At 43.8% G+C, this 66302-nt stretch overlaps 1 protein-coding gene, 1 long non-coding RNA gene and 4 other non-coding genes across 6 annotated transcripts in view; 1 reads left to right on the top strand and 5 right to left on the bottom strand.

The window, feature by feature from the left end:
• Positions 1-6284: 6284 nt before the first annotated feature.
• On the bottom strand, positions 6285-6377 carry trnai-uau. The gene is given in 2 exon segments: positions 6285-6320; positions 6340-6377. It is a non-coding gene; the product is annotated as a tRNA-Ile (tRNA).
• A 1057-nt stretch (positions 6378-7434) lies between these two features.
• Positions 7435-7527, bottom strand: trnai-uau. The gene is given in 2 exon segments: positions 7435-7470; positions 7490-7527. It is a non-coding gene; the product is annotated as a tRNA-Ile (tRNA).
• Positions 7528-8584: 1057 nt separating this feature from the next.
• Positions 8585-8677, bottom strand: trnai-uau. Its single transcript is given in 2 exon segments — positions 8585-8620; positions 8640-8677. It is a non-coding gene; the product is annotated as a tRNA-Ile (tRNA).
• Positions 8678-9929: 1252 nt separating this feature from the next.
• On the bottom strand, positions 9930-10022 carry trnai-uau. The gene is given in 2 exon segments: positions 9930-9965; positions 9985-10022. It is a non-coding gene; the product is annotated as a tRNA-Ile (tRNA).
• Positions 10023-22173: 12151 nt separating this feature from the next.
• LOC122129852 lies at positions 22174-22742 on the bottom strand. The gene is made up of 3 exons (XR_006151806.1): positions 22581-22742; positions 22418-22495; positions 22174-22255 (listed from the first exon to the last, which is right to left on the bottom strand). It is a non-coding gene; the product is annotated as an uncharacterized LOC122129852 (long non-coding RNA).
• An 18801-nt stretch (positions 22743-41543) lies between these two features.
• Positions 41544-66302, top strand: part of LOC122129854 (golgin subfamily A member 6-like protein 22) — a 24853-nt gene continuing 94 nt past the window's right edge. Inside the window, exons 1-7 of the mRNA XM_042704594.1 lie at positions 41544-41716; positions 49907-52086; positions 59483-59667; positions 63990-64043; positions 64305-64476; positions 64665-64934; positions 66077-66302. The exon at positions 66077-66302 is cut by the window's right edge and continues 94 nt beyond it. Of these exons, the coding sequence (XP_042560528.1) occupies positions 41544-41716; positions 49907-52086; positions 59483-59667; positions 63990-64043; positions 64305-64476; positions 64665-64934; positions 66077-66234 (3192 nt within the window). The 3' untranslated portion in view covers positions 66235-66302. The remainder of the gene's footprint in view (positions 41717-49906; positions 52087-59482; positions 59668-63989; positions 64044-64304; positions 64477-64664; positions 64935-66076) is intronic.

Raw genomic sequence — 66302 nt, 5'->3', positions numbered from 1 at the left:
GACGCTGCAGCTGGGAAGGTAATCTCTCTGGCTCTCCTTCTTCAAGCTTATGTCCTGGACTTATCTTCAATCACCTTAGAAAAAGAATATATTGCACTGAATGTCTAACAAATCTCCAATCATCATTTAATATTTATACTATGTTAACTAAAAAGGTTTAATTTGTGGGCTATGCATACATGCTTCAATACATGTGTGGTCATCAAGGTGTCAGGAAACTTTGCCCCTGCCTCATCCAATATATTAGTATAAAGGAACACCTCAGCGGCTGTCATCGCCGACCTGTTTGTAGCAAAGACTCTGGAGCGTTTCACGCTGCTCTATAATCTGTGGTTTGTAGTAGGCTACTACTTTCTTTAGTCACCGACAACAATAATATTGGAAAGTTTACTTGGTTGCAATTGAGTCCATGGTTGCCAAGCCGAATCTTTTAGCTTGCTAACCTAGCTGTTTCTGATTCTGGGCCTGCTAGCTTACCAGCTTGCTAGTTCTCCAGATAACATGTTATTCAACTATGGAATTGATCACATTTGCACCACTTGGCAAATTGAGAGTTGATTTTGTTCATTCATTGGCCTGGCTAATTACACACTCACTGTAGTAGCCTCTATCGATGGGCAGCTTTTAAATCAACCATTATTTACTATGGTTCTTATAGTTACCATTCAAAGAATGAAGAAATAATGGGACACCTGCCTTCCAATCAGAGAAGAGTATTTCTTATCACCGGTAACTGTGTTTAATTATGATTGTGTTTTTAGCAGAAGCGCTAATGATTATATTCGGTTTCTGCTGCTGTTTGTTTAGGGGTCCCAACCTGAGGATGAAGATGGCACATACGCAGCCCTAGACCCCAAGACCACAAGCCCTGCAGAGTATGATGCTCTCACTGTAAGTCACACATTTACATTTGAAGGTAGCTTACTCATAAGATGTTATATCTCTTGCAAAATTCAGAGGTCTAAACTTAAAGATGACTCAAGGAACTGAAAGTTTAAATCTTGTGGCTCCAAAACAAGGATCTCACCAGTGTCTCCACCAATGTCATGAACAACAGGTAATGCAACAGTAGCCTACGGTATTTTCCATGTGAACCAAATGTTTACAGGGCTCTTTTGGTGTCTTGCATTTTCAGAGGGTGAAGAAACCACGCCAGGGAGACTAAAGCCAGTTGATTCTCCTGCACATGCTCAGCTTTCTGCACTATCCTGATGTGGACGACCCCTCAAGTCTGTCACTGAAATCATGCATTACAATGTCTATGGGTTATTGGACACAGCCTGAGTAGAGAATGGGAATTCTGTTTGTTATGCTAGTGTGGAGATATTGCAGGCATATAATAAAGATATTATTACATTGGTTCAGACATTTGTGATACTCTGTGGTGTATATTCAACAGAGTATCTCTTAGGGTCACTTAGGGCCAAACTGTAATAAAAGCTTAAGCTTTTAGGTAAACCTAGTTCATATATTTCATGTCATGATGCTGTTTTCCTAAATCATGATTTCAATCGCAAAAAATTGCTTGGTTTTGTATATGGTTGTAATGAGCAACAGACCAAATAAAATATTGCTGGCAAATCCATTTGTCTTTCTTATTAGCAGCTAAGTGAAACACACTTACACAGGTATGTGGGTCTGTTTATGATTCCAGGGTGTTGAAATCATGGAGCTAGTGCTGTATACAGACATGAAGAAAGTAATGGATTGGCACTGAACGTTTTGTTGAACCTGGGTGCAAATGCCAACTGAAAGATCGGTGTGTTCCGACAGATTTCCCGTGATACCACCACTGTTATACTACAACATAACAGACCTCCGTTTTACCTCTGACGTTAGTTACCGTTGCATGATTTAGAAAAGGACTCGATGGAATGCGAGAGTCTCCGTTTATTCTATGCAACAGACCATAAGGACACGCAACACACTACGGTGGGGTGGACATCTGATCACTCGTTATGTTTTATATGTTGTTTTGTGATGGATAACAATATATTGATGCAATAGTGGCACTTTTTATCACTTCCTCTTAGGATGCCCAATAGGCAACCCTCTTAACCTATAGATACATGCAGTCCTTAACCAGTTACTTGGATGACACAGACGCATGGAAAAACATACATCAGAAGAATTACTGCTAGCAACCCTAAATGTTGTGGGCCTAAACAGAGCACACATACTGATATGTATTCTACTGACAGTGACAGAGGAAGCGCTCAAAGGAAGTGCACGCTTATGATTTCTTGTCACCACTTTCCAATAGTTACAGATACAGAACAGCTTTTGGGGGTGGGGTGGACATCTGATCTCTTGATCCTCTCTTACCTTATCTGGCCTGAAGACTAACGGTGACGGAGAAACGATTTAAAGAGACATTTAGAGAAGCATGTGCCTGCTCTACACAGTTACAGGGTGGAGGGACACACTGAACACTTCACGGCCTGCAGTTAAATATGCCCTCCGCAAGAAAATTAGTCATTAATTAGAGTAAGCAGCTGCCTCTGTTCTTGGTTACATTTATTTGTTTAAGAGCCGCCCATAGTCTCTTGAGAAAAGCTATTCCACAGGACTTGCACTGTGTAAACAACATATCAAACTTAGAGCCAAACTATATGTAGTCACACTTTACAGTCACCTATGTAAATCAGTGCATTGTGGTAATGATGAAGTAAGTAATACGTGTTTAGTATGTAGTGTCTAACGTATGACTTCTTATGAATAAAATGGGACACAGAGGGGAGTGAGTTTTTGTGAAATGTTTTTAAAAGTCCTGAATGTTTTTAAGGTGCTGGTGTTTCTGGATGTAGACTGTGTTACTTTGTTTCTGATCAATGTCACTGTGTCACTTCATCAATGTCACAATGTCGCTTGTTTAAAAAGTACTTCTAGGGACCCAAAGTTGTGGACCTCAACAGAGCACACTTGCTGATATGTATTCTACTGATAGCAGTGACAGAGGAAGCACTCAAAGGAAGTACACGCTCAGCCTTATCTTAAATCAGTGTGATATATGTTACCACTTGCCAAGCCACTTAAGCAGAGAAACACAACCTTACATTGACCACTGATGACAGATAAAGATAGGTTGTCTTTGGTTGTGAAATGCTACTTGCTCTGTTCTCTCACCACACGTAGCGGTTGGTGTCTTCACACGGCAAACCCACAACAGAACCTTAGTTCCCTGCTTTGTAAGATGTTCTTTCTCCGACAAAACACACTCAGCATACAAGTTACATTTCAGTTATAGTCAGGTAGAATACACAACTTAACATAATGGGTGTGTCTGGGGGTCTAGTTGAAGGTGTAAAGTGGGGGCGTTATAGGAAGGGGAGCAGTATGGGGTCTACCTAGATATGAAAGGTGTGAATGTCAGCAGACAGGGAGGGCCTTGCTGACCATTTGTGTGTTAATGTCATTAACAAGCAGTATTCTATCATTGACTGACGTAAATTCTTACAGGAAGTTGTGTTGACCTGTAAGCACTTTCAGCTTAAAAGGAGGAAAGTAATGTTGAGATATAAGATATGAGGACATGACTATAGACTTTGTCTCAATCAAATTAGCTATAGTACAATGGGCCTCATTCTGGAAAAATGTCTTAAGTGTCTTCTTAAATATCTACTTAAGGACTTCGAAAGACCAACCTAAGAAAATATATCCGCCGGATACATGAATGCATGGAAATGTGTTCTTCAACCGCAAAAGTGTCTGTAGCTCTGCACTGATTCTTATATTAACTATGCGTTGTCGTACACATGAATTTTCATACAGAAACACCCACCAACTCCTTATAAGGGCATGCAACTGAAGAGACAAGTGCACAATCCAAAGACTCAAAAGGCAACGTGAAAGCAATTTCAGACAGATCAAAATCATGTCAAAGTGCAGAGTCGAGTAAAAGCTGACCTAACTTCACCGGTGCAGAGGTGAAGGTACTGTTGAAGAATGTAGATGTGTCCATTGTATTCCACTGTGGTTATATCAACGCAATTGAGTTTAGTGCTTAATTTTTGTCATGCCCTAGTGACATCTAAATATGACCTGCTCCAGGTGAGGCTTGAACTCACAACCTCGGCATTGCTCAACTTGTACTGCCTTATAAGTACCGCGCGCTGACCGATTGCGTCACTGGAGCCTACTTCTGTACCACCAGCTGACTGCTTTTCCTTTTTTTATGTCATATGGCCTTGGCTGCAGTATTTTATCATTTGAATGACGTCAAGTCATTGTATGTATGTATGTATGGAATTACGTTTGAAAGGTCTTACATCCATCAGATGATGATGGAACTCACAAGCCATCCACTGGTGGTTTGAAGATCATGCATTTCTTGCTGAAAAATAAACTAACAACCATTCAACTGTATGGAATTACGTTTGAAAGGCCTTACATCCCATCAGATGATGGTGGAACTCTGTCAGGGAAAATACCCTAAACAGTTAGTTAGCAGATTAAAGACACCACCCAGCATGTAAGTGAACTGGACTGTTTACGATCAGGGCCCCGACGGAGAGCAGACACCTTAACCAGGGTCTGTCTGTCGTCCTCTCCGAAAACAAGTCCCTTTATTCAAACACAATGTTTACACAGTATGACAGTCAGGATGCTGGGATACACTTAAGATAAGTGCACTTCAGCTGAATTTTACTTACTGCCTAGCAACCAGTCATTTTACAACCCGCTTTCTCCTTATGTCAGAAAAACATCACGTGAGGCATCTGGTTTCACATTCTCGGCTCACTAAGTGTTTTTCCAAAATCAAACCTACACACATTTTACACACAACATTTTGAACAAGCCTTTTAGCTAAAACATTCATGATAAAATATACTAATACTTTCTTTAAAAAACTCACCCGCTGTGCACTGGTGGTTTGAAGATCATGCTTATACACATTCAGCTCTGATCTTTACCACCATATTAATGTCAAAGAGGATCTTTCATCATGGTTTTCTATTTTCTGCCTTGACCTTGTGACATCTAAAGGTTACCTGCTCCAGGTGAGGCTCAAACTCACAACCTCGGCATTGCTCAACTTGTACTGCCTTATAAGTACCGCGCCCTGACCGATTGCGCCATTGGAGCCTACTTCTGTACCACCAGGTGACTGTTCTTATTTTTTTATGTCATAAGGCCTTGGCTGGAGTACTTTATCATTTGAATGACGTGACATCTAAAGGTTACCTGCTCAAGGTGAGGCTCGAACTCACAACCTCGGCATTGCTCAACTTGTACTGCCTTATAAGTACCGCGCCCTGACCGATTGCGCCATTGGAGCCTACTTCTGTACCACCAGGTGACTGTTCTTATTTTTTGATGTCATGAGGCCTTGGCTGCAGTATTTTATCATTTGAATGACGTCAAGCCTTACAGGAAGTTTTGTTGACCTGTAAGCTTATTAGCTGTAAGCTTTTCTTGCTGAAAAATAAACTAACAACGATTCAACTCTATGGAATTACGTTTGAAAGGTCTTACATCCATCAGATGATGGTGGAACTCACAAGCCATCCACTGGTGGTTTGAAGATCATGCTTCTACACATTCAGCTCTGATCTTTACCACCATATTAATGTCAAAGAGGATCTTTCATCATGGTTTTCTATTTTCTGCCTTGACCTTGTGACATCTAAAGGTTACCTGCTCCAGGTGAGGCTCAAACTCACAACCTCGGCATTGCTCAACTTGTACTGCCTTATAAGTACCGCGCCCTGACCGATTGCGCCATTGGAGCCTACTTCTGTACCACCAGGTGACTGTTCTTATTTTTTTATGTCATAAGGCCTTGGCTGGAGTACTTTATCATTTGAATGACGTGACATCTAAAGGTTACCTGCTCAAGGTGAGGCTCGAACTCACAACCTCGGCATTGCTCAACTTGTACTGCCTTATAAGTACCGCGCCCTGACCGATTGCGCCATTGGAGCCTACTTCTGTACCACCAGGTGACTGTTCTTATTTTTTGATGTCATGAGGCCTTGGCTGCAGTATTTTATCATTTGAATGACGTCAAGCCTTACAGGAAGTTTTGTTGACCTGTAAGCTTATTAGCTGTAAGCTTTTCTTGCTGAAAAATAAACTAACAACGATTCAACTCTATGGAATTACGTTTGAAAGGTCTTACATCCATCAGATGATGGTGGAACTCACAAGCCATCCACTGGTGGTTTGAAGATCATGCTTCTACACATTCAGCTCTGATCTTTACCACCATATTAATGTCAAAGAGGATCTTTCATCCTGGTTTTCTATTTTCTGCCTTGACCTTGTGACATCTAAAGGTTACCTGCTCCAGGTGAGGCTCGAACTCACAACCTCGGCATTGCTCAACTTGTACTGCCTTATAAGTACCGCGCGCTGACCGATTGCGCCACTGGAGCCTACTTCTGTACCACCAGGTGACTGTTCTTGTTTTTTTTATGTCATAAGGCCTTGGCTGCAGTACTTTATCATTTGAATGACGTGACATCTAAAGGTTACCTGCTCAAGGTGAGGCTCGAACTCACAACCTCGGCATTGCTCAACTTGTACTGCCTTATAAGTACCGCGCCCTGACCGATTGCGCCATTGGAGCCTACTTCTGTACCACCAGGTGACTGTTCTTATTTTTTGATGTCATAAGGCCTTGGCTGCAGTATTTTATCATTTGAATGACGTGACGTCTAAAGGTTACCTGCTCCAGGTGAGGCTAGAACTCACAACCTCGGCATTGCTCAACTTGTACTGCCTTATAAGTACCGCGCGCTGACCGATTGCGCCACTGGAGCCTACTGCTGTACCACCAGCTGACTGTTCTTATTTTTTGATGTCATGAGGCCTTGGCTGCAGTATTTTATCATTTGAATGACGTCAAGCCTTACAGGAAGTTTTGTTGACCTGTAAGCTTATTAGCTGTAAGCTTTTCTTGCTGAAAAATAAACTAACAACAATTCAACTCTATGGAATTACGTTTGAAAGGTCTTACATCCATCAGATGATGGTGGAACTCACAAGCCATCCACTGGTGGTTTGAAGATCATGCTTCTACACATTCAGCTCTGATCTTTACCACCATATTAATGTCAAAGAGGATCTTTCATCCTGGTTTTCTATTTTCTGCCTTGACCTCGTGACATCTAAAGGTTACCTGCTCCAGGTGAGGCTCATCATTTGAATGACGTCAAGCCTTACAGGAAGTTTTGTTGACCTGTAAGCTTATTAGCTGTAAGCTTTTCTTGCTGAAAAATAAACTAACAACGATTCAACTCTATGGAATTACGTTTGAAAGGTCTTACATCCATCAGATGATGGTGGAACTCACAAGCCATCCACTGGTGGTTTGAAGATCATGCTTCTACACATTCAGCTCTGATCTTTACCACCATATTAATGTCAAAGAGGATCTTTCATCCTGGTTTTCTATTTTCTGCCTTGACCTTGTGACATCTAAAGGTTACCTGCTCCAGGTGAGGCTCGAACTCACAACCTCGGCATTGCTCAACTTGTACTGCCTTATAAGTACCGCGCGCTGACCGATTGCGCCACTGGAGCCTACTTCTGTACCACCAGGTGACTGTTCTTTTTTTTTTTTATGTCATAAGGCCTTGGCTGGAGTACTTTATCATTTGAATGACGTGACATCTAAAGGTTACCTGCTCAAGGTGAGGCTCGAACTCACAACCTCGGCATTGCTCAACTTGTACTGCCTTATAAGTACCGCGCCCTGACCGATTGCGCCATTGGAGCCTACTTCTGTACCACCAGGTGACTGTTCTTATTTTTGATGTCATAAGGCCTTGGCTGCAGTATTTTATCATTTGAATGACGTGACGTCTAAAGGTTACCTGCTCCAGGTGAGGCTAGAACTCACAACCTCGGCATTGCTCAACTTGTACTGCCTTATAAGTACCGCGCGCTGACCGATTGCGCCACTGGAGCCTACTGCTGTACCACCAGCTGACTGTTCTTATTTTTTGATGTCATGAGGCCTTGGCTGCAGTATTTTATCATTTGAATGACGTCAAGCCTTACAGGAAGTTTTGTTGACCTGTAAGCTTATTAGCTGTAAGCTTTTCTTGCTGAAAAATAAACTAACAACAATTCAACTCTATGGAATTACGTTTGAAAGGTCTTACATCCATCAGATGATGGTGGAACTCACAAGCCATCCACTGGTGGTTTGAAGATCATGCTTCTACACATTCAGCTCTGATCTTTACCACCATATTAATGTCAAAGAGGATCTTTCATCCTGGTTTTCTATTTTCTGCCTTGACCTCGTGACATCTAAAGGTTACCTGCTCCAGGTGAGGCTCATCATTTGAATGACGTCAAGCCTTACAGGAAGTTTTGTTGACCTGTAAGCTTATTAGCTGTAAGCTTTTCTTGCTGAAAAATAAACTAACAACGATTCAACTCTATGGAATTACGTTTGAAAGGTCTTACATCCATCAGATGATGGTGGAACTCACAAGCCATCCACTGGTGGTTTGAAGATCATGCTTCTACACATTCAGCTCTGATCTTTACCACCATATTAATGTCAAAGAGGATCTTTCATCCTGGTTTTCTATTTTCTGCCTTGACCTTGTGACATCTAAAGGTTACCTGCTCCAGGTGAGGCTCGAACTCACAACCTCGGCATTGCTCAACTTGTACTGCCTTATAAGTACCGCGCGCTGACCGATTGCGCCACTGGAGCCTACTTCTGTACCACCAGGTGACTGTTCTTTTTTTTTTTTATGTCATAAGGCCTTGGCTGGAGTACTTTATCATTTGAATGACGTGACATCTAAAGGTTACCTGCTCAAGGTGAGGCTCGAACTCACAACCTCGGCATTGCTCAACTTGTACTGCCTTATAAGTACCGCGCCCTGACCGATTGCGCCATTGGAGCCTACTTCTGTACCACCAGGTGACTGTTCTTATTTTTTGATGTCATAAGGCCTTGGCTGCAGTATTTTATCATTTGAATGACGTGACGTCTAAAGGTTACCTGCTCCAGGTGAGGCTAGAACTCACAACCTCGGCATTGCTCAACTTGTACTGCCTTATAAGTACAGCGCGCTGACCGATTGCGCCACTGGAGCCTACTGCTGTACCACCAGCTGACTGTTCTTATTTTTTGATGTCATGAGGCCTTGGCTGCAGTATTTTATCATTTGAATGACGTCAAGCCTTACAGGAAGTTTTGTTGACCTGTAAGCTTATTAGCTGTAAGCTTTTCTTGCTGAAAAATAAACTAACAACAATTCAACTCTATGGAATTACGTTTGAAAGGTCTTACATCCATCAGATGATGGTGGAACTCACAAGCCATCCACTGGTGGTTTGAAGATCATGCTTCTACACATTCAGCTCTGATCTTTACCACCATATTAATGTCAAAGAGGATCTTTCATCCTGGTTTTCTATTTTCTGCCTTGACCTCGTGACATCTAAAGGTTACCTGCTCCAGGTGAGGCTCATCATTTGAATGACGTCAAGCCTTACAGGAAGTTTTGTTGACCTGTAAGCTTATTAGTTGTAAGCTTTTCTTGCTGAAAAATAAACTAACAACCATTCAACTCTATGGAATTACGTTTGAAAGGTCTTACATCCATCAGATGATGGTGGAACTCACAAGCCATCCACTGGTGGTTTGAAGATCTTGCTTCTACACATTCAGCTCTGATCTTTACCACCATATTAATGTCAAAGAGGATCTTTCATCATGGTTTTCTATTTTCTGCCTTGACCTCGTGACATCTAAAGGTTACCTGCTCCAGGTGAGGCTCGAACTCACAACCTCGGCATTGCTCAACTTGTACTGCCTTATAAGTACCGCGCCCTGACCGATTGCACCATTGGAGCCTACTTCTGTACCACCAGGTGACTGTTCTTATTTTTTTTATGTCATAAGGCCTTGGCTGCAGTATTTTATCATTTGAATGACGTGACATCTAAAGGTTACCTGCTCCAGGTGAGGCTCGAACTCACAACCTCGGCATTGCTCAACTTGTACTGCCTTATAAGTACCGCGCGCTGACCGATTGCGCCACTGGAGCCTACTGCTGCACCACCAGCTGACTGTATGGAATTAGGTTTGAAAGGTCTTACATCCATCAGATGCTGGTGGAACAAATTAATCCGTCCTATCCATCCGCCCGCCCATCCGTAACGGAGTCGGAGTACCATACTGGCACCTTAGTGTGACCTACTGGTTGTTAGGTCTTGGCTCTGAAGTGCTCAACTACGCCTCCTGGGGCCTTTCACACCAATATATACTGAATGTCTAATTAAACCAGAGACAAGTGGGCTCGCACACAGATACGATCAAGTAATGCCAGGACGTGGTATTTCAATAGAAAAATAAACAATATTTATTAATACATGGGTAAATTACAATAATATATGGATAGGTTCGTTATCGCAGCTGGGGTAGAACCACGTCAGACCACAACATCATAAGTAGCCATCTGGCAAGAGGGAGGGTAATGGCTGCCTCCAGAAGGGCAGGGGGCTCTTGACTCTGGTGCCTATCACACGTCCACGCACGTCCACACCAGCACACAACACACCTAGGCACTGCAAAAAGGGATCACAGCAAATGGTGAGGTGCACGTTACCACTTGGAATGCAGCATGCAGTGCGTGAAGAGGACTCAGAACTGGCGACCTGCCCCGTAGAGCAGCTGCAACACTCTGTACTGTCCTAAATAAGAGAGGGGAAGAGGAGTTGGGGTTAAGCCTAACTGACTAGAACAGGGCAGAGTTCAAGATTTTAGGAGGCTAACTCCAACTGGGGAAGAACGCTGGGGCAGCCAGTACCGCACCTATTGCCTCAACACCGCGGAATGAAGAGGGGACCACAATGAAAGCAATAAAATGGCAGGCTAAACCCGGATCACACCTAGGCTTAAGGTGCCAGTATGGTACTCAGACTCCGTTACGGATGGGCGTGCAGCCGGATAGGACGGATTAATTAGCATTTCTGTTGACTTTATGGTTCTCCAAAGGCTGGAGGTGCTGAAAACAATTCACCGCCAGAACAGTAGGTGGAGAAGCGGTTTTTTGTCGAAAACACGTTACTTTGTTACGTCTTTGTAAGTTAGAATTCATCATTGTTTATCTCCCACCTCTCATCACACGTGTGCCCCCCCTGCCAGCTGTCACTAGTCAGACGATAAGTGCAGCAGGTGTAGGCACATGATATTAGATTGAAGAGTGTGTCTAATGCTATATAACCACCTGAAAGGGCAAACTTATCTCTATCATGGTACGTATTATTTGTGGGGGGAAATAGTAGCACTCTATAACAAAATTATATGCTTTTCTTATATACAATATTAAAACTATTAAAAAACGATTCCCTGAAATGAATACGTTCTTATTTTCTTTGGTATTTTTGTCATATTCAGATTTGCAATGATGATTGCTGGGTAATATGTATGTTGTGGTCCAATGTCAAGTCTCTATTTTATCATGTGACGAGACGATGGTAGGCTATAGCTAGTTTAGGCACAGCATCTGAACGTCAAGACCGACAAGCTGACAGTGTTGTACAAGTTCACACCTCTCATGAACCAGTTCAAAGTTCAGTTCAAACAAGTAAACATGAATAGTTCACGTTCATAGTTCACCATTTAAATTCTGAACCAGTTCATAGTTCAGTTCAGTTCATAGTTTTAGAGTGGAAAGTGAGAATGAAAGACTTCACTTGTTTTTTATAGAAAACTTTATCCATCACTACCCTTTGCCTTAAACTAAACTTCATGTGTATCAATTACTAAAATAATAATATTTTTTTTATTATTATTGCAACCACCCTGTCAATTTCCCCCTACCACAGCGTTTCTCGAAGTGTGGGGAGAGCCCAACTGGTGGGTCGCAGAGACGTGACAGGTGGGGGCAAATGGAGATGAGCAGGAGATTTTCCTGTTGCAATATCTTCCTTTATAGACAGTAACGATAATATACCCCCATCGCACTAAACAACCACACTGAAACAAAGACATATTGTATTGTTAGAAACAATAGCAGGGCAGAGCACACGGATAATCCATAATCAGCATCTTGGCAAATTGAGAGACATAAAGCATTCCATATTTAAAACATCTTAATAAGTAGTAAAGTCAACGTGTCTGCTTCACATGATGGAGAAGTTCGTTTATTGACACATATTTTAAGGACGGCCACAGCGCTTTAAAACGAAGTGTTTATAAGTTACATTATTCAAAGGTGGAAGGTTGGTCAGTAATCAGTCTAGAGAGATAACTGAACAAAACTCTACTCCCTTGCCTCACGGGTGCAATACCATATGCCGTTTAATCATATTTGATAGAATGAAGGACAAATGAGTTGTGAATAATATCACCGAGTTTGAAAGGTATTGGTCCGGTAATAGCCGCGTGACAGCTGTGTGTTTTAAGCAAGTACAATGTGTGTGCGCCGAGTTGCGTAGAGGCAGAGAGCGGTATTGCAGAAAAATTATAACTCGCAGCATATTGAAAAAAAGAACTCCATTTTTTGGAGCTGTGAACTTAGTTCTAAATTTTGAATTATAAACTATGAACTGAACTAGTTCATTCTAAAATTTGTGAACTATGAACTGAACTAGTTCATGTCGAAAGTGAACTTTCCCAACACTGGAACATGTTTGCTTCATATAATGCAGAAGTTCGTTTTTGAGAGTAAATTAAATCACTTTGTGCACTTAACGTTTTTTAAAAAAAAAAAAGAAACTGTCATCTGGAGAGTTTAAAACGACACTTAATGAGGGGAAATGTACTGTATGGAGATATTTCTGTCGGAAGACTTCATAGTCGATGTGGATTCTAATGAGGCTGTTTGATATGTCCAATGTAAGAAGTGTGAAGCTTTAATGAAATATGATTGATGCCATCTTCTTTCTCCACAACAACATGGATTAAACCTCGATGGTTGGACTATATAGATAGTTTTATAACGAATGTGGCCATGTACTTAAAAAACTGATCTTCAATGGTAAGACTTGTTTTATTCGTGCCTCTTCTGGTGTAGCATATAACGTGAGTTTTATTTAGGCATATACAGATGCCTAGCGTGTGTAATGTGTAGGCCATTTCATTCCGATCTTGCAATGTGAATAATTGTATTTCAATATGCTTATCTCCCTCTTGTGCGCGCTTGTGAGTTTAACGGGGCTTGTTTGTGTGAGCGACTAAATATTTTACTTGCTGTCGGGCGTTTTTTGAGAATAAAATAACTTCACATTTAGGATAACAGCCTTCTTCCTGTTGCGGGAATTTGTTTGTATCCTAGCTGTCACAACGTGATTACAGGCGGCAAATGCATCATAAAGCAAGTTTAAAAGAAATGAACTGTATGGAGACAGGCTATTTCTGTCAGATGGCATCATTGTCGATGCAGATTCTAATGAGGCTGTTGGATATGTCTCATGATATGATATGAATGAATATGTCCAAAGGTTGTTTGGACAAAATATTTTAATTGCTGTCTGCTCCTGCCGGGCTCTGGCACCTACTCTGGGGGGGGGGGGGGGGTAGGCACAGACAAACCTGGCTGCCCAAGGAAAACAGACTGTGCCCCCACTGCGAACAAGGAACAGTAGAGACAGAGGTGCACTTTCTGACACAGTGCACAAAATACGAGACAAAACTATTTGTGATTGGTGAAGTCTTCCCCGAGTTCCTGCTGCAGTAAGGAGAGGCTTTCATACCACAAGGGAGAAAATTAAGAATGACTCGTCCTCGCTGCACAATATGTGACTTCCTGCCATAAACGGACAGCCCATGCATTCATTCATTGTGTGACAGTGGCGAGGTAATTTGCTAGGATAGTTTTAATTGTCGACTACGCCACCTAGGTAGTCACCCTAGGACAGATATAGACTCAGTGTTCCTTTAGTTCTAACAAGGCAAACACAAGTTCGTACCACTCTTAGGCCAGAGACATGGGTTCCATAAATACAGTTTATTAACAAGTATACAAACAGTAGTAAAAGGAGTACAGGGCAATTCTAGTACAGGCTGTTGCCTCTCACACAACAACCAAACAGAGTTATTTCCAGTATACACACATACACTAAACACACACAGTAGACACGTACAATGTTAGCCAGTGGGCTATGACCCGAATATGAGCAGGTGAGATGGCCAAAGCCTTACGGAGATGGGCCAGTGGTCAGGACTCAAAGGTGGAGCAGGGCAGTGGCTTACCGCAGCGAGCAGGACTTTCCAAGAGGGGGACAGGAGAGGCCCAGAAGACACACACCACACGTGCATAAAATCAGTAAGCACTGCACTCCAAAATAGGGCAACCGTTATGCACACAGCAAGGAAAAGTGAGGGGGGGGGGCTCCACCACCTGAGGGTCAGCCTGTCGCTCAAGTGAAACCCACTGCACCTGTCCAGGGAGAGAGATAGAGGCACTGGGGTTAGCAAAACACTTGACAGTAAAGATGCAAGGAGAGGATTTAATAGTGTGGCTATCCTACTGAGGCTACTTAGCTTTGGCGGAGGGACTTAGGACGGGGTGGACCTCCGACGGTCAGCGGGGAGTAGCGGGCTTTGTCACAGTACCCTGGGTTACCTTAGCTACATGCACACACCCACACACAGAGGCACACGCACACACTTCAGCAAAGACACGGTTAGGCTAGTTAACAATCACTCAGAATTACCACCACCATAGTTAACATAGCAGCAGCACAAAACAACAAAACATGCAGGCCAAGCAGAGAGGGAAAAGCAGCAGCCCACTGCACAGCCCCATGCATCAAATCAAAAGAAACCAACAAAACGATATCAGGCAGAGCAAGCGGAGATGGAAGGTAGCATACCCAGCCTAGCCCCATGCATGCAGGAAATCACAGAGAGATACACACCAAACATGAGCATGCCGGTCAATTATAAACATGCATTTGACAGTAAACAGAACAGCAGCCCTTCCCGGGGGGAGGTAGTTGATGAACCTCAGCTCAACGTGCCGAGCTGCAATGACTGCACACTCAGGGGCAGCGAGTCATGGACGGAGCTATGATAAAGAGGAGGATAGCATTGTTATTCCTAACTAATGCGCATTTAAAAATACAGAGCGTGCTGGTAACTAAACCTGCATATTAAAATACAGAGCGGTGCTGGTAACTAAACCTGCATATTAAAATACAGAGCGGTAGTAGTAACTGAACCAGCCTACCTCCAGCTGATTCCCACCGAGCACCCGGCGTCAGAGCAACCGCTACACCGGCTTTGTCGCGACAATGAACCACTCGTGCTAAACAGAAAAGTGAACGAGCCTTTTTAGAAACAATAAGAAGGTGCCGCAGTGGACGAAGTGGCTTAACGCCAAAGTTGCTTACCTTCGGTAACAGCATTAGTCCAAGTAGTGCAATTTGCAATCCCACGCCACCATACAAACTGATGGGCACCCGGAAGCAAAACAAGGTTAGGAGGACGTGTCTCCCCGTGACCTGAGCTGGGCTATATATCAAAATACAAGCCCGCCCAGTAATCAGTGTTTCTTATTACCCCTGGGGGGATGGACTGTGGAGGCGTAGCCCACTCTGCCACATTCTACCCTCCCCTTTTTGAGTCGTCGCCCCGACGACGACCGGTGAACCCATATTTCGACATTGGTTGACGCCAACCTCTGCTACCGACTGGGCCCCAACGGTGAAGGTACCTACTCTCCATCATTGTTTGCAGCGGGCTTCGGGAGATGATGAACGTTCGAGTGCTGACCGGCCGTGGAACGCACAGTCCGACGCAGGACCGGTTGGGTGAGGCCAGGAGTTTCCACAGGGGTTTCAAGGGCAAGCAATGGTAGGCTCCCCTCCTGTAGGAAACAGTCCTCGGAAACCGTCGTATCTTCCAACGGTGCCGGCTCAATGGCCCCATCGGGAGCAGATGAGCTTGGGCCAACCAAGGAGACTGGGGGTGGGTCCCGAACCATGAGCCAAAGGTCCTCCTCCCCAGAAGGGTCAACGGAGGGTGTGACAGAGACTGTGGGGACGGTAGCCTTGGGTTTCTGAGCCGCAGAGGCAGAGGTGACTTGGGCCTTTAATAGATCACGGTGGACCGTCCGTGTCTTATGCACGTTGTCCAATGGGGCAATGGTGTAGACCACCCCCTCTCCCAGAGGCGCTTTAAGCACCTGGTAGATTAGTGGACTCCAAAGGTCCTGGATTTTGTGCCTACCCCTAGCACTGTGGTCACGAAGGTAGACCCTTTGCCCCACCTGCAGAGGTGCTTCATGGACCCGTTGGTCGTGCCGCTCTTTCCGACGGCCCGCCGCTGCATGCAATCGCTCTTGCGCCCCCGCAAACGCCACTCTGAGCCTTGCCTGGTGCTCCACTACCCAGTCCTGCACCGTCCCTGGTACTGGTTCCTGGACCCGTCCCAGCAGAAAATCTATAGGGAGAGTGGGTTCCCGTCCAAACATTAAAAAGAACGGAGACTCGCCTGTGACTTGGTGAGGGGTGGTGTTGTAACAGTAAACAACCTGTGGGAGGCAGCAAGTCCAGTCGCGTTTACGCGTTACCGGCAAGGTGCGTAGGAGGTTGTGGAGGGTTCGGTTAAACCGCTCGCACTGCCCATTACCAGCAGGGTGATATGGGGTGGTGCGAGACTTCACCACGCCATACAGGGAGCAGAGCTGTTGTATCAGGTGGCCTTCAAAGCACCTACCCTGATCAGAATGAATGCGGCTAGGGACACCAAACCGGTAAAACCATTCATTCAGGAGCACCCTAGCGACTGTTGAAGCTCGCTGATCTCGTGTAGGGATAGCCTGGGTGTACTTACTGAACACATCAGTCATAACCAGTACGTTCTCCACCCCATTTTGTGCCGGCTCCAACTGGGTAAAATCGATGGCCACAATCTCATTGGGCCTAGATGCAAGCAGGTGACCCATTGAAGCTGTGGGGGACCGTGCCAGAATCTTTAGCGACTTGCACCGATCGCATTCCCTACACCACTGTTTGACATCGGCAAATAGACCTGGCCAATAACAACGGCGGCGCACTAGTTCAGTGGTGCGCTCGACACCTTGGTGGCCATGGTCCTGATGCAGCTGTCTCAGAGTTTCTTGTCTAAGGGCTGAGGGCAGGAGAAGCTGTAAATCTTCCTCCCCCCATCTGGACGGAACACCTGGCGATGTAATATCCCCTCTTTTTCCACCAACCTGTCCCAGTGGCGCAAAAACCCCAGAGCTGGTTTAGGGACCCGTCGTCGCTCCTCAGCGGTAGGTGGAGCCTGTCTCCTCCAGAACAGCAAGACCTCTTTCAAGAGGGGATCTGTCTCCTGCATGGAGCGGATGTCAGAGGGGAGTGACCTGGAAAGACCGCCATCACTGACTGGGTTGCCGACACCCACTGGGGCAGGTGGGGAGGCCTGCTGCAGGCAGACCGGGACCAGGGTTCCTGGGAGGGTATGCTCACCTAGACTCACACCAGACATATACTGCCTTGAGAGGGCATCGGCGTTCTGGTTGCTGCGACCAGAGCGGTATTTGATCTCGAAATCAAAGGCCGCCAGCTGGGCGGCCCACCGATGTTCGGTAGCCCCCAACTTGGCAGACTTGAGGTAGCTTAAGGGATTGTTATCGGTGAATACCACGCATTTGTGCCCCAGCAGATATTCTCTAAACTTTTCAGTCATGGCCCACTTGAGCCCAAGGAATTCCAGCTTCATGGAGCTGTAGTTGTCCATGTTGCGCTCGGTGGCCGAAGACCCCGGCTAGCATAAGCAACAGGCCGGACCACTCCCTGCTGTTTCTGGGAGAGAACTGCTCCGAGACCGCAATGGCTTGGCGTCAATCTCTAAGATGAATGGCAGAGGAGAAATCAGCGTAGGCCAGAAGCGGTGCAGAGACCAGCCTTGCCTTCAGAGCCTCAAAGCTCTCTTCACACTGGGCTGTCCATGCCGAATCAATTGCCTGGCGGGATCCCCGTTTCAACTTTGTCCCTGAGAGGGCTGCCACTAGTTTGTGCAGTGGACTCGCCAGCTTTGCAAAGCCCTCCACAAAGCGCCTGTAGTAACTGGCAAACCCAAGAAATGAGCGCAACTCTGAAATGTGGCAGGGCCGCTGCCACTTCGCCACTGCCTCGATTTTACCTGGGTCGGTAGACACTCCCTTATTGGAAATTACGTGTCCAAGATAACCAACCTGTTGGCGGAAGAAAGCGCACTTTTCTAATTTGGCCTTCAGCCCTTCTTTGTGGAGGCGACTGAGAACAACTTCCAACCGTTGTAAATGCTGGGTGACAGAAGAAGAATAGACCACAATGTCATCTAGATACAGGAGCAAGGACTGGCACTGTTGGTCTCCGAACATTCGCTGCATCAAGCGTTGGAAGGTGCTTGGGGCGTTGCATAGCCCAAAGGGCATCCTGTTCCATTCAAACAGACCAAATGGAGTACAGAAGGCTGTTTTGGGCCTAGACTGTTCAGATACGGGGACTTGATGGTAACCGCTGGCAAGGTCCAGAGTGGAAAACCACTGGGCCCCTGCAAGTGCATCCAAACTTTCCTCAATACGAGGTAGGGGAAAAGAGTCCTTACGTGTCCTACTGTTTAGCAGGCGGTAGTCCACGCACATGCGTAGACTACCATCTTTCTTTTTAGCAATGACAATGGGCGACGCGTAAGGGCTACTACTTTCCCTTACTACCTGCGACTCTAACAGCTGATTTATATGAGCTTTGACCGTCTCGTAATCCGAGGGTGGTATACGCCGGTGCCTTTGCCGAACTGGGATGTCATCCAGTAGGGGGATGTCATGGGCTATTAAATTGGTGCAACCTAGGTCGCCATCATGAGCTGCGAAAACAGAGCTATACCGTTGTAACAGGCTTCTCGCCTCAGTCTGTTCTTGTCCGGACAAAGCCGACAAATCAACTGCGTCAAGCCTATCTGGCACCGAGCTGGTGGCTTCCTGTGAGGAAAGCGTGGCAGTTATAGGCCGAACCTCTGAAACCCCGGATGGCAGGCTGATGACTTCTGCATTACTTAAGGAGCCCATGCTAACCCGAGGGTAGAGAAGGACTTCAGTTACTCCTACATTAATAATGGGGACATAGGCCGTGCCTCTGGTGACTTGGACCAAACAAGGTGACGCGAGTAGCCCTGCTGGCAACCCCGAGTCAGGAGGCTCGAACAGCGCAGTCTGACCTGACAGCTGTTCTGAACAGGTACTAGCAATGAACGTCATTGTACCCCCCGCTATGCGGACCGCCCGTGGGCCTCTGACCCGGGCAGTCGCAATGTGTGTTCTGGGAGTCTCGGCTGCGGCCAGGTGGCACCGCTGTAAGGCCTCAATGACGAGACCTGGAGCTTGTGACACAGAGGGAGAGTCAAATAAAGAAGGGCCATGTGCCCCAAAAAGTTCATGGTAGCACCGGCTAATCACATTCATCCCAAGGACCCCAGGGACGGTAGGTGGGCCTCCAGGAAGGTCCTTCACTATGAGGATACCGCAATGAGGCATGACCTTACCACACAGAACCACCTCCAACTCCAAGTAGCCAATATAAGGAATCGCCAGACCATTGGCAGCCTTAAGCTGAAGCCAATGACATAATTTTAGACGTTCCTGACCCCATGGTTCAAACTGTTGCAGGAAGAAACCCTCAGTCACAGTGGATACCATGGACCCGGTATCCAATAAGCAAGACACAGTAACCCCCCCCATCAAGACATTAATGTTTGGACATGAGGACATAAGTGTAGATACCTCACGACCCTGTGAGCCTGTGGATACCCCAACTGAGCTGTGGCTCGGTAGCTCAGTGGGCTTTAGTTTCCCGGCTGATGGGAAGATTGGGACACTCTCGCTAGGTCTGAGGGCGGACCAGAGGTGGAACTAGCTCTCGAGCGAAAGGGAAACCGCTGCCCATCGCACTCCCTGGCGAAATGTCCTGGCTGCTGGCACCGTCGACATATCAAGGGACCATTGCGTGGGGCCCTGTTATATGATTGGGGGTTCTGCATAGAGGTCACAGTCTGGGTGAGCTGGTTAAGCTGCGCCTGCTGTTGCTGCAACAGCTCTTTCAACTCTCCCCACTCGCCACCCCGTGGAGATACCGGAGAGGCTGGGCGAGAACGGCCCTGCACACCATACTGTAAGCCATAGGCCGTGGGAAGAGAGCAACTACGCGCCCTAGCTCCACCCGGAAATCCCTCTTGTTCCCATCTAATGGCCTCTCTACGCACTTCCAGCAAAGCAGCCAGTGGTTGACGGCGAATGAGCTGTTTTAGCTCTCTACGGAGGGCACTGTCCAAGACATGCTCCACGAATTGGTCACGAAGGAGGACTTCAGCATTAGGCACTCCACTGGGGGCACGCTGTTTGACCTGTTCCATCAACGCCATCAGGGCTAGAGAAAATTCTTGCAGTGTCTCCCCTTCCTGTTGCCGTCTAGAAAAGAAAGCTTGCTGGAGGGTCACATAAGACTGACTACACCCATACAACTCCTTTAAAATAGCCAAAACCTTAGTGGGATCTGCTCGTTCGGCGCTTGAGCGATACTTAATCTCCTCCTTTGCCTCGCCTTCTAAATGGTCAAAAATAAAGAAGGCCTGATCTGCAGCGGAAAGATGGCGAGCACGCCCACAGGCCTGCACTTCCTCTATCCATTCTGCTATGTCAAGGCCTGTCTTACTATTGAACATTGGACATTTCCGATCGCGAGGAATGACCACAAGACGCTCAGTGACAGAGGGTGCAGCCCTGGGCTCAGGCTCAGGCGGGGGCTGAGACACAGACTCGGACGCGGACCCCCCAGGGGGAGAGCGTTCTTGACGAAGGCGCTCATTATCCGCCATAAGCTGTGCAACTAAATCCTTCAACTGTTGCACTTGCTCCTCCATGCTAACCCGGAAGGCTGCGCTACCACACGAAACAAACCAAATGGAGCCCACCTCTGCTCGTGATGGGCTGCTGTTCTGTTGCTGCCAATAAAGGAATTTGAGCCTGGGTGAAAATCACAAAAGAAATTATACATAAACAGCACCAATGAGGGAACTCACGTCTCTGCCTGTAGTGAGTGAGATCCTGCCGACTACGCCAAATGTGACAGTGGCGAGGTAATTTGCTAGGATAGTTTTAATTGTCGACTACGCCACCTAGGTAGTCACCCTAGGACAGATATAGACTCAGTGTTCCTTTAGTTCTAACAAGGCAAACACAAGTTCGTACCACTCTTAGGCCAGAGACATGGGTTCCATAAATACAGTTTATTAACAAGTATACAAACAGTAGTAAAAGGAGTACAGGGCAATTCTAGTACAGGCTGTTGCCTCTCACACAACAACCAAACAGAGTTATTTCCAGTATACACACATACACTAAACACACACAGTAGACACGTACAATGTTAGCCAGTGGGCTATGACCCGAATATGAGCAGGTGAGATGGCCAAAGCCTTACGGAGATGGGCCAGTGGTCAGGACTCAAAGGTGGAGCAGGGCAGTGGCTTACCGCAGCGAGCAGGACTTTCCAAGAGGGGGACAGGAGAGGCCCAGAAGACACACACCACACGTGCATAAAATCAGTAAGCACTGCACTCCAAAATAGGGCAACCGTTATGCACACAGCAAGGAAAAGTGAGGGGGGGGGGGCTCCACCACCTGAGGGTCAGCCTGTCGCTCAAGTGAAACCCACTGCACCTGTCCAGGGAGAGAGATAGAGGCACTGGGGTTAGCAAAACACTTGACAGTAAAGATGCAAGGAGAGGATTTAATAGTGTGGCTATCCTACTGAGGCTACTTAGCTTTGGCGGAGGGACTTAGGACGGGGTGGACCTCCGACGGTCAGCGGGGAGTAGCGGGCTTTGTCACAGTACCCTGGGTTACCTTAGCTACATGCACACACCCACACACAGAGGCACACGCACACACTTCAGCAAAGACACGGTTAGGCTAGTTAACAATCACTCAGAATTACCACCACCATAGTTAACATAGCAGCAGCACAAAACAACAAAACATGCAGGCCAAGCAGAGAGGGAAAAGCAGCAGCCCACTGCACAGCCCCATGCATCAAATCAAAAGAAACCAACAAAACGATATCAGGCAGAGCAAGCGGAGATGGAAGGTAGCATACCCAGCCTAGCCCCATGCATGCAGGAAATCACAGAGAGATACACACCAAACATGAGCATGCCGGTCAATTATAAACATGCATTTGACAGTAAACAGAACAGCAGCCCTTCCCGGGGGAGGTAGTTGATGAACCTCAGCTCAACGTGCCGAGCTGCAATGACTGCACACTCAGGGGCAGCGAGTCATGGACGGAGCTATGATAAAGAGGAGGATAGCATTGTTATTCCTAACTAATGCGCATTTAAAAATACAGAGCGTGCTGGTAACTAAACCTGCATATTAAAATACAGAGCGGTGCTGGTAACTAAACCTGCATATTAAAATACAGAGCGGTAGTAGTAACTGAACCAGCCTACCTCCAGCTGATTCCCACCGAGCACCCGGCGTCAGAGCAACCGCTACACCGGCTTTGTCGCGACAATGAACCACTCGTGCTAAACAGAAAAGTGAACGAGCCTTTTTAGAAACAATAAGAAGGTGCCGCAGTGGACGAAGTGGCTTAACGCCAAAGTTGCTTACCTTCGGTAACAGCATTAGTCCAAGTAGTGCAATTTGCAATCCCACGCCACCATACAAACTGATGGGCACCCGGAAGCAAAACAAGGTTAGGAGGACGTGTCTCCCCGTGACCTGAGCTGGGCTATATATCAAAATACAAGCCCGCCCAGTAATCAGTGTTTCTTATTACCCCTGGGGGGATGGACTGTGGAGGCGTAGCCCACTCTGCCACATTCGCTATGACAATCCCAGGTATCGTTGTTCCCAGTGTCTTTTGTGAACATACAACTTTACTAAACCTCTCCTTAACAGGCAGAAGACTTCCAATCCTGCCTCCTAAAATCCAACTCGCCCGAATGAAAAAAAATACTTCTCCGGATTAGGTACAACCTTGAAAGAAAAACTAATTCCAGTGGGAAACATACATTGTTACTAAAACAAGGGGAAAAGCATCATGGTAACTGTAGTTACTTCAAGTACGCAGTTTAAACTTTAACCACATAGCGTGATCAATAAAAGAAAAGCATTAAAATAAATCATTTTCTTAAAAGGGCCTTACACAAAGACAAACGTCAAGTCTCCTAAAACCACTTTCATTAGCGACATCTCTGGTTCAGCGCATCACGTCGTGTGGTTGCATGAGATAAAGGAACTGCTGCAGGAACTTAGGCTACTTCTCGTAAACACTGCTTTCCTGGAAAACCAACTGGGCCTCCTTCCACTTTTTCTGAGTATTTAAACTTTTGCATGCTAGCATTACAGCCCGTTGACATCAGTTGTGCAAGCAGTCAAGATTCCTCGGTATTTTGCACACTTTTCGGGTAGAAGAAATATGTTTACATCGCATTAATCTTGCTTTCCCGAATAATGTATTCAGGTGCGTCCCTAGTATCTATGGACAGTTTCCGTGTTCCTCTTTATTTTAGACACTCCACTAAAATCAAGTCATAAAGTTCAGATTCCATGGCTACAGAGATTTTACAGTAGTTAAATAGAAAGCCCAAAGGCCAGAGTACTGAATATCCAAGTATCCAGGGACGTGAACAGGAGGGGGCTAAGGTTGCTCGGGCAACTGGCCGTTTGCCCTCCTCGACTGAAGTTGCCCCTCCGAAGGAAATATATATATTTTAAAATAGTATTACGGCTGCAGAACTCCACGTAGGCCTAGATAAAAATAATCGCAGAATAAGAGGGGCGTGGCGGCGGCGGTTAGTTAGAGTTTCAAGTGATATAGGCAAAATATGCGTCCAGGGGACGGGGGCGTGGCGGCGGCGGTGACAAAAATTAACGTGTTGCCCCTTTTTTCCAGGGCAGAGCAACTGCCCTTCAAAATTCCTGTGCACATCCCTGCAAGCATCTATTTAGGCTACAATATCTGTGCAACTCAGACTCAGTAAAGTTCTTCACATAACACCCTTATGGCTTCCTATTTAACCCATGTGTAACAAAGACAAATGTAAAGTCTTCTGATAGAGAAATGTAATACATTGTTATTCTATTTGTAATCTGAATGCTTACATTTACTGAATTAAGGAACCAACTCTTGCGATATGAATGATTGTGACACTTTGCTGAAGTGATACATGTTGTTTTTGCTGACAGACACCTCCTGATCAGACAATGGTCAACGTCAGAATAATGTCCCGTGCCTGCTTATGAAACATGTTTTGAGGAACTATATCAACTATATACATGGCTGCGCCCAGCTCATCTTTGGAGTTTGTTCATGATATTTGGTTGTGACACTCTCCCTCTTTTGCAAAAGATAAAGCGCTGATTGAAATTCTGATTGCTGGTCTCTGTCTCATTAATATTAACGTTTTTATATTAATGTATCTAACATCTTCTAAAACCGCTTTCAGGAGCGTGATCTGTGGTTTAGCGCATCACGTCGTGTGGTTGCATGAGCCACATGACCTGTTGCACGCGCTTACTTCTTGTTAAGAGTCTGCTTCCTGAAAACGAACTGCAACGTTGCACGTTCTCTGTCTCTGTTTAAACTGTTGCTTGCTATCATTACAGCCAATTGCCATCAGGTGTGCAAGCTGTCAGGATCTCAAACTCCTTCCTCTCACCTGTAAGTATGTTTCATTCATGTTCGGTACCTAATTACAGTTTATGATAGCTAAACTAATTGAGGTAATGGTAGTATATAGCTGTACGATTCTGTATATTTAAAAATCATCTACAACTGAGATGCATAAACCAGGTAGACAAGGCTGTTTAAAGAAAAAAAAAAGGCTGGGCCTTATTAACATGAAAGCAGGTCACTTCACAGGTCACAACACTGTGTGTGTATGAGAGAGAAGGAGAGGGAGAGGGAGAGAGAGAGAGAGAGGGAGAGAGATGCTAGTCCTGTCTCAACTCGTTAAAATGTATTTGTGCCATAATGTTTCCTAACCAGCTAACTCTCTGAGCAAATGCATGTGGGGTTATGTCAGGGAGGAGAGTGGAAAATGATACTTTATCTCTGTTTCCTCTAAAGGTTAAAGAACATTTGGACACTCCGTTAACACTGAAAATCAACCATGGGTGAGTTGAGTGGGTTGTACTTTATTTATCTGCAGGTGTAGCAGGTCTTCAATCTGTTCTTCACTAATTTGAAAAGGTCAAATGCCAGCGTATTCATCCCTGCAAGAAATATAACGAGAGGTGACATAAAACACACTTGGGTTACCATTTCCTTAATCTCCGGCACACACCACTAAACGCAGCAGATAATGCGTCTTCAAATGAAAAGTTATGTGCAGTTTGTGCTCAGGCGACGGACTCCCCCCTAGTTTCATTTCCATAAGGCGGTTTCTCACATCTCTATCTGCTGCTGGGTGGTCAAAAACAGGCAAAATATTCACAAAACACATACGATGAGAGAGCAATTTTGGTTCGACAGGGCAGTGGCCCACGGTCCTGCTCAACCAGTTAGCAGGGAGACCATAAAATGGTCTGTAGATCTTTAGAACGAAGATGAGGGGGAGATATTAAGGAGAAGCTGCACTGCATAAGAAAGCCCGGCCAACCTTCAGCAGCTCCATCATCGTTCCGGAGATAAAAAACTAGCAGCACTCTTCTGAACGTCGATAACATTTACAGGCATAGGCACAGTCTGATTTGGAACTGAGGGCTGTGCAGGGGTTAATTGATCAGAGAGAGAAAGTACAGCTTGCAGTACATCAGTAATCTGGCATCATTGGGTAGAAAATACATGTCAGCAAATACTTGTTCATGTCTCCCAACTGCTAGCCCTTGAGAAAAAAGTGCAGCACAAATCCTCTGCCATGAAGCTTCTAGTGTTTCTGCTTCAAGTGTTGTTAGATATGCTATAATGACGCTGGCCAAACTAGATCAGAAACATTTCTTCCATAGTAAAGGCAATCCAAGAAGTGTAGTCAAAAACAGTCCAAAATCAATCCAAGGACAGGGAAAATAAACAACAGGAAGAAACACAGGAGAAAACACAACACTGAAATACAGGAGTAGTATTACAGTTAGCAAGAAACAAGAGCAACCAATAACTAATAAAGGGCAAAACTAAATGATATCACCAATTTCATAACTAAATGGCAGGGTTTAAAAAGAGAACGTTGAGAGAGAGTGATTGAGCACGTTGAGAGAGAGAACTGGAAGGAGCAGAGAAGATTTTTTGAACTGAGTCCATGACATGGTAACATCGTTGTGATAGTAAATTAAATCCAGAAGATTAAAGTAAATTGTTATTGCAACTCGTATATTGTTATTGCATTAATATACTGTTGAAAATCTATATCACTGTCCAATCAAAATTCAGTGATTAATCCACCTCACAGTTGAAAAGAAATGAAGGGTTTCTTTACAGCCAGTGGCATGACAACAACATTTTGTGGAGAGGGTGATAATATTGTTCAAACCTTAGTTCCTTTGATACGTATAGACTGCCCTTCTGAAATGTGTTAAGAGTCATTAAAAAAAAATTATTTAAAAGTACTCCACAAATGTGTGCACTGAATGTGTCTCAAGTAATTGTAGTATAACGACACCTGTGTCTGGAAAGTCCATTCACTGGTTAATCAGTATTCCTGGCTCCCGTTACACCATGAAGACAAAATAACACTCCAGGCAACTCAAAGAAAAGTTTATTAAAAAATATAAGTCAAGGGAAGGATGAAAAAAAAAATGTCCAAGGCACTAAACATTCCCTGGAGTTATGTTTAATCCATCATCAAGAAATGGAATGAAAATGGCACAGGTGTAAATCTGCCTAGAGTAGGCCATCCTCACAAACTGAGTGACCGTGCAAGAAGGGGACTAGTGAGAGAGGCCACCAAGAATTGTATGACTACTCTGAAGGAGTTACAAGCTTCTACAATAACTACTGATTTGACTTTTCAACAAACTGAGTGAAAAGGCAACACCAAATGATTAGTTTTCCACAGAGATGAACATTAAACTACAGCCTAAAATTATGAAGTTGGGTTCATGTTGATCACACACATTTTACCTCGTTTGACAATACAGCTTTCTTCATTTTCTATATTATATATATATATATATTATATATATATCTTGACCTGGTAGGCAATTTGACTAAAATGTTCTTGTTTTTTTAGAGTCAAACAAACCTTCAGGAGGAATGGAAAGCCCAGACTCAAGCGATGAATCAAACTTTGATGGCCGCCCAAATAGTAAGTAGGATAAGCTTGGAAGGAGAAGACGTGCATAGTGACGCCTTACGTCTGTTTTCACTGGTATAATTTGGGCACACTGGTATTACACAGAATCTACACATTAGGCATTTGATTTAGCAAATAAAGAGCATTATAATGACATTGACATCAGTACGGTGTGCCTGGAAACAGGGATAGGTGAGTATTTTCTTAGTAAAGAGGACAGTTGGTGAATGCCTTTTTATTTGTAATGCTTTTTAAACTTGGTGGTTGTCTGTGCACTCACAAAAGACCCCAGAGCGCAAGAACTGAAATTTCCTGAAGATTTATTTCCCTGAAAGTCTTCTTTCTTGCTGCTTATAGTGTCAGGCACAGACTTTATAGAAGATTCCACTGACAGCCCTTCAAATGGTGAGTCAATTCATGTGAAATGAGTGAGATTTTTAGAATGTAGCTTTCAATCTAAAATTGAGGAATTTTGGATGGTATACTGAACTGATACTTATCATTTTTCAAATGATATAATTATATATAAATATAATAATTTAAATTTGCTTTCCATTTATGCCCACGGTTGTTCAGGAGGAACTTGATTTGTCAGCTCCATTTCCACATACACTTCCCCACGGTTAGCTCCTGAAGGAGTTGCAAAATCAGAGTTAATAATGATTGACAATAATCTATAATCCAATTAATTTATATTCATTTTTATTATAATTCATTTGTATTCATCATATTCATTCCTCCATAAAGTCTGTTGCTTTTAATTGGACTTAGGTTAAAATGCAACAGTTTCTGGATGAATATCCTGTTAGATGAGATGCCCTGAGAGAGGTGTGAGTGAATTGCTAAATATTTTATTATTGTACATATTTTGAAAATGTGTATGTTTTATTCCCAAAACTTTGTCCGTATATATATTGTACCATATCTAAAGTACACATATCTAGTAAATGAACCGTCAATTTTTATATTGTATTTTCAGAATGTGTTGGAATGTTTTTCCTCTCCCAAAAATTGTCACTACCGAAACATAGTAATAAACTATAGTAAAAACATATTATTATTAACCTGTTCAGATTGTGTTTCCTTCCCTTCTCTGAAGTGTATTTTTACAAATATTTCCTTGATGTATTTCCTTGAAAGTCTTCTTTCTTGCTGCTTATAGTGTCAGGCACATACTCTATGGAGGATTCCACTGGCAGCCCTTCAAATGATGAGTCAATTTATGTGAAATGAGTGAGATTTTTAGAATGTAGCTTTCAATCTAAAATTGAGGAATTTTGGATGGTATACTGAACATACTGATCATTTTTCAAATTATATACAGTGTCCTCCACAATTATTGGCACCCTTAGTGAATGTGACCAAAATAGGCTATGAAAAAATATGTCTTTGCTGTTTAGACTCTTGGTGTTTCACTCAAAATATTTACAAAAATCTTACCTTTTCATTGAAGTAAAATAATTCAAAGAAAAAAAAGATGTTGACATGAAATGAATATTATTCTCCAAAACAGGTGTGCCACAATTATTGGCACCCCTTAATTTAATGTTTTGAGCAGCCTCCCTTTGCCAAGATAACAGCTCTGAGTCTTCTCCTATAATGCGTGATGAGGTTGGTAAACACATGGCACAGGATCTGAGACCATTCCTACAAACAGTATCTCTCCAGATCCTTCAGATTCTGAGGTCAACACTTGTAGATTCGGCTTCAGCTCTTCCCACAGATTTTCTATGGGGTTGCGGTCGGGGGACTGTGATGGCCATGGCAAAACCTTTATTCTGCTGTCCGTGAACCATTTTTGTGTTGATTTTGAGATGTGCTTCGGATCATTGTGCTGCTGGAAGGTCCAACCACGGCCCATTTTAAGCTTCCTAGAGGGGGCTGTTAGGTTTTCATTTAATATCTGCTGGTATTTGATGGAGTCCATGATACCATGTATCCTAACAAGATGTTGAGGGCCTTTGGAAGAAAAACAGCCCCACAACATCAAAGATCCGCCACCATACTTCACAGTGGGTATGAGGTGCTGAAAGGAATTATTTCTATATCCCAAATGTATCGGAGACTCAGTCAGATTGTGATGAAAAACCAAGGATCCAGGTTTATTCTCACACCTCATGTAGGCCGGGAACAGAATACACATGAGAAGTTTAGAATAATCTCACAAAATCCAAATAACACTAAAATGACCAGTAGGTCAGATATATTGAATTATTGCCTATGGAATATCCCCCTTTTCAAGACTTAAGGTCTTGAACATAAATCTTTGTTTGTAAGATCAGAGTAAACGCTTGCTTAAGTTTTGGGTGAATACAGTCAGTTTTTATTATTATTTTTTTTCCCTCTCTCTCTTTCTCCTAAAGGTGCGCATTCTCTCGCGAGGTAAGGCGAAACCTTTTCTCATCAGGGTGCCTCACACCTGTGTTACGTACCGGCTCAAAGTACGCAACATAAATGGGGAGACCACGCACAATTTCAATAATAAGAAGTGAATTTAATAAACAATAGGAGTTTAACACAGACTAGAAATAATGGAATAGTAAAGCAATAAACATTAAATACGTGTGGTGTAAGTCAGTGTAGAGGAATAACCCAAAATGTGATGTGGATCAGTAAAGGAGCAACAAACAAAACACAACGAAGCACAAAAACCGCGAGGAGGAGAGCCAGACCGCCATGTTGGAATGTAGCCTTTATATCCTCCAGCCAATCACGCGCACTTGAGCAGAGACAAGGGCAAAACCAATATTCCCATCTGCCCGTGGGCGGGGTTAGCTGGGTCGTCACATATCCCCCCCCTTAAAACAGAAGCCCACCGAGATGGGATTCTGTCATTTAGTATACATCCAAAAACATTCAAATAAAGCTCCCAAAAAAAAAACAACAAATATGACAAAACACTCACCATCCTCAACCGATCTGTCATATCCACTCTGACACACCATACAACACTCACACTGGGCCCATTCACCCCATCACCACCTCTCCCTCTCCCGCCACTCCACCTCCTGACCATCAGCAATTCTAGTACTTAGAAAAGCAGTTTAAGATGATAAGGGACAGATATGGAGAAAAGAGAAATGAGACAGGCAAACAACTTACCCAACCACACCTGCGGCGCGAGACAGCGCATCGGCCATTACATTATCCACCCCTCGAATGTGGTAAATTTGTAAATGGTACGGCTGTAAAAACAAAGCCCAACGCATCAAGCGTTGATTTGGGTTCTGTAATGAATGCAAAAATGTCAGTGGATTATGATCTGAGAAGACGACCACTGGGTGGGCACCACCCCCAACATACACATCAAAATGTAGAAGCGCCCACACCAATGCCAACGCTTCTTTCTCAATGGTTGAGTAGTTGAACTGGTATTTATTGAACTTTCTTGAAAAGTAACAAACTGGACGGTCAAGTCCTTGGTCATCTACTTGCAACAACACTGCACCCGCCCCAACCTGACTCGCGTCCACCTGGATTTTAAACGGACGGTCAAGCCGAGGAGCCGCCAGGACCGGTGCAGTGCTCAGTAACAGTTTGGCATTGTCGAATGCCTGTTGACACTCCGGTGTCCAACTAAATTGAGTCTTTCCTTTTAATAAGTTGGTGAGGGACGCTACCACGGTAGAAAAGTTTAAACAAAAACTCCGATAATAACCTATCATGCCCAGAAATCTCATCAATTCCTTTTTTGTTGAAGGACGAGGAAAACCATCAATGGCCGTCACTTTGGCTCGTACCGGCCGCACTTCTCCCTGCCCGACTACCTTCCCCAAATAGACCACTGTGGCCCGCGCAAATTCGCACTTTGCCAAATTTACTGTCAAATTGGCTTTGGCAAACCTTTCGAACAAAGCAGACAGACGCAACAAATGACACTCCCACGTATCACTATAAATAACAACATCGTCTAGGTACACAGCGCAACCCTCAAGGCCAGATATTACATGATTCATAAGCCTCTGAAAGCTGGAAGGGGCATTTCTTAAACCAAATGACATGACATTATAGGAGTAGAGACCTGATGGTGTAACGAAGGCAGCTATCTCTTGCGCCCGCGGCGTTAACGGTATTTGATAGTAACCTTTTAGAAGGTCGCACTTTGTGACAAATCTAGCAGACCCCACGCGGTCCACACAATCCTCTATTCGAGGCAGCAGAAAAGAGTCGGCCTTAGTCACTTGGTTTACTTTGCGGTAATCGGTGCAAAATCTGAATGTCGAGTCTGGTTTAGCCACCAACAAGCATGGTGAACCCCAGCTCGAATAAGATGGTTTAGCCAGGTCATTGTCCAGCAAGTACTGGACCTCACCCTCCAGGATTTTTTGCTTGACTAATGGAACACGATAAAACCGTTGTTTAATGGGCGCAGCGTCTCCCACATCAATATCGTGCTCAATCAGATTCGTACATGTCGGAGTATCGGAGAACAAAGAAGAAAAGGAAAAAATCAAAGACTTTAACACATCCCTCTGGCTATCAGGCATATGACTTACTAGGCCATTCAGATTTTGAAGCATCTCAGAATTTTTTAACCGTGGTAACAAAATACTGTCATCGGGGGCGCCTTCATCCTCCACCTCCTCTGCCACCGGAGGAGAATCTGAACCCACGCCACCGGCAACAGCTAGAACAACAGCATCAACCTTTTCACCAGACACGTCAGCCCTGGATGACTGAGTGTAATACCGTTTTAATAAATTGACATGACAAAGCTGAGTTGCTTTTCTCCGTTTTGGTGTGGCAATCAAATAATCAAGCTCTGCCACTTGACGGACAACAACATGAGGACCGGTAAATCGCGCACGAAACGGTGAGCCAGGTATGGGCAACAAAGCTAAAACCTGGTCACCTGGACTAAAGAGCCTAGGCTCTGCTTTTCGGTCAAACATTTTTTTCATCCGTGCTTGAGATTTACCCAGATTTTTCGCGGCACACTGCCACGCTAAAAACAATCTGCGACGAAAACCATCGATATAATCAATAAGATTTACCGGAGGCTCAGATTCTTGTAAGCCATCTTTTAACAATGACAGCGGACCACGGACTTTATGCGCGAATACCAACTCGTTTGGACTAAAACCAAGACTGTCTTGCGACACTTCCCGAGCAGCCAAAAGCAACCATGGTAGGCCATCCTCCCAGTCGCGCTGGAGCTCAGAACAGTATGCACGCAACAATGATTTGAGTGTGAGATGAAAACGCTCAAGAGCACCTTGGCTCTGAGGGTGATAAGCACTGCTCAAACTGTGGCTTATTCGAAGATGTTTTAAAACTTCGGCAAACACCTTAGACGTAAAATTGCTGCCTCTATCCGATTGTATTACTTTTGGGATACCAAATACTGAAATAAATTGCGAGAGAGCTTTGACAATTGACTTAGTGTTGATACTTCGTAACGGGTATGCAGCGGGATATCTCGTCGTCTGACACATCACTGTCAACATGTGAACCGCACCAGACTTCGATGGAGGCAATGGACCCACACAATCGATCAACAAGCGCTCGAAAGGCTGGCCCACTGCTGGAATTGGATGCAACGGCGCGGGTTTAATGGACTGATTCGGCTTTCCAGCTACCTGACAAGTATGACACGTCTTTATGAACCCTGCCACGTCTCGCTTCAAGCGCGGCCAATAGAAATGTTGCAATAGCCGGCTGTATGTTTTCCGCACCCCGAAGTGCCCAGCCCCTTCCCCGTGGGCCGCCTGCAACACCTGATCTCTGTACTTTTTCGGCACAACAATCTGCATCAATGTTTCACTCAGATCGTTATTTACAGACTCAAATTTCCGCACCAACAACCCGTCACTATTAAAGTATCCCCTCTCTGCACTCGGAATCTTTTCTCCCGACAGAGCTCCAACGAAAAACTCTGCCAATCCATTGTCTTCTATCTGCGCAGCAATAAAGTCATCCCGATCAAAGGAATTTGGCAATATCGGCAATTGTACCATCTTATTGCTAGCTTTTGACAAACCTGACGCACCCTCCACTGTCTGTGTGCGACTCCTTGCACGAGTCACGACACAGGCCGTGAAAACATCAGGGAATTCTATAGCGCAATCGTCCGGCCTAATAACCTCCATAGGCTCGATGGTTACGATCGGTGGGGCTGGCCCACTGGGCCACACTTTATCTCTGGCTAGATGATTGCCCAAGATGACATCAACCCCTGGCACTGGCAATACTGGGCGAACTGCCACAACCACCTCCCCTTGCACAAGATCGGAGTTCAACCTGATTTTATGCAGCGGAACGGACATAGTGTGCATACCAATTCCCCTAATCAAAACACTCTTTCCAATACTAGAATTAACAGAAAATGGCAAAGCGGTCTCTGCCACAAAACTTTCGGTAGCGCCAGTGTCACGTAATATTTTAACGGGTATCTTATTCGAACCGTCGACAAGTGAAATGAAACCATTGGTAATGAAAGGCCCATAACCTCCCCCGACCTGTTCATTGGCACCAGAGCTGCACAGCTCCACTGCAGGGCAATCAGGCACCACACAACCTGAACCTCCAGCAGGGACTGTACCCTCTGCCAGCCGTGACCTCACCACCACTTTGGCATAATTCACCTGACACACAGGGGCAGCGCATAAGCTATATCTGGTAGAGTTAGACTTTCCCGCATTTTTATCTTTTAATACGGGACAATCCTGTTTCCAGTGTCCCATCTCCAGGCAATACCTGCATTGATTATCCGAATTGGCATTAAAACGTTTAGGATCTTGTTTACCATCATACCGAACATTTGAATTACCACTGAACCAGTGTGATCGAGGTTCATCTCGAGTATATGTACGGTTACGAAAGTGTTCACCGACTCTACTTTTATGAGTTAACTCATACTCATCAGCGAGCACTGCAGCCTCAGAAACGGTTTTAACGGTGTGTTCATTAATAAAAGTAGTAAGCCGCTCAGGGACGATGTTTTTAAACTGTTCCAGTGTAATTAATTCGAACAATTCCTCAAAGGTGGTCACATCGACTGAGTGAAGCCAGCGGGTAAAAAACGCAACAAGATCTCTACCAACTTCAGCATAAGTTTGCCGTTCACCTCTTTTCCAGTTTCTGAACCGCTGTCGATAATACTCTGGAACTTGTTCGAATGCTCGCAGAACAGCCTCTTTGACGCACCTGTACTGTTTTCGCTCTGTCAACGACAACGCCACAAACGCATCTTGGGCTCTCCCGGTAAAGACAGTTTGAAGTAAGAGCGTGCGCTGAGTGTCACTCCAACTATGCTCATCAGCGATACCCTCAAAAAGCGAAAAGAAGATATCGGGATCACGTTCATTAAATTTAGGTAAAAACCTAATAATTTTAGAAAGATCACCGTGAGTGCTAGACGGCGCAGGGAAATCATCACCGACCCGCATCTTCCCTTCAGCAATTAATCTCAGCTTCTCTTTTTGGATTTCCATATCACTTATTTCTGCTGTTGCTGTAGTCTTATTTTTTCTAGCTCGAATAGACGTTCTTTCTCTCTTTCGGCTGACTGTTCCAATTCACGTTCCCTTTCATACACACGCTCGGCCTCTAAACGTTTGAGGTCTAATTCGCGCTTCTTTTCCTCGGCCTCTAAACGTTTGAGGTCTAATTCACGCCGATTTTCTCTTTCCGAGGCTTCACGCTCCCTTTCATACTCACGTTTATTTTGTTCTGCTTCTAAACGTTTCAGTTCAAACTCACGCTGGAATGCGCGACCCTTCTCTTGCTCGGCGGCCTCCAACCGTTTGTATTCGAGCTGAAGCTTTAAGAGCTCGGCCTGGTTTTCCAGACTCCCCACCTTTTCCCCTGCATTAGGGGTTGACGTCGCTGTCGGTGGACCAGATGTCTCGGCGGTAATTTGACTAGAAATTACCGACATATCTACCAATTTTGATTTCACACATTTTTGGAGTTCTTGTTTTTTTAAACCCTTCGGAATATCAAATTGGTAGTGTACCGCAACCTGACCCAATTGCTCTTTTGTCAAACTATCCAATAAATCTTCGGTTGGAGACGTAAAAAAATCCTCTACTTCTATGGTAGGCATTTCAATTTTCTCTACAATACCTCTCTATTTACAAGAAAATGGCCAACTGATCCAATTATCTGCCATGAACGCAGCAGTGCAAAATCCGCAAACCAGGCACAGGCGAACCAACCCCATTTACCACACAAGAACAAAGAGCTTCCCCGCATCTACCTCCCACCAAAAAAAAATACCCTAAATATTACTAATCTGACGTCTTCAGTGCGTCCACATACAATTGAGTTGCTTGCACCGCAACCCCAGCGCGTCCGACGCACCAAAAACAACAAACTACAATAAAAAGAAAAACAACAAACAGCGGTAAGCGCTCTACACCTGCACGGGGTCCAATTAGCTCAGGTAGGATCTAACCTACCGTCACCCTCCCACTTACCAGATACACCTGCGCCCAATTGCCAACCTGCACAGCCGCGTTACTCTTATAGCCAGACAACGTGCAGACTGCAGGATCCCAAATGCAGCTCCCTCCTCCACGGCCAAACAAAGAAAGCAAGCGAAACCAAACAAATCCTATATCTTAACCAAATTACCATCCAAATAAACAATGTATGCGCGGTACTCCCCGATCTGAACTTTGCTGCAACAGGTAATTTACACCTGTGAGAAAAACTATATTGCAACAAATTTCACGCACTACCACCAGGCTACAAGTGGCAATATCCAGTTACATACCAGAATACAGGCTAAGGCACGGACGAGCCCCCACATGTTACGTACCGGCTCAAAGTACGCAACATAAATGGGGAGACCACGCACAATTTCAATAATAAGAAGTGAATTTAATAAATAATAGGAGTTTAACACAGACTAGAAATAATGGAATAGTAAAGCAATAAACATTAAATACGTGTGGTGTAAGTCAGTGTAGAGGAATAACCCAAAATGTGATGTGGATCAGTAAAGGAGCAACAAACAAAACACAACGAAGCACAAAAACCGCGAGGAGGAGAGCCAGACCGCCATGTTGGAATGTAGCCTTTATATCCTCCAGCCAATCACGCGCACCTGAGCAGAGACAAGGACAAAACCAATATTCCCATCTGCCCGTGGGCGGGGTTAGCTGGGTCGTCACACCTGTTTGCCAATTTTTGGTGGGCCCCCTGATGTTTTTAAGGTAAAATTTCTTACCGACGTTATTTCAAAATAACCGCCCTCTCCAGCCGCGAGAGCCAAAAAATGTAAGCAGATAAATAATTACATGTACAGTACAGGGTACCCATTCGGAAACATGAAGTTACAAACAGTGGGAACACAGAACAAAATTAACTATACATGAAGATGAACTCAAACAAAATGAAATAACTCGGATTACACAATCGTCTTATCAAGTTTTTCAGAAACGTATTCTAAACTCTCCTGCTGTGTTTGTGCAGGCTTTTTAGATTGATGCATGAGATGACAGATCATAGGCGAGCAATAACAGCAACAATACATGAGGGTAAAGACGGCTCTCAACACCCTGTTGAAATTAATTGGAAAGTAGTCCCTGATTTGCATGGATGTTTTTGTTGGCTTGTTTCACAATTTGGTCCAAATCATCGACGGAACTGGTCATATCAGATATATAAATACAGCATTCTTTGCCAATTATTTTACAAGTACCACCCTGTGAAGCGAACAGGAGATCTAAAGCCATACGATTTTGTAGTTGGAAAGTAGTCCCTGATTTGCATGGATGTTTTTGTTGGCTTGTTTCACAATTTGGTCCAAATCATCAACGGAACTGGTCATATCAGATATATAAATACAGCATTCTTTGCCAATTATTTTACAAGTACCACCCTGTGAATCGAACAGGAGATCTAAAGCCATACGATTTTGTAGTGCTAATTCGCGAGTGGCTGTTAATTCCGTTTGTATAGCCTGAATCGTTTTGAGGGTTTGATTAGATGTTTGTTCGAAAGCTTGCCTAAGGGCTGCTGCGTCTTTTTGTAAATTTCTTATACCCAGGGGAGCGAGGATAACCCCAATCCACTGTTCTACCTCTCCGACCTCTCGCTTATGGCGGTGGTGTGTGGACGTTTGAGATTGGAGAATATCGTGAATAGTGATTTTGTCTACTACACGTGAAGGAGGGATCAAATGAGCTAGATAACATATCCCTGAGGCATTAACTGGAATGACAGTGTACGCAGACTTGCCGCATGCAAAAGCAGACCATTGTATGTACACCTGGAATGGTCCAATGTGTTTGACTTTAATCAGTAGCTTGCGTCTGATTTCAGCCGGAACCTACGTCAGACTTTACCTGTCATAAAAATGTAACCTGATGCATTTCTTAACCACGCCCACCTGAGCGTGGATAATAGCCGCATCTCCCCAGATGTGACCCTCTCTCTGTGCCGGCGCCCACCTGGCACGGACCTTTTCACCTCTCTCCCTCCGGACATCGACCGAGGAGCAAGCCTCTTTGACCTCCTCTCACCTCAGGCATCGCCTGCACACGGTGAATAACTACTCTCTTTGTTCTCACTTCTTACGGCCGACATACGCCTAAGATCTCAGTCACCGAACTGATAAATGAGACGAAGTAAGTTTAGCGAAAGCAGCTAACAATAGACCTGCTAGCTAAATTGCAGAGGAAAGCAGCTAACAATAGACCTGCTAGCTAACTCTACACAACGGGAACAAAAGGCAGACTGCAACGTTCTGAGCGATCAAATCCTCCGACCTAAACTGCAGGGAAACAGACATCACAGCAAGGACAACTTTCTCCATTTACGGACGGCATCATCTCTTCTCTGCCGTTTCAACATCGGACTCGCCAGCACGACCCTTTTCATAAAGGACTGGTAACTCTGACATTAACTGGGCATTTAGCTATCCTAGCTATTCACAACCTGGCTAAGCATAAGACTGTTTACATGCCATTGTTCATGTGTTTCATATGTTTTGTTTACTGAATGTAACTGTTTATATATATATGTTCATTGTTAGCTGGTAGTTGGCTTCGCCACACCATCTAAGGGTTATCGTTAGGATTGCTTCTCAGACACATCGGGTCTTGCATGCATCACTAACCTTTTCCCTGTTCTAACATGGCACCTAAATCACGCACGATTACATATACATTGGCCTTCACATAGCCACACACGCGAAGAGAATACTCGAACTTCGTGCTGCATATACGCTCGCCCTTGTTCACATCACATGTATGTTCGCGTACGTGCACACACATGCACGCGGAACTACGGTGATCAAACAAAGGAAAACACACACATTCTTTCTGGCGCGCTCCTAACAGCGCAACCCCGAGCCCACCGGCTCACACACACACATCCCCACATTCCTTCAATTCATTGGTTAGTTACATTTAGCTAGATTACATATTGTGTGTTATTTCCTTATCATTGTGTAAATAAATACTTTGATTTATATACGCTGGTTTATTTAATGTTACACAAGAATGGACGTTGCCAACCTCTTCTATTCAGAATTCTAATGACCTTCAACCATACTATTAGTAAGGTAACTTTGGTTGTATTTATTAATTTAATTATTAATCAGAGTTCCAAATTGATAGTATAATATATTTTATGAGACTGATATATTTAACGAGACTGATTTGTGGATTATCTTTACTTTGACCACCGTGGAGGACACTACCCTTTGTGTGGCGCCCCCTAGGTGTTCAACTTAATTGATCTGCCTTTGTGTTGAATGGTTGATGCCTGTCCAATCGGGTGAGATTACCAACATATTGTTGCTGTTGCAAGGACAGCACCAGTGTGTCTTGGTGGCCCTCGCAAAGACGGTATCACGATTTACACACAATTGCACCCACATTCACCCGGCTCCTGCTCACAGGGTAAGTTACCTACATAGTCTGGTACTCCCATGTGAGGCTGGTACCAATTTCACCTACATAATTGGGTGCAGCCCGTGTGAGGATAGTACTGTTGGCAATCATTCATATTTGTGCAATATTAATGTCAGCTTAATTTCAGGCCAAATTCAGAATTTTATATTCTAGTGTTAGACTAGGCAAATAGTCATAACACTCACTGCCACTAGTCTGCCATAGCACTAGGCACTAGCTTTACTTACAAATAAGTGCAAAGCTTTATATATCAAATTGAGCTCACAAGCTAGTTGATATTTAACTAGTGAACCGTCACTTTTTCCAATCAGTGAAATTCTTAGAACTTGCTGTTGCTGCTAGCCATTCAGGTTAAACCTACTCTGTAGGAATTGTGAATTTCTGTCCAGCATTTGAATACCACATATTCAATGCAACGTTGTCAAGCTGTCAGAATTAACTGTGCTAAATCTTCTGCTTCCCTTTTGAATTAAGTCACAGCGTGCCACCGGCCCTGTGAAAGAGAACTTGTACCTGACTGTTACTGCCTTGCATTCCAGCCAGTGAAAGGAATAGAGACTGAGAGAGCCACAGCGTGCTACCGGCCCTGTGAAACAACTTGTGCACCTAGCTGTTACCACCACGTGTTCCAGCTTGAGTCTAGCCAAGGTAATATCCTGACTGTTACTGCCCCGCATCTCAGTTAGTGTGCCCAAACTTTTATGCCCACTAGAGCCACTAGATGGTGTTGTAGCTATACCACATTCACTGGAAGCTACCCCTCATAGCGTAGGTTACTACACTTTTAGGTTAGGCCAGTGTACTGCCCACGTCACACTGCAAGGTGTCTGCCACTGCAACACCATAGCCAAACACCTAAGTTCAGTCCTACTTTACCCTATTTTAGCTTACCCCTACAGCTAAACATAACGATGGATAACCCCTGTGTAGAGCAGTTTATCTCTTCCGTAGCGCAAAGCCTGAAACCCGGCTACGCTGAACTCATTAACAGTTTGAGTTTCAGTGAATGCAGGAAGGAGATAGACTCTCTACTAAGTAACAGGTATGATGCACAGACTGCATCCAAAGACCCATTGTTAACGTGCTTGCTACTGAACTTTCACAGGCAAACCAGCCTTGCCTTTCAGAGCAACGCAGCATTAGATAGGGAGGTAGAATACCTTAAAGCGCAGAATGCTAGTCTCCTCCACGAGGTACAGACAGCTAGCAAGAAAGCTATGTGCTACCTAGGAGACCTACACTCAACAGAGTTAGAACTCTTTTCACACAAGGAGGAGCTACTGAAGGTTAGGTCAGAACACCCTGCCCCACCACAGTCGTTCAGCCGATGTGAGTCAGGCTACTCTGATTCACACTCCTCCCTTGATGAAAGGTCTAGCCCTCCTTCCTTCAGATGGGAACACTTCCCAACTGACCCTCAGTCCTTGGGAATGAAGTCAGCTCCTCAACCTCCACTGAGAGACCGAGTTAACAGCCTGACTTCCCATCTGCCCCTAACAGACACTGAAGAAACAGGTAGTTTATCCTCCAGTAGACATACTGCCCATACTTATTCTCAGCCTCTGATCCATAACACATTCGTCCGTGCCCTTCCCTCCGAAGGCAGGACTAGGTCATGTGCAGACTGTTCAGCCTCCTCTCCATACAGCCACGAGAGTGAGCACCGCTGTCCAGCATCTGCTTCTCACCCAGAGAGAAGCACATTAGCATGTGATAGACATGTCCGTTCCCATGCTAGATTAATCTCGCCCTTTTCGGAAAAACAGAGTCCCCGTCTAAAAGTGCTTGAGCTCATAGCTAAGGACATTGAAATGTTTGACCCAGACAACCGTGATCAAGACATTGACGATTACGTTAGGGAACTAGACATTAATATGACCGACCTACCCAATGCAAACCAAAGGGAGAAAACTAAACTCATGTGGAAAACCAGCTCTAAAGCAGTCCACAAGTTTATTCAGGCACAACCTCCCCGTATCAGAGATGATTACGCCGAGCTCTGTCATGCTTTAAAAGAAGAATACTCTTCTCCCGCTGACGAGATCGCATCGTTGGTTCTCCCAAATTAAACACTCCCGTCGAGAACACCCTAGGGATTTTTATAAACGTTTGAGACATGCATACTTCCAGGGCAAGAATGCACCAGGCTTAGAAGAAAGTTCCACCTTCAAGTCTCTGTTCTTGCGAAACCTGCATCCATGTGTGCGCACTCACGTTTCCCTCAGGACGCATCAAGGTAACCCCTCACTGAATGAGATCAGGAAGATGACACAGATGGCTTGGGAAACTGTTGTAAATTCCAAAGAAAGGGGAAAAACAAATTCACTGCCTCACAAGTTCACCCTCACTAGAGATCAAAGGGGGGTGACAAACGGCCTCATAGGGACACTGAGCGTAACCGCCATGTCCATCATCAGCGTCGTAATGGGAATACATCCCCTAGAAGCAGTAGAAGGCCATATTCAGAAATAATGGCCCAGAAACATGACCTGCCCCTAGATTCGTCGGATGATGACTACCGTTACACTGACCGTCTCTCAGACCATGGCCACAAGGCCCCAGACAGTGATAGTGCCTCCGACTGCCCCTCTGACTATGGTTACCCAGAGCGTTACACCCCTGAGCCACGAGTCAGGCGAGTCAGGTTCGCTAATAACTAACTGTCTGCCAAACAACACAAGCCACCCTGCACTGACAGTAAGACAACTGCTTGCCCAGGGATCTCACTTTTCTTGTAGTTGTATAGGCCAACTTGGATTTGTTAGCGACAGCAGCAACTTCCATCAGTCTGAACTGGTATTTCATTAAAACCACTGCAGTAGCACACTAGCTTCATACATCCCAGACAAAGCTAGTCATGCACATGTCCACATCCAACACAAGGTTAGGACATTACCATACTGCCACACAAAACCATGATACAGCCATTTGAGCTTTAGATTTTGAGAACATGATGACACCCTTCCGCAGCAGAACCTGCCTGAAGGTCAAAAACAGCAAAGGCTGCCAAGACTAGTCAGTCACTAGCCATCTACTAGTCAGTATTGTCATTCAATCTATTGAGTGGTCCAACAAACACACTCTTGGATTCTCCAGCAATGGCTTTATCATTGTATCAGGTGCCACTATCTCTGCATCTCAGCCTAACAAGTTGACATCACTAACATTTCCTATTCTCACTAACCCTGATGAGTAGATGACCCACTGGTTTATTTGTTGTATGCTATGTCATTGTCATTACTGTTTATTTGGATCTTGTCTTTTGTAACTTAATGATTTTGTACCTGCTTAGCCAGGATAGATAGTATCAACAAATGCCCAGTACTGATGTTACAACTTTGACTGTCTGACCAATGAACTTTTCCCACACATGGACTATGTACAGTTGTGCTCACTGGATCACACATCCGGTGCAATCCCGTGACCACAGGGGGGATGTAGGTACACCTGGAATGGTCCATTGTGTTTGACTTTAATCAGTAGCTTGCGTCTGATTTCAGCCGGAACCTACGTCAGACTTTACCTGTCATAAAAATGTAACCTGATGCATTTCTTAACCACGCCCACCTGAGCGTGGATAATAGCCGCATCTCCCCAGATGTGACCCTCTCTCTCTGCCGGCGCCCACCTGGCACGGACCTTTTCACCTCTCTCCCTCCGGACATCGACCGAGGAGCAAGCCTCTTTGACCTCCTCTCACCTCAGGCATCGCCTGCACACGGTGAAGAACTACTCTCTTTGTTCTCACTTCTTACGGCCGACATACGCCTAAGATCTCAGTCACCGAACTGATAAATGAGATGAAGTAAGTTTAGCGAAAGCAGCTAACAATAGACCTGCTAGCTAAATTGCAGAGGAAAGCAGCTAACAATAGACCTGCTAGCTAACTCTACACAACGGGAACAAAAGGCAGACTGCAACGTTCTGAGCGATCAAATCCTCCGACCTAAACTGCAGGGAAACAGACATCACAGCAAGGACAACTTTCTCCATTTACGGACGGCATCATCTCTTCTCTGCCATTTCAACATCGGACTCGCCAGCACGACCCTTTTCATAAAGGACTGGTAACTCTGACATTAACTGGGCATTTAGCTATCCTAGCTATTCACAACCTGGCTAAGCATAAGACTGTTTACATGCCATTGTTCATGTGTTTCATATGTTTTGTTTACTGAACGTAACTGTTTATATATATATGTTCATTGTTAACTGGTAGTTGGCTTCGCCACACCATCTAAGGGTTATCGTTAGGATTGCTTCTCAGACACATCGGGTCTTGCATGCATCCCTAACCATTTCCCTCTTCTAAACATGGCATCTTAACTGCGCACGATTACATATACATTGGCCTTCACATAGCCACACACGCGAAGAGAATACTCGAACTTCGCGCTGCATATAGACTCGCCCTTGTTCACATCACATGTATGTTCGCGTACGTGCACACACATGCACGCGGAACTACGGTGATCAAACAAAGGAACATTCTTTCGGGCGCGCTCCTAACAGCGCAACCCCGAGCTCACAAGCTCACACACATATCCCCTATTCCTTCAATTTATTGGTTAGTTACATTTAGCTAGATTACATATTGCGTGTTATTTTCTTATCATTGTGTAAATAAATACTTTGATTTATATACGCTGGTTTATTTAATGTTACACAAGAATGGACGTTGCCAACCTCTTCTATTCAGAATTCTAATGACCTTCAACCATACTATTAGTAAGGTAACTTTGGTTGTAGTTATTAATTGAATTATTAATCAGAGTTCCAAATTGATAGTATAATATATTTTATGAGACTGATATATTTAACGAGACTGATTTGTGGATTATCTTTACTTTGACCACCGTGGAGGACACTACCCTTTGTGTGGCGCCCCCTAGGTGTTCAACTTAATTGATCTGCCTTTGTGTTGAATGGTTGATGCCTGTCCAATCGGGTGAGATTACCAACATATTGTTGCTGTTGCAAGGACAGCACCAGTGTGTCTTGGTGGCCCTCGCAAAGACAGTATCACGATTTACACACAATTGCACCCACATTCACCCGGCTCCTGCTCACAGGGTAAGTTACCTACATAGTCTGGTACTCCCATGTGAGGCTGGTACCAATTTCACCTACTCCATTTAGGTGCCACAAGGGGTGTGCTTGTTACTCTGACAGTTAACGTATTATTGCAATGTGAAGTCCCGAGCTTTGTTTCCGGTTCCTAGGAAAGACAGGCAGACTAGCGAATTCACTGTGACTGCAGGCATGGGTACCACAACACGGGGGTCGTTCTCTCTCGGGCATACAGTTTGGCTAGGATTAACGCATTTTTCCCCACACCTTTGGCTAATGAGCTGAACGTCACGTTCCCCTGTGGGTTTAATAGCTTCCTGCGTTTGCCAATCGCATTGCCAAGGTCCGGTTGGTGTGTTATACACGCCAAAGTAATCGTTTCCTTTGTAGTCTAGGTGGAATGTGTCCATTCAGTTAATCGAATCTTATCTCGAGTCCACTGACATGGCAATGTTTTGTTATGTCTACAAAGCATTTCTAAAGCTTTACTAGCACTAACAGCTCGTACCATACTAGGTCTATCAGTTACTAAATCCAGACGAAGACTTTTGTTTGAACATAGAGGGCTCCAAGAGAAATTTCCCACCGCTGCGATTGCACCCATATCTACTGTCTCAGTACATTTTTTTCATAGTCGGGGCTGCTGCTTGCGCCACAGCTCCCACATCTTCTATGTGTGACTTAGTAAATGAAGTTAACATGGCAATTTCTCCCCTTCTTTTCGCTATTTTGTCATTATTATGTTTTTAACCTTCAAACTCTTAATAACCAAAATGTTTATTTATTTATATTTTGTTATTACTGCAGTATCCTCTGATATTTATAATGATGGGTGGGGGGCTGCGGGAACTTCAGGATGATGCTCTACTCAAGTATCACAGGTCCAACGTTTAGGGGTACACTAGACTCTTTAAGAAGGGTCTCTAACGTGGGTTATTATTATTGTCACGTCAGAGCCCACACCTGCACCAGCCACGCCCCCGTTAGTTTCCACTCGCTCACTCTCACCGGAGTACTGATCACGCACACCTGCATTACACTCACCGGGTTCCTAATCACCCACACCTGCCACAGCCCCTACATATACCTCTCACTCCCGTCACTCGGTGTCTGGTATTGCACTTCTACGGTTCACAACCCTAAGAATTCCCGCAGCCTGACTATCTTGGATTATCGCTACCGCCGTCATAGTTTGCCTTGTGTTGAGCTTAATTTTTGCTCCTGTTTGGTGTTCGTGCTTAATTCTCGTTCAGTTAATCCTTTGCCAAGTGTGACTTGTGTTTTGTTTTCCACAGCGGCGTTTATAGTTTTGATCATACAGAGGTTGCCTCTCAGTGTTCTTTTCTGCGCACTGATCGCCAGCCCTCTTAGGTCTCGGCAGGGCCACGAGCCTGCGCCCCTCTGTGAGTAGTGACTGTATTCCCTGTGACTGCCGCAGCATCTACGTGTCGACATCATGTTGTCTGTGCTGTGTGTCCCTGGTTGTCTCCATTTGCAAAATAAACTCTGTTTCAAGTATGCAATCTCGAAGTCTGTGCGTTCCGTGACAATTGTTCTTAATGTTCTTAATAAGGGTGTGGATGTTTTTCAAGCTCTCTCCCATTCTTTGGAGGGGGCTAGGGTTGTGGCAACAGGGTTATCAGGGTTGGTATGGATATCTCTCTGTTTTTATTTGCTTTTACATTTGGATTGCTGCACTGCTCAACCTCATATGCATTGTATGTATACCAATTATTTCCTGAAAGCTAATCTACATTTTATTAGCTGGAATGTTAATGGACTGAATAGCCAGATTAAGTGAACTGCTTGCTTAGACCTCTTACATAGACAACAAGTGGATGATGCTTTCATGCACAAAAATCCCATTTAAGAACTGCTGACACTCACTTTGAACTCTAAAACCAGGGGTTCTTTAGTAGTGCTGAAACGCAAACTCTCAGAGGTTCAGTAGGGGACCCCAGAATGGGGTCCAATTAAGGGGTTGATAAGAGATTCATCAATCTTTTTCCTCCCATCTTAAAAAAAGCAGACTCCTCAAAATAAACATTACTAGGCCTTACTAGGCGAAATATCTGCAACAAGAACTGAGTTTAACTCTTTACTGAGGCAGAGGGCAGAGTCCTTGACACATAGAACTAGGAGAACATATTACTTGAATGGATCTAGGCCAATTATTAGCTTTAAGGTTTAAAAATAATGAAAAATATTCTTACATCCTGACCATCAAATCACACCTTCGCACTTAAACTGAGCCTGGTGAAAATAATTCAGCATTTAAAACATTCTATTCTAATCTATATAAATCAGAAGTAACACTAGACTCAAACATTTGAAAAACTTTTTCCATGGTCTGGATTTGCCCTCTCTCTCCAAACACGATTCCAAAAGACTAAATTCCCCCATCTTCCTAAAGAGGTTACGAAAGGCTCTTGTCAACATGAAGAAAGGGAAATCTCTGGGCTGGGACTGTATAATACCAGAGTTATATCTTGCTTTTTGGGGCATTCTTGGTTGATCATGTCCAACCACGGTTGGACATGATCAATACTGCGATTTATAAAGGTGTACTCAGATCAGGTGCTAATACTGCTATAATCACATTGCTTCCCAAGCCAAACAAAAACCCTTCTCAATGCAGTCATTGTAGACCCCTACCCCTTCTCTTTGGGTATCAAACTCTATGATAAAGTGCTTGTGACACACCTAGAAACTAATTTGACAAAATTGATACATAACGACCAAACTGGATTTATTAAGACCCGATTGGCATCTGATAATGTGCGCCACCTTCTACATATTATTCATGCGGCAGGTACATTTGATGAAGTCCTGTCACTAGACACTGAAAAATCCTTTGACAGGCTAGAGTTGGATTATCTTTGGACTCCTCTGGACACTTTTGGATTGGATCCACAGTTTATTAAGATGGTCAAGGTATTGTATGCCAATCCTTCAGCAATGGTTTACACAGGCAATATTTGCTCCACTCGTTAGGGTTGTCCCCTCTCCCCATTACTTTTTTCCCTCTCTCTTGAACCATTGTCTCAGAAATTTTGGAGGCGACACAGGACACACACACACGCGCGCAGGTAGGCCTGAGGTCACGGTGGACCGTCCTTCCTCAAGGACCCCCCAGGAACAGTGGGCAGCTTGTAAGCACCCGGGGACCAAGTGAAGTGAACTGTACATCTTTGGTCAGGGATGGACATGTGTTCTGTTATTTTGCATGTTTTTTCTGTTGGGGTCCTTAGTGGAGGAAACCCCTTGTGAACACAGGGAGAACATGCAGACTCCACACAGAAAGCCCCGGGAGATTGCCCACCTGAGCACTGTGCACTCTGGGGAGGACCTGCCCCCAGAGCCAACAGCACCCCATGCGGGAATCGAACCCATGACCTTCTTGCTGTGAGGCGGCAGTGCAAGCAGTGCAAGCAACTGAGCCACCATGCCATATCTTTATACGCTGATTATATCTTACTCTATGTCAGCAATGCAGGGTTCTCAATTCCACATTCATTATCCACTTTTGATGTATTCAGCTCTTTTTCTGGGTATAAAATGAACTGGTCTAAATCATCATTAATGCACTTAAATTCAGCATCATCACTCACGCCCCTGCCATCCTACATTCCAATAGTAAGGCAGTTTAAGTACCTTGGTGTGGATATATTCCTTTCTACATCTCTCATAGTATCACGGAACTAGCAAAGAATATATTTATATCAAATTGAAAAAGCTATTGAACGCTGGTCTAAGAACCCAAATTCCCTTCAAGCCTGCATATCAATTGTAAAAATGGATGTACTTCCTCATATAAACTTTTACTCTTCTATGGTTCCCCTTGCACCCCCAACCATACCTTTTGGAGACATATATGCTCCACTTTAACACTTCCAACACTAAGGCCTGTTTTTGACTCTGTTAGGTATTCTGCCATGCCTGATATTTTGAGGCAAAAGTGGCATTGATTGATTATATTCTAGAATACCTCAGCAATAATAAAATGAGAGTAAACAGAATGTAGTCAAATAACTCTTTTACTCTGAACCTTGTAAACATAGGTGTTATCTCCACATAGGTGAGTTTAGCATTCAGAAAGTGTTTGTGGTTTCTATACTAATTATAAGTAATTTAGAAAGTGACTCTTTCTTCACCTAAACCACAATGAATATTGATGAGTTAGGTCTGAATGTATCTGCGATTGCCACTCCCCATTGTCATGTCCTATGGCCTGTCTGTCAAAGACAACGGGAGCGTAATTACTTCACGGGAGCCTAATATTAAATTCTGCGCAGACAACAAACTCCAAACACCGACGTATGTAGCCTAATAAAATTAACTCTGAGCATGATATGTTTTTTACTGTAGAATAGTCTTAGCGACATGAAGTAATTTATATGATTCAAAATCGCCTTGCCGAGTTGACAGTATTAGCCTAAACTCAGAACTCCGAGCATAATATGACATGCGTTTTACTCCCTATAAGTCAGTGTTTCTCAAACCTTTTCAAACCAAGGACCACTTAGCCAATAAAAAATACTCACGGACCATCTAACTAAATAGTATATCCCCGGAACAACAGGCCCCTACCCAGACTCGGCGCAAGACAATTGTTAGCGGCACATGATTTTCGCGGCTGGGCACTCCTTTTTTTTCGTACCGATAGGCTAGTTATAGATATGACAATGCGCTAGGCAAAGCATCTGGAACCCTGCTCCATGCATGACTTGGTTATGTTACAAACTATAGTTCGCTCACAGCCTCATACTCCCATCACACACTCAGACATGCCAATGTATCACACAACACAACCAATAAACACAAGGATGTGCATACCGACCACGCAACCGGAGTAATTCACTACCAACAGTAGGCTAGCCGACTGGCATTAATATAGCCATCCTAGTAGTCAACTTTTTATAATTAAGAGTTGTCATTATCCAACGTCACACAACACAGAATATGGTTATCATCTTGTTGTCTCAGCAGCGGGAGAAAGAAACGCTGTTTGAATGAAGCTCTGCAGTGGGATGATGCCCACTGCGGCTGAACCATCTCGCCGTTACACTTTCTCCTTGTCTGTGTCAGAGGCTTTCTCATTTAATTTTCTTTTCATTGTCCCTGTCTTAAGCCACCAATCCATGACCTTGTTAATAGATTAGGCAACTCTTTAATAGATTAGGCTACTACTGACTGTGTTCTCTTCGTTCTGAGTTGTATGTTAGAAATGTCGCAATAATTTACTTGTGGCCGTCCCGGACCATTACGGGCCACTGGCGGACCACCAGTGGTCCGAGGACCACACTTTGAGAACGACTGCTATAAGTTAATCAACAGCATTCATTACAAGAGCTAGTCAAACGAATACAACTTACTCATCACAAATATCCTCGGCTTGGTCAAGGCGAAGCTCAAAGTGGATACATTTTCCCTCATCGTGTTCAGCTGTATGTATGAGGTAAACGTGGACTTGTTTACAGGTGAAACGGGGTCTTTTCAAATTAGTTGTGGCCACGTCACACAGATTCAAGGTTTCTCTGGGTGTTATTTTTATGTCTGTAGGACAAAAACTCGCTGAGCTTTTAAATGCAACTGCTAAAAATAGCACCAACTGCTCCACGGGGCAGCTCCGTGTTGGAAAGGTTAAGTGATATGCTTGAAGTAAATATTCTAATGTCACAACCTTACTTTTACATAATGATGACTCTACCTTAGAACTGACTTTACTACAATGGGCTTAATCATTGCTCTTCGTTATGAACAGACTTATACCAAACCAACACATCAGGCTACTATTTATATATATTTACAGTATTAACAGTCTCTGTTTCTTTTGTCTAGCTGGATCCCTTCTGCGGATTGTGCTGCTGGGTAAAACAGGCGTGGGGAAGAGTGCCTCTGGGAATACCATCCTGGGCGCTGAGAGGTTCTGCGAGGAATACTCACCTGAATCAGTGACAAGGGAGTGTAAGAAAAACAAAGCCAACGTGTCAGGAAGAGAGGTTGAGGTGGTCGACACTCCCGGACTCTTCGACACATTGTTCACCAACGAGCAAATGAAAAAGGAGATTGGGAGGTGCGTGTACATGACCGTTCCCGGACCCCACGTCTTCCTGCTGGTGATTAGGCTGGGTGTGAGATTCACCGAAGAGGAACGCAACACCATGAAGTGGATTCAGGAAACCTTCTCCAAGTTGGCTCTGAAATACTCCATGGTTCTATTCACTGGTGAGGACTCTATCAAAATATCAGTGGAGGATTATATAAAGAAAAGCGCAGCGCTTAGACAGCTAATTAGCCAGTGTGAGAACAGATACCACACCTTTGACAACACGAAGAGGGACCGTACACAGGTGACCAGTCTGCTGGCCAAGATTGATAAGATGGTAGCGACCAATGGTGGACAGCACTACACTGATCATATGTACGAGGAGGCCCAGAGAAAGATTGAAGAGGAGAAAGAGAGGAAGAGGAAGGAGGAAGAGAAGAGACGACAGGAAGCTGAAAAGAAAAGAGAAGAGGAACAGAGGAAGAGAGAGGAGGCCTTGAAAAAGGAGTGGGAAAGACAAGAGGAAAAGAGACGTGAGGAAGACAGGAAGAGGATTGAGGAAGTAGGCAGACAGAGGCTGGAGGAGGAGAGAAAGAGGAGGGAGGAGGACAGGAGGGATAATGAGAAGAAAAGAGAGGAGGAGAGGAAGGACTGGGAGAGGAAAAGAGAGGAGGAGAGGAAGATACATGAGGAACGGGAGAAGAGAAGGGAGGAGGAAAGGAGGGAGGAGGAGAGGAAAAGAGAGGAGGAAAGGAAAAAAGAGGAGAGGAAAAGAGAGGAGGAGAGGAAGGAGTGGGAGAGGAAAAGCGAGGAGGAGAGGAAGATGTATGATGAACGAGAGAATAAAAGAGAGGAGGAAAGGAAGGAGGAGGAGAGGAAAAGAGAGGAGGAGAGGAAGGACTGGGAGAAGAAAAGCGAGGAGTTGAGGAAGAAATATGAGGAACAAGAGAAGAGAAGGGAGGAGGAAAGGAGGGAGGAGGACAGGAAAAGAGAGGAGGACAGGAATGACTGGGAGAGAAAAAGAGACGAGGAGAAGAAGATACATGAGGAACGAGAGAATAAAAGGGAGGAGGAAAGGAAGGAGGAGGAGAGGAAAAGAGAGGAGGAGAGGAAGAACTGGGAGAAGAGAAGAGAGGAGGAGAGGCAGGAATGGGAGCGAAAAAGAGAGGAGGAGAGGAAGATGTATGAGGAACGAGAGAATAGAAGGGAGGAGGAGAGGAAAAGAGAGGAGGAGAGGAAAAGCGAGGAGGAGAGAATAAAACATGAGGAACGAGAGAAGAGAAGGGAGGAGGAAAGGAGGGAGCAGGAGAGTAAAATAGAGAATGAGAGGAAGGACTGGGAGAGGAAAAGTGAGGAGAAGAGGAAGATATATGAGGAACAAGAGATGAGTAGGGAGGAGGAGAGGAAAAGAGAGGAGGAGAGGAAAAGCGAGGAGGAGAGGAAGAAACATGAGGAACGAGAGAAGAGAAGGGAGGAGGAAAAGAGGGAGGAGGAGAGGAAAAGAGAGAAGGAGAGGAAGGACTGGGAAAAAAAAAGAGAGGAGGAGAGGAAGGAGTGGGAGAAAAAAAGAGAGGAGGATAGGAAGAAACATGAGGAACAAGAGAAGAAAAGGGAGGAGGAAAAGAGGGAGGAGGAGAGGAAAAGAGAGAAGGAGAGGATGGACTGGGAGAGGAAACTAGAGGAGGAGAGGAAGAAACATGAGGAACAAGAGAAGAGAAAGGAGGAGGAGAGGAAGAAGGAGGAGAGGAAAAGAGAGGAGGAGAGGAAGGACTGGGATAGAATAAGAGAGGAGGAGAGGCAGGCCTGGGTTAAGAAAAGGGAGGAGGAAAAGAGGGAGGAGGAAAGGAAAAGGGAGGAGGAGAAGAAGAACTGGAGGAGGCAACTAGAGGAGAAGAGTAAGTGTTCACTTATGTGATAAAAGCATGTAACTTTGCACATTTACCTCTTACCATGTAACAATCAATTTCTGCTATGGATCCAAGCTTGGTTAAGGTCCGGACTCGAGATCTGTGCATGCCATGAAGTTGGCGACATGGAAACGAGGCTAACAAATTACAAAAATACAAAAGTTAACTCTGATATATGTGTTGGTGTGAGGGGCAGTAGGTGTTTGGGGCAGTAGGTGTTTGGGGCAGTAGGCGTGAAATCAGATCATAATGGGCACAATTAAATCTGTTAGATATTTAAATTATTTTGGTAAATTTCAGTTGTATTTTGTGTCTACACTGAATGAGTGCTGTCATCATGTTATCTTCCTGAGATGGGTGAGAGAGAGTTGTTCTTCTCTTAGTGAAAAAAACGTGATCATATTTAGTTATTATTTTTTCTGCTCTTAAGGAAAACAATCATTCACAACAATCACTCTTAGGGAATTATCATATTAACTAATTTTTTCCCCTGGCGTATGTTTGCATTGTAGCAGGCAAAAATAAATCTGTTTAATTCATGAATGTCTTGGTGTCAAATTTCATATTCCTTGTGCTCCCACCTCACACCCACACAGACTCCAGCCTATACATTACTATGCAATAAATATTACAATTACAATTTTAAATTTTTACAATTACAAAAAATTATATATTTTTAGGACACATACGCGCGCACGCACACACACACAGACACACACACATACATGCATGCATGTACATGCACACATTACTTTGCCATCTGTTACGTGCACGGCTCAAATGCATGAAACAAAGTTATTTATTAATGATTACAGGTATATATTTATTTATTAAGTATAAGCAAACATGTGGTGAATGTCAGTGTTGTGAATAGAAACTAAATATGTAAATTCAGTTAAATGGTAATTCAAAACAAACAACGACGACAATCCAAAGACCAACGACCAAAATCCAATCACTATCCAAAATCCAATCTCTGACCAACGATAACCAAATGCCGGGAATCCAAAGCTCTCCCGACTGCCATCTGATCAGGGCTTTTGTAGTCTAGCCCATCAAGGATACACCTGTTTCCAATCACCTGCTGTAAAGACAGAGACAGAACAGGCATGCAAATATGATGGGGCGGGGCCTTGACCCGCCAGGGTCGTAACACATCCTTTCCTAACAAAGACTTTAGTGGTGCATTTGTGGTGAATGTCAGATTCATCATAAAGGCAAGTGTTCACAATTGGGTGAAATGGATAACATTTTTGCCATGATGGGGACAATACTTGGCAGTAATGTGTTACATGATATTCCTAAAAGCTCTGCAGTTTAGGAGGCGCTCACTCTGCAGGGATTCCCAACCAGAGCCACATCGCCATCTAGTGGGCTATTAAGGTAAAAACAGTAAAGCGAAACAGGCATTCATGCAGTCATATCCTTCCTCTGATGTCTACCTTCAGATAGGTGTCTCCTTTGTTGTACAGCAGTGAAGGCCAACTCTCAGTTTGCTCAGAAACATATATACTGAAAGGGTATAGGCCAAATCCTTTACTCTTAACACACACACACACACACTTCCTTTCCTCTAGGGTTTGGGTTAGCACACACACACAGACACACATGCAGCCATATCTAATGACTCATTCTGAAATGATATAAGCCAACTCGACTTAGTTCATTTTAATCCCCATGGCTTTGTGTTCAAAGACAGGCCTTCTAGCAAGTTAAAAACGTATTGTTTGAATTTGAAGAAGTTGCGCAAACTTGTCACAATCAGATACATGACACAGGATGCACATCTTTTTTTCAGTCAAAGCACACTCTTCCCTAATATCAGCAGGTCACCATTAGCAACAGTGCATGTATGCTTGAATATCTTTTTTTTTTTTAATCTTGAGGTTTTTCTTGCTAGCAAGTAATCTCATGTTCCATCACTTCTTCTCAGTATTCAGCCATTTTCTCTCATAAGGGCATAAGTCATTATATTATATCACATGATATTATATAATATTATATGTTATTATATTATATAAAGGTCCAGTATTTAGCAGACACTTTTATCTAAAGCGAGTTACATTCTGCAGTGTCTGGTAATGAAACATGGACGGTTGAAGGGCAGCTAACCACTGTACCAGCAATGCTATACTATTTATTATATATTATAATACAGGTATTATTATCAATACTATTATTGTTGTTGTATTATTATTATTATTATTAATATTTGTATTTTTATTTACTCTTTTTCATTTTGTGAAGCATTTTGGTAAAACACACTGTATCTGTCAAGTGGATAACATGTATGAAAATGAATGCAACGTCAGCGATGAGTGTGACAGAGGAGGCACTCAAAGGAAGTACACGCTGAGCCTTATCTTACATCAGTGTGATTCATATTGCGACACTCCAAACCACTTAAGCATAGAATGTCCGAGAAGCTCATCCTCAGCAGTTGCATTCTCCTCTGGTAGGAACATGTTTTTGAACTTCAAATAAATATCCATGATAGTGTTGAAAGAGCAAGGTCAGTAAAGACGGCCTGATAGGCCTACTTTTATGTTAAAAGTTCAGATCTGTGCACCACTGAATTTTATTTCATCTATTTATTTATTTCAGAATTATGCTTGTTGGTCTTTGGCTAAAGTGACAACAGAAAGAACTATACGCTTACAATCAGTTAACAAGAACATTACAACCTTACATTGACCAGATAGAAAAAGTCTTTCATTAGGATGTATTATTATGTGAGTGAAATAATCAGCCTGGTCCATTCTAATCAGTGTGATGTTTGCACAGGACTATACAGCCATGTTCACAAAGCTGACTGCAATCATGTTAATGGTATCCCAGTTGTCTGCTTCAGGTAGGAAATCATGGTTCCTTTACCACAAACACTTGTGGATTCATCTTCTAATGTCTTTGTGATTTAGTATCTGCAACATAGAAAATAATCCCGTTGACAGGACAGTTAAATATTAAACTGAATGAGGACTGGAAGCAGTGGCGTAGCGGGGGTTTTGGCCGCCCTGTGCGGTAGCCAAATTTGCCCCCCCCCCCCCCTTCAAGGAGGATTTCCTACTGGTGCGAATTTTTGTTATTGTTGTCAATATGCCTTTGAAGCTCCGCGAGTTTTTGTCCTAGCGTCATAAACAGAACATCCCCAGAAACCTTGAATGTTCTACTTTAAATATATATACAGTTCGAAAAATAATAATAATTAGCACTTTGTAAGGAGAATAGAATTACAATTTTGCACATTTCATTTTCTGAGTGACAAAACAGCTGCTAACGACCCACCCGTTAGCAAATGAGGGCTATTCATATGTTAAATGCATGGTAAAGAAGGCGGTGTGGACAAACGTATCCACTTTGAGCTGGTTGCTATGGTTACCTAGTTATGCTAGCTAACTAGCTAGCTAAGGAAACTTGTAATAACCTAAACGATTTAAATGGAAGAGTTCAATTTACATAAAATGATAGCTAGTTATCTAGCTGATGTTATAGTCTCCTTGATTTAAATTATACAATTATAATGGGAAAATGTAGAAACCCTCAGGGTGCCTGTGCAACTTTGTATGAACGAGTTCATATTCATGAGTTCATATTGACTCATATTAACACGAAAAGTTCAGCGCATGTATTACCTTACCTATGTGTGTGTAAAGAGTGCTGATATGAAATATGAAAACAACCAGTAGACACATCTATGTGTATAATGTTCTTCTAAAACTTAGGATACCCTGCTTGAAAATGTTGCAGAGTGCAGTCCAGTAAGTAAACTTTGGCACTAAACACAAAGACGTTCCACCAAGATGTTCACACGCGCAGGTCGTGGGAGATTGTTTACAAACTGTTGAACTAACACTTTGCTAGGGAGACCGCGCCACTACAAAACCTTATACCAGCACCATATACTAAATTCGGCCATTTGGGAAAACAACTATTATCAAAAAATTAAAAAAAAAAAAATCACAAGAAAGTTATACAATTATAGTATTGGCCGCGCCCATTCAATTGGCCGCCCTGTGCGGTCCGCACACCCCGCACACCCCACGCTACGCCACTGTCTGGAAGCCTCTTGTCACATCAGCTTACAGATTGACACGTTGCTTTATGATGCCTGATGAATTAGGTGTTGGCACATACACAATATTCAAAGGCAGACAGGGGGCTTCTGGTGTTCTTCAGGCTTTATGTATTTTATCCTGTAGTGCTCAACACTTTAAAGGAGCAATATGTAGGGTGACCAAACGTCCTCTTTTACCCGGACATGTCCTCTTTTCGAGACCTAAAAAATGCGTCCGGCAGGGATTCCAAAAACGTCCGGGATTTTGCCTCGTTGGATATTTGTTTTTCTCTGGGTGTTTCACAAACTAGTTATTACGTCCTTACAAGTTTTGGAAAGGGTATCTCCCTTACGTTCCACCTTCTTGCGCGAGCTCTGACTGTAGAGAGAACTGTCATTGGTCGACCGCCTTCCCAGTGTTGCCAGATAGGAAAATTATCCTCCAAATGCGATCATTTTGTGCCTTTGATACTGTGATGAATGTAGCGTCAATTACGTGATGGCTTGTATTTGGTTGGTGACGTGATTGAGGATGTGAGACACCTGGACAGAAATTTTAAGAATGGCATGGTGCGTAACCAGTGGCGTATCTATCCCTAGATAGAGCTGGAGCTGGAGCCCCCCCAAAAGTTTCCTTAGCCCCCCCAAAAATATATATATTTTTATTTTGAGATCGTCAAATTAACACCTAACAACCTATTTAGTGAACTTATTTTGTTTAATTTTTAGAGTTAGAAATAAAATAGACTCGAGTAGCACAGGAATCCCGCCTGTTTGAGACTGTGGTGGCAAGTGCACGGCTCTGTTTGGTCGTGAGTGAGTGAGTGAGCCTCGCGAGCGTGCAGACAGACGGTCATAACGTCTAGTAAACAGACTTGGAGCGACTGTCCGACCCAAGCTGGTGAAAGCTGCCATAATCAGCTGCTGGATATAAAGGTATAGCACATGAAGTTTTAAATAGTAAAAAAAAAAGAAATGGTTAAATCACAAGTTAATTATAGATGTCGTGGCTCTCTTTTATCATGCCGGTTCATTGATCCTGTGGGTATGCTGCCCTACTCAGTAGCTCCGCCAGCTATAACTAGCTGGTGAACTCTAGCCTACAACGTTAACCTACTCACTTGAGCTGCAAATCCCTACCATGCTACAGTATAATTAGCACCTATCTCAGCAGATGTCTTTAATATGTTTATTGTTGTGCCATATTTAAAATCAAAATTTGTTAATTTCTCTTCCTAAAGCCCCGTAGAGGACACTATTTAAAAGGATATTTTCAAAAATGTTTTATGGGGGAGCACGTCCCCAGACCCCCCTAGTTGTACTGGGTCACAGGAAAAATAATAGGTTTTATCTAGGGGCTTAGCCACCCCAAAAGTGGGAACCTAGATTCGCCCCTGTGCGTAACCTCGCTGTTACATTACAATACGCCATTTCCAATCTGGCAACACTGAGCACCTTGCCGCCTCCACTAGTTGCATCGTTTACAATAGTACATGACATCTGCATGTAAAAAAGATGTCAAAACTTCAAATCTGGTCACCCTAGCAATATGTATCCTGGAAACCAAGCGTTTATAGTTCAAAATATTGGAGAGCGATGAGATGATGATGAGATGATGATGCGTGTACACGTTTTTTGTATGGCACTTGTATGGAAGTAAAGTGTCTGTCTCCATGCAAACATCAAATCTGGCTAGGCTAGGCCTGCACTAATGTAGCTCAAAGAGCAAATCTGGCTAGGCTAGGCCTGCACTAATGTAGCTCAAAGAGCAAATCTGGCTAGGCTAGGCCTGCACTAATGTAGCTCAAAGAGCAAATCTGGCTAGGCTAGGCTAGGCCTGCACTAATGTAGCTCAAACATCAAATCTGGCTAGGCTAGGCTTAAACTAATGTTGCTCAAACATCAAATCTGGCTAGGCTAGGCTAGGCCTGCACTAATATAGCTCAAACATCAAATCTGGCATAGGCTAGGCTTTGATTTCTCAAGGATGACTCAAATGGCCTGCACTAATGTAGCTAAAGAAATGAATGTTGTTAAACAATAGAAACAAGCACGTATGATTTCAATTCTTAAATAGTTAGGTTTCCTGATGATGACCAGGTTTCACCTAATTTACAATATGTACACACAAGAACACAATATGTACACAATAAGAACACAATATGTACACACAACAAGAACACTAATTGAAAAAAGTTTCAGATGTGAGTGACACACTATCTTTCTATCTTGGGCTACTGTAGAATGCTGGTAAACATACAAATATCGTAGGCATCATCCATTTCACCTTTGCGTAAAGTATGATCATGTCTCTTTTGCTTCATGTTGAGACCAACCCCACCATATTTGAACAGTCTTTTTTATATACAAACACCTCCCGCACAAACTAGTTTGTCAGACTACTCCAACATCAAAGGCTACTTCTTCCATCTAAACACCATGTTCAGCAGAAACAGATGTGTGAAGTTGCCAAAAGACTGCTTGCTCAAGATACAGCTTCAAAAGTAAAAAATAAATAAATAAAATGTCAGCAGGGAGCTTACTGTCACGGGATGCCAGGATAGATTTAGATCAGTTTATTGTGGAGAGCCAAGCCAGGCAAAGTAACAAAGAAAACAGAATTCAGAAACACAAAAGAACTAAACACTGACGATAACGTCCAACACAGGTACCACACAGAAGATTATGCCTAACTCAGGCAAAGCAAAGTAAATAATCTTTAACTAAGGAAAACCTCGTGAGGCTGGAGCGCTGCACGGTAGAATTAGGCACAGGGGCGCGGGAGAAAACAGAACGGTAAACATGAATAACTAATCGACCTGGGGATCGTTGAATAGAGGCTTCGGTGATGTGGAAATCACCAATCGAGATTGTTTGGGAACTGAGTGCCTGTGAGTTGCGATACTGGAGCCCTGGACAATGTGGAAATCGCCCGTCCAAAGTTGGAGTTAACAGAGCGACCTGGTAGTCGCAGGATGGCAGAGAAAGCCGGAGCTGTTGTCATCGGTGTGAATCCGTAGTTTGACGAGGTCCGACAGAGAAGTGAGGAGTGTAGATAGTGTGGGAAACCGGTGCAGGTGATTGCGTTATCAGGTGAATGTGAATGATGCACGTGCAGGCGATTGGGAAGGTGACTGAAGTGCAGCTGGGAGAGTAAGGGCTCACTCAGACGTGTAAGAGAACTTAAATAGTACATAGAAAAAAAGTATATATCAAGAAAAATAAACAGAAAATGTAATATAGAGTGGCAGTTGTATACTGCAGTCGTAGTCAATATTACACTTGGAAATTGAAATGCATTTTTCTTAACGCCCCAGACACCACTTCCAGTGGGTTACATGGACCCTGTGGTCCTCCTGGACCTGCTGGACCCCCAGGTGTTCCTGGACCTGCTGGAACCCCAGGTTTTCCTGGAACCCCAGGTTTTCCTGGACCTGCTGGACCCCCAGGTGTTCCTGGACGTGCTGGACCCCCAGGTTTTCCTGGAGCCCGAGGTGCTCGTGGACCTTCTGATAGTACGTCTGACAGTGGGAGATGGGTATATGTTAGAAATGTATTAGTAATCATAAAAGGGTTAAATATCTGTTTTGAATGCAACAGTTTTAGTTGTAAACATTTTTTAGGTATGTTTTCATAGGCAACTGGTTTTAGTATCATCTTGAAAATCATTTTGATGGCATAATGTCATGGGAAGGACAGATAGACGCATCAGGGGATGAGGTTTACACTAAAGGTGGAATGAAGTGAAGATGACAGATATGGTGCTGAGCTTAACCTGTATTGTCACACTTGGAATAAATGAAGACAGCAATGTAACACAACTCACAATGTGTGTGACTACAGCATGAAATCACCCTCTATATACTCTCTTACAATAGAATGCATTCCATAGCGTGAATAGTACAAATCTGTTGATTGGATACATGTACTAATTAAACTTCAAATCTACTATGTATTCCAGGATTTAGGTACTGTTACGTCCACGTGGCTCAAAGTGGAGATAACATAAATGGGGAGACCACACAGAGTTAAGGTTAATAGCAAAATATAGTTTATTTAAGCAAACCAAATCAAATACTTACAAAAGTCAGTCAATGGGAGGCAAGCAAAAGTAAAGATCAATGTAGTGCAGATCAGCATAGTGTATGTGTAGTGGTAAAATGGATAGCAGAGGGGACTGAGGAAAAAGGTACTGCAGCCAACCCCAGTAGCTGCAGGCCCTGAGCTAGCCGAGAAGATCAGAGAGACCCAACTCACATCAGGAACTCTTTTTAAATGTCCCCGCCGATCAGCTGCCATCTAGCCACGTTGGCCAGACCAGACAGCTCCCCCTGTAGACCGGAGGGAGAGGGACAGCCCAAAGTCTTATTATCCAGGGTTTGAGTGAGGTAGACCCAGCACGGCCAAGCCGGGCGTGACAGTACAAAGTAAAATGTTATATTAACAGAACACACTTTATCTGATATGAAGTCATATACATGACATGAGCTTCATTAGCTGAGGACAGGTGACGATCCAGAGAGCACAAAGACAGCGGGTTGGATCTGGACTGTTTCCACCAAACTGATCCGTTCCTTAGTCCAAACACACTCTGGCCTCGATCCGCATGACAGATCTGCAGCAGGTACGGGCCAGGACTGGTCCAGCTGAAATTGAAATTATGTAACAATTACAGTTGATTCTTGTCAAATTAACCTGTTAGTCCAAACATTGTAACATCATTACCATACTTCTCATCGAAATAGCTGTGGCTATCAGATATGTCTATATAGTAAGCTAACATAAATGTTAACCTAAATTTACTGCATGGACAAAATAAGATAGCTAGGATAGCAATATTTGCTTGTAAGAGTGACTAAAATGTTTACCCGGGATTCAAACTCGGGTCTCCTGTGTGGCAGACGGGATGTCTACCGCTATGCTACGGGGAGATGTTGGAGACTCAGATGCAGAGACGAGGACAAGTTCAGTTTAGATAAGTTCCAACAATAGTCTTTACTTGAATCAGACAAAAGTATCCAAAAACACCAGGGCAAGAAATCAGAGTACCTCCAGACAGTAAAACTCAGTCTAGGCAGTTAAACAGTTCCAACAAAAAGAATCCAATAACAGGTTATCAAAGTTTCTCGGAAAAAAAGACTCAAAAGCAGGTAACAAAATTCTCAAGAGAAAGACTCACAAGCTAAACTCACACAACGCGATCACAGGGAGTCAAATCAAGACTGAGCCAAAACACAGAAGATCAGGCGGCTTATAAAGGAAAGCAAACAAGGCTCAGGTCAACACAATAACACTATGATGACATTAGTGACAAGAATCAAAACAGGGGCTCACATGGTCAAGAGGGGTATTGCAGTACAAAAAAACCTGACAGTGACAGTATCAATTATTCTGTCACTTCTCTAGCTTCACTAGCTAGCTAACCCAACTACAGTAAATCCTCAAATAAATACCGGGATTCAATTAGAGGCCGGGCTTCAGATAGTAGCCGAGGCGTGGTCGATACCGACAAATAAAGGCCGGGCCCCGAATACAGGCCGGGGGTAAAATAAGGTACCGGAAGCCTATTTTACTGTAGCCTACCAGCATCAGTCCATCAGCACAAAGCAGACATCACGATTTAATTGAATGCATTTCATAAATAAATGTTCTCCTCATGTTTAATGTTGTTGGCTAATTTCATGGGCTGTTTGCAATAAAAAAGGAAATGTTACAGCCTACTAGGCGAATTTGTTATTATACAGTTACTTGCCAAAACGATTAGCCTGACGATGTCATACTCATAATTCTAGTCAGAATATGAGTCTGATACTGCTCCATTGGGCTGTGATTATGGGGCGTGTTTCAACCAAACCAGGAAAAAATGCCTCTTCACTCAATTGGATCAACTTAGTCGTCATCGGGGCCAGCTGATGAATACAATATTTACCGAATCCCGTAGGAAGGACGGAAAAACATATTTTCGATCGACAAATGCCTTGATCGCGTTTCTCTGTTCCTCTTTCGAAATTAATGCGATGTCGATGTCTTCTAAAACATCTCTATCTACGCATATCTCAGTTCTCCAGCGGTTGAAAACGAATTCAACCCAAGTGACGTGGTTGATTACGTTACGGTTGATCATCTGTCCATCATCGTATAAAGCCCGCCCTGACAATTTGATTGGTCTGATAAGTTTTTTCGGGCATAATTTCTCCCCAACGGAGCGATGCCAGACCGAACTTCCCGACCTAAAATTTTGTGGGAGGGGCTAAGTTCGTCTGGCATCCAGGCTACAAAACGAAAGAAGACATTCCTCCAAAATACCCCTTTTTAATGATTTTGTTGCCGTTTCGTGATTTCCGCTAAGAAAAATTGTTCTTCAGGCTAATAGAACTTTAAAGTTCCAGGTGTTGCGTAGCAACTCATTACTTGCTGACTTCAAGTTACAATGACTTTCCGCTACGTTAAATGACCGGACTACTTGCGGAATGATATGAAAGATGTGAATTAGAAATGTAACTGAGCGTTGGCACTTAGAACTTTATATAATAAGAATGACACAGGCTTGGAAGTGAAAACAGTCTTGTTTACTTTGTAATCAGACAAGAAGTGACCCAGTCACAACGTGAGAGCCAGAATACCTTTTCCAAGTACGGAAACCCAGAGGGGATAAAATACATTTCACATTCACTCTTCAGCAGTCTCATACCAGTCTGTTACAGAAGCACAAAACCCGTTGCCAATGACAGCGGCCATTAACTTTTCGCAGTGGTGAATATCAAGAAATGACAGACCTGCTACCGTTGGGGTGCCCCATTCAAATCAACTGAACTTTTTGGAACATTCTGAAGAGCCGTATAATAAGTAAGAAATAAAGGCCTGCCCCTAATAAAAGCCTGCCCCAAAAAAAGGCTGGTGTGCTGGCTGCTTCCGAAGGAGAATCCATGTAGATCAGTTTTACTGAGTTAGCGTATCGCAAAAAGCTATCCGACTGCTACGTGTTGTAGAGATGGGGATGCGTGGTCATAGCACACTGTTCAACGCAAATCCAACAACTATCCTTGCAGCTCGGTTATGTAAAACTACTAAGCTCTGTTAAAATAAGCCTAGCAAAGGACACAATAGCTTCATCTCAGCGCTAACATAGACAAAAGTGGCCAGTATTTTACAGAACAAATTTTACATTTGTTTCATTCTAATAATATCTGCTCCTATTAGCTTAGATCCACATTACGGATTTGGGCCAAATCAGTGTACCGTTTTTTAAACAAATCTTCTGGGGCTTTGGGGTGAGGGGTGGAAAACGAATCTGAGCCAAATCTGTAAGCCGGCAGAAATACTGCACTGCTTGCAGTTTGGAATATTTAAGATGAAACATCAATCTGGCATGCACCTGGCCCACAATCACAAACCATGTGAGCTGCAGACGGATCTGAAGGCTGGATCTGGTTCAAACTAATTGCTATCTGGTTAGTTACTAGCATACCAGCTTCGTGCATGAAACCTGCTGTGTGGAAGAAATTGGCTTGTTATTTCTCACTGGTGTGAATACATGAACTTGCATGAAAGTAGCTCACAATATATGTTTCACTGTCTCAGGTAAGAGAGGATCAGGTATTAACCCAGGAATACAAAGACACTTTGATATAACCAAGAGAAGAGGGGTCGTGAAAACTCACTCACACCTCCCTTAGGTCATTTCATATAACAGGAACTTCGACCAGAAACTCTTACATTTTAACCTAAGTCCAATTAAAAGCAACAAATACAAATTAATATAAGATTCATTGGATTATTGATTATTGTCAATCATTATTAACTCTGATCCTTAATTCTGATTTTGCAACTCCTTCAGGACCAGTCCAGTACTGGGGACCATATTGTGAGAGAAGCATTAGAACCACTTCAGGTATGGACGACCTCCCGGTTCTGTAGTTGACTCCATTGTTTTTACACCTAAAGCTTTTGGGGCAGTATAAAAAGATGTGTACTAATACAGTTGCACATGTGGGCAGACGGTATGAATGATGCCACAAATGTATTTGTTATTTTGTCTATTGATTTGTTTGTTTGTTTGTTTGCAGAGCTGATGGTGTCTGTGACCCCCGATAATGTCACCGAGGGACAGAATGCCACTTTGACCTGCAGGTCTTCTTGTCCCCTCCGTCAGAATGCCAAACTTGTCTGGTACAAGAACTCCCAGCCGCTGCCTAAGAAAAACTCCACCATCAACAACACACTGTACCTAGACCCAGTCAGCAGTGAGGATGCAGGCAGCTACTCCTGTGGGGTGGATGGCTACGAGGACGATCTCTCCCCAGCAGTGACTCTCAGTGTCAGATGTGAGTATGTGTAAGAGGATGCAAAGCACAATACTGCATATAATACACACTTAGGAACATTCAGGGTGGTTACTATATCATGATAATAATACATTGATGGGGTCAACAGGTGGGTATGTGGGATTTCTTTACTTATTGGTTGGTTAGTTAGTAAGATTGTTTATTTGTTCATGTATTTATGTTTGAAGATGCACCAAAGGCTCCCTTTGTCTCAGTCAGTCCCTCTGGTCGTATAGTGGAGGGCGGTTCACTGACTCTGATCTGCAATAGTGAAGCCCACCCACCGGTGTATAACCACTCCTGGTTTAAGAAGACTGCAACTGGATCTGTACAGATAGGATCAGACAAGAATCACAAATTCAGTGACATCATGTTGGAGGACAGTGGACGTTACTACTGCGTCGCAAAGAATGAACTTGGCGAAGAAAGCTCCAGCATGATGTACATAGAAGTTACTGGTAAGAACACTTCATCCTGTTTGCTCCCTCACATTAGACTGATATTGGCCATCTTTAGGCCTTCTGAACTGTTTTTAATGCTGGCCAAAAACAGCTGAATATGAATTCAGTGTGATGGAGGAGGTGGATATTGAATATGAAATTAAGAAGTTTGTGTTCTTTTCAGAAAAAAAGTTTAATGACAAATGAGTGTCAGCTTCCCCATAGAATGTACAGTGTATGACATGGATAAGCTTTCAGTAGGATTCCCACAGTTATTCAAATTCATGTTGAGGTTTATGTTTAACCTAGTTTTTCTTGAATTATTCATGCAACAGTAAAACTCATTAGCTTAATTTCAACACATACTCCTTTGATGCAGCAGTTATGTGTTCAGTTGCCTAAGAAAACATACCCCAAAAGGTGGTAAATAAGTGCGTATTGTTGGTTTAAAGCAATATTATGTAGCAATTTTAATAACAGCTTTAAAATCATTATGGTAATACACTGACCTGTAATACGGAGATTGGCGTCTGTGCCACTGCAACAGCATGCCTGGTACGCCTACATAACTACGTAATGCTTTATGGCACCACCTCACACAATAACAACTAGACCCTTCTGCTAGCTATAAGAGGAAGCTAGCGTATTCTCTGTATGGACATCATGGCAGAGGTGAAAAAGCAACCGAGGAAGATGTCAGAGGAAAACAATGACAGGAAAAAGAGAGAATAACCAAGCAAGAGACAGAACAAGAGTCAGTCTCGGACAGGCTTTTACTCGTTGGCAAGAGCTATTCAGTCAGATGCAGAGCTGGCCTTCTTTCTGTTGCACTAGTCAGTTATAACTTATTAGCTGTCTTGCTATGTCTTGTATCGCACTTGATGGATGTTTGGCTGTGTTTGCAAAGTTGTAGACTCGCTAGTCTTTGGACTACATTGGTGTCACATTTACAGCTGATACGTATTTATTGGACACTGAAACATGTTGTGAGAGCGAATAACATTGAGTTTTTTCCTGCATTTTACTGAAAAATGTAAGAAATGTGTAATTCTTGTAAAACATAAAACATTTTTGCGATCAGGAGCAGAGCTCCATGGGGAGTTTCAGTGCAGGGTGGATGCCTTTGCTCTTCATCACTGCTGTCCTCTTTCCACCATCAGGCAGACTGTGGCTGATCCTGGTTTCTGTCGGGGGGGTGCTCGGGGCTCTGGCTGCTGTGGCTCTGATTGGTGTCATCATCTACAAAGTGAAGAGGTGGGTTTCATCCACTGGCAACTACACTATGAAAGACAAACTAGACGAACTAGGAAAAGTTTAAGAAAAAATAACCTCACACCATAGCTTTTCTGTAATTACTCCAGCAAGTTTACTAAGCACTGTCTTCAA

Source organism: Clupea harengus, unplaced genomic scaffold (genome assembly GCF_900700415.2).
Source record: "Clupea harengus unplaced genomic scaffold, Ch_v2.0.2, whole genome shotgun sequence".
NCBI lineage: Eukaryota > Metazoa > Chordata > Actinopteri > Clupeiformes > Clupeidae > Clupea > Clupea harengus.
Note: the sequence above shows the minus strand (reverse complement) of the source record. Positions and strands in the feature narration are given on the sequence as shown.